This window comes from Stegostoma tigrinum, chromosome 2 (genome assembly GCF_030684315.1).
Source record: "Stegostoma tigrinum isolate sSteTig4 chromosome 2, sSteTig4.hap1, whole genome shotgun sequence".
NCBI classification, from domain to species: Eukaryota; Metazoa; Chordata; class Chondrichthyes; order Orectolobiformes; family Stegostomatidae; genus Stegostoma; species Stegostoma tigrinum.
Window position 1 is genome coordinate 46,519,719 of NC_081355.1, and position 72,089 is coordinate 46,591,807.

The 72,089-nt window shown below is 42.0% G+C and overlaps 1 protein-coding gene across 1 annotated transcript; it reads right to left on the minus strand.

The window, feature by feature from the left end:
• Positions 1–1,393: 1,393 nt before the first annotated feature.
• On the minus strand, positions 1,394–52,399 carry LOC125447543 (inactive ubiquitin thioesterase OTULINL-like). The gene is made up of 8 exons (XM_048522019.2): positions 52,290–52,399; positions 18,240–18,399; positions 16,806–16,828; positions 16,629–16,720; positions 14,495–14,644; positions 12,124–12,249; positions 5,667–5,936; positions 1,394–4,574 (listed from the first exon to the last, which is right to left on the minus strand). The coding sequence occupies exons 1-8, from the start codon at positions 52,333–52,335 to the stop codon at positions 4,395–4,397; spliced, it is 1,047 nt and encodes a 348-aa protein (XP_048377976.1). The 5' UTR covers positions 52,336–52,399; the 3' UTR covers positions 1,394–4,394.
• Positions 52,400–72,089: the final 19,690 nt, after the last annotated feature.

The window sequence follows — 72,089 nt, forward strand, 5'->3', positions numbered from 1 at the left end:
AGTTGAAAATCACAGAACATAGAACTATATAGCACAGGACAGGCCCTTCGGCCCTCGATGTTGTGCCAAACCTTTACCCTAAACCCAAGGTCTATCTAACCTCCACCGCTACCTTATTGATCTAATATCAACTGTCATTTGCAGCAAAGGGTTTCCAGGACACCAAAAGTAAGTATAGAGGTGTTGTCCTTTCTGAAGGAGACAAACGAGATGCTATTTATGGAAGATAGCCCATATAGTAAAAGTAATTACATCTAATAAGGAATTCAGGAGTAACTTCTTCACCCAGAGAGAATGGTAATAATGTGGAACTCACTACTGTAGCTGGTAGTCAAGATAATTAGCACCAGTACATGTTAAGAGGGAAGCCACTACAGCACACAAGTGAGAAAGGATTCAAAGAGAATGTTAATTAGGTTGGATGAAGTGCTGTTGGAACGGTGTATTTATATTAACTCAGACCAGTTAGGCCAAACTTCTGTGTTGCAAAAATTATGCAATTCAAAGTCAACATTACACAACACTGGCACATATAATACCTTATAAGCAGCACCTTTGAAATCAGTCGCGAAATGCTGATGACAAATGTTACCTGCGGTAATTGTGGGCACTACAGCATTGAGAATGAAGTTAAAGGATCGGTCAGACAAGTGGAGGAAAAGAGAATAAAGGAATATGGCAATAGGATGGGCATGTGGGATTCAGGCAGAAACAGGATAATCAGTATTAAAACTCCCTGGTAATTAAACTTTCCTGTTCGGCAGCATAACAGCAATGCTTTGATTACATGTAATGCTTGGGTTAATATGTGGCTGCTTACCTGGAACTGTCAAAATTGCACACTTAGAGGAGACGTTGAAAGTAAATTTACCATTTCTGTACAAAATTGGGAATTGGGATATTTATCCGTCAGACAAAACCAAGGAACAATAGGTGGCATCCACACCAAAATCCATAAAACATCTCAACCAAATCCACACCCATCCCTGTACCCCATCTCCATAGCCCTGCATTTCCCATGGCTAATCAACCTGCACATCCCTGGACACAATGGGCAATTTAGCATGACCAATCCACCTCACCTGTGCATCTTTGTACTGTGAGAAGGAAACCGGAACACAAGGAGGAAACTCATGCAGACACAGGTAGAACATGCAAACTCCACAGCCCAAGGGCAGAATTGAACCTGGGTCCCTGGCATTGTTACGCGGCAGTGCCAACCACTGAGCCACAAAGCTGCCCCAAGACAAGGTTTGACAAAATATCTTTTCTTTAGTAATTATCAAAAAATGAAGTAAAAAAATGGATTTTAAAAATACTTTCTTAATCATGGCCAATTTCAACATGTTAATCCAATAAATACTCAAATACATCAAAACAAATGCTTTAATTTATACTCGCCATGAAAAATTGAGTACATAATTTTAAAACCATTTTGTAAAATAATGCAATTATGCAGTTTTGTATTAAATGCCCCAAGCTTAACTAGAAAATTCACTCCAAATGACTATCCTCCTTTAAGAAATAATAAGCATTTGTTGACAGTATGAGAATGTATAATTATCCACAACTTAAAGTTGATGTTAAAAATAGCAAACGGTTTTCATTATTAGAAGCATAAAACTTTGTGAACAAAATATACAGAAGTATTACACACATAAATGATTGATGTTCAAGTCACCACCACATATTCCTAAGAGTGAAAGAAATGCAGAAAGAAATGGAAATAAGTTTTTACTTATACAGGTATCTAATCATTTTAAAAATATTTTTCTTGTTCATTCGTTCATAATATATCATCTAAAATGTTCACATAAATTCCTCTAACCTCTGTGACTAAATAAATTCACTGCAAATACGGAAAACTCATCTGTAGAAACAACATTTTCCAAGTTGCCATCAGGAAACAAATAAACAAAAACTCCTCTGAAAGCTGGTACCAATATTGGGACACTTACGAAAGAACAGGCTATCTAAAAGATTGATCTAAGTAATATAGTAATATAACTGTTTTTTTCTCTCAGAAGGGACAATGTTTCAGGATGGGTGTGAAGAGAAAAGAATACAGCAAGAAGCAAATGCAGTCACAAAAAGAAAAACACCATTTTTACAATGCCACTCAAACAAAGAGCTGTACCATGAACACAATTCTGTTTTACAATCAGTCATTTCATCAAAGTACAAAATTATTTATGTCACTGTCTTGTGTATTGAACCACTGTCAAGTATGATGCAAAATAAATGAGCAATGCCTCAATGGTAAAGGATTGTTGGTGCTAAGTTTTAAATACAGAAAGAAAATATGATGTAGTTGTCACAGATTTCCAACTGATCAGATCAACAGCACTGAAAACTAAGACTAAAAATAAGCATTAGGGCAGAACTTTATAGACCCTTATTGAGAAGAAGGACACCCAAAATTTCATGACTGGCTCTCATTCGTGCCTCCAGCCTGTCCACAATTTTACAAGTGCGGAGAGGTTATTTAAGGCTCACTAATTCTTGCCCCAAGTGGGCTGCTTCCTGGCTAACCTCAATTTTGAGGCCCACATAGAATGAGTTCAGGAGTATAGTAGGTCAGTCTGCGTGGGCCTTGAATGAAGGGATTTTTTTAAATACTGGATGCCCCATAATATGTTTCCACAGATGCTTCCTCCCCCAGCTAATCCATGAAGACCTCCCATCCATCTTTTCCCACCATCCTGGAGCCAAACCTCACCACCAGTACCTACTGCAAGACCTGAGTACTTACTCGGTCTTGGAGTCCAGGATTTCTTGGCCATTTTTATTGCTCCTTCCTAGCTTTCTCAAAGGATAAATATACAAACATATGAATTAAGAGCAAGGTTGGGCTATTCTGCCTATGTCAACTTTTTTTCCATTAACAGGTTGAGGATGTCACTGACTAGCATTTATTGTTCAACCCCAACTTTAGGTCATCATTAGATCCTTAATCCAGATATTTTTATTGAAGTGAAATTCCACTGGAATCTGCTGTGGTAAGATTTCAACCCTGGTCCCCAGAATGCTATCCTGGTCTCTGGATTAATAGTCCAGTGATAATACCACTAGGCCATTGCCTCCCATATAATTAATGCTCCTTGGAGCCTTCAATAATTACAAGACTGCTGTGGTCAGTGGGGAAACTGTTTGCTCCCAGCACTTCAGGTGGTGGTGCAGAAATTCTGCCATCCAAAGTAAAACCATGCCTTTGGAACTTAGTTTGTCCAAGTGGTTGCATTCTATTCAGAGGTATAAAGACGTTAATTTAGGATACATGCAAAGGACCTAGAATATAATGTGTAAAAGCTGAAATTTCAATGCATCACTGGGAGTGCTAAGTAATTTGAAATGCAAAGTACTGGATGAAATATTAAACTGAGAATGTTGTATGCAGCTTTACCGAAATTAATGGTCAACCTTAGGAGTAGGATATCACATGGAAGCAGGAAGATACATTAAGTGTCAACGCCACAAGATATTCTTTTGTTTGAGCTAACTTGCCCTCTCTCATTTCGCATTCTAAATCTTCGGAGAGAAAATGATAAGCCTTCCCTTTGAATCACTGCTTGTAGTAATGGTGCTCCTGTAATGATGTTAGGCTGGCCAATAAAAAGTTACAATAATTCAGGTATTTTAGGGTGCTATGATTTCCGATCCCTAGCCAATTACTTGGGAGCAAACATGCCCACAATCCTGACTGGCTCCCTGGATCAATTTAATTGATATCAGTCAAGACACTGACTCATGAGGAAATCCCACTTTGGAAAATTGCTCCAGCTCATCTGATTGGCCAGCAAACTCTGGCAGTCGGTAGGAGCAGTGATAACAGCTGCAACTACAGCCAGCATCAACAAAGAGGAGTCCAAGGCCTGGTGACATGAGTGGCAGCTGGATTTGAGAGGAGAGGAGAGGAGGCAAATATGACTTGGCACCACCTCTGATGCCCCAGAGATCCACGAGGAGGTACACCTGATTTCAACCTTCAGAGTCAGGCTTTTCACATGATGTGAGCCTCACCCTACACGGATAAAATATTGGTGGAGCAGGTTAAGTAACTTAATTAGTTATTAGTGTGCAGAAACTTGGAAAATTTATGGCAGCGAGAGAGATTTAAAACTTCAACTGGTTCAGTCATTATAAAATGTGTTATTTTTGCTTACTAGTTTGAGTTTTTCATTCTTGAGATAAAGATTTGCATCTTACAGGACACCTTCAGGCTTGTAGCATTTGGCAAAATTACAAATTCATCCAAAAAAAGTGTGAAAATACAAAATGTAAGTAATACTTTGCTGCTACAAGGTTTGTATAGCCATCATAACATTAAGCCAATATAAATATCCGAGGCATTTACATTGGGATAAAATGTTTCCTTGAAATCTCACTAACATAATTCAGCTCCAGGCAATAGGAACATTATAATGTCGGTCATCCTCCGTCAGAAGAAGAACTTCGTGCCATTCTCTATGGCAACTTACAGGATAACAAGATTCAAATTCTTCAGTGCCGTATTTATACATTCTGAAGGTTCTGATCTTCAAACTGAGTGTGAATCCAAGGAGGAACATTTCAATCTAGAAGGAAAAGAAATAATCAAATGCACAGAATAATTTCCACTTTTAGTCAGATTTTATTTCAAGTATAATTGAGACATTATCATACAATCATATTTCCTATCTGGCTCATTTTCCCTCTGCACCAGGAAAGTGCCTCTGCCCTCATCACTAATAACCATTCACCTTTTAATATTCTTTTCGTCTCACGAAGAACCTTGAAGTTATCATTTCCAGAGCCATGCCCAGCTCTCTTTCGCTATGGTGGAATCCATCCAGTTCGACTACTCAGAACACTTAAGTGGCCCAAAACTACAGGTCACAAGTTATATTCTGAGAATTCTTACCAAAGTGCATTATGCTCCTTGATATCTACTCAGCCTTTACGTGTCAATCATGTCCTCTAATGCTTCTTCTCCACTCTATAAGGCTAGCCTTGTTAGAATCCACTATCACCTATCCGAACATCAATACATCTTTAGCAATAGCCTCTGTTTCTCAACATTGCAGGAGTCTCTCGAGGATTCATACTTAGGCCATTCTTCTTGCAGACATAATCTATTTCCTTCTACACAATGTCGCTTCATTTCAAATAAAAAAATGTATTTTGAGATTTCACCTCTTTCCTGACTTAATGTTTGGTGACTTAATATGTAACTCAGCTGAGCAAAAAGAAATATTTTCTTTCACAGATGGCAAACAAGCCAAAATTATAATGCTGCAAATGGGACCAGACATTCACATCAAAAAAATATACATCTGTGTGGAACAAACAGGTTGTTTATTTTAATCCCATGCAAACAACCTCTGTACATTTAGTTCTGTATGCTAATACCTCCTTTGCATTGCTCACTTCTGTAAATTTTTCATTTGATTATAAATCAGATTAGTAGATTACAATGAAAGAAAAAGTGTGTCTCACGTGGATGAGGTTAGACAATAGTAAAATCTATAATCAATTACAGTGTTACACATAGTGTACTTTGGAATAGTTAATTGTTAGACCCGAGGCATATAGCATTTGTTATGGCTATTCCAAATGCAGATTCATGATGTTGCAATTACACAAATAAAGAAAATGTCCAGAGGGTCCAGACCATAATCAGTACATACCTGCTCCAGTCCACCAGTGTCACCCACACAGTTGAGGTGGTTCAACATGAAACTTAAAGGATCAGGTGAAGAATCACGAGCGAAGAGAAACAAACAAAAGCTGGGAACATCTTCTCCATTTTTCATGTTGTCATAAAGCTCAACCACAACAAACAACATAAGAAATTTCATGGCTTCAAACATCTTGTATTCATTCTCCTGCTCACTGAATAATTTCATACATATTTCTATTCTTTTCCCTTGGTCTTTAATTTCATGAATGTTGGTCCACTGGAACAAATTGAATACATTTTTATTCAGAGTGCAAGAAATTGGTCTAACAATTATCTAAATCAACCAACTAATTGTAAGGAGGGTACACAGTCAAATAGCATGACAGAAAAGTAAAAAAGTCTTCGGCTAGACATTAGAACTTCGAAACATAAGAGACTGTAGCGCCAAGGGTGAAAGTGCCCCATTTTAAGTTCCTTGACTGTTTTGTACAATAGTACTTCTTGCTATCCTCAGAAAGGTTAAGCCTTGACATCAGAATAGCTGCTTCAATATGATTATTGACCAATCTAGCAATTTGGTGACATTCCAAAACAAGACTTCTCATTAATCCAAATTTCAGAAGATGATGATCCAGCAGAACCTTTTGCAGAAAAGCTAGACAGAACGGCACGGTGGCTCAGTGGTTAGCACTGCGACCTCACAGCGCCAGGGGCCTGGGTTCAATTCCTGCCTCGGGTGACTGTCTGTGTGGAGGTTGCACATTCTCCCAGTGTCTGTGTGGGTTTCCTCCAGGTGCTCTGGTTTCCTCCCACAGTCCAAAGATGTGCAGGCTAGGTGGATCGGCATTGCTAAATTGCCCGTAGTGTTCAGGGGCATGTGGGGGATGGGTATGGGTGGGATGCTTCAAAGGACGGTGTGGACTTATTGGGTCGAAGGGCCTGTTTCCACACTGTAGGGAATCTAATCTAATCTTAATTGAGAAAGAAACTCAAAGACAGACAATTTTGATCTGATATAACAAGGCGTAGAGCTGGATGAACGCAGCAAGTCAGGCAGCAGAGAGCAGGAAAGATGACGTTTCGGGTCAAAGAAACAAAGAAACCTACAGCACAGGAACAGGCCCTTCGGCCCTCCAAGCCTGCACTGATCAAGATCCTCTGTCTAACCTGTCATCTATTTTCTCACGGTCTGTGTCCATTTGCTCCCTGCCCATCCATGTACCTGTCCAAATATATCTTAAAAGACGCTAACGTGTCTGCGTCTACCACCTCCGCTGGCAACGCGTTCCAGGTGCCCGCCACCCTGTGTAAAGAACTTTCTATGCATATCTCCTTTAAACTTTCCTCCTCTCATTTTGAACTCATGACCCCTAGTAATTGACTCCCCCACTCTGGGAAAAAGCTTACTGCCATCCACCCTGTCTGTACCCCTCATGATTTTGTAGACCTCAATCAGGTCCCCCCCAATCTCCGTCTTTCTAATGAAAATAATCCTAATCTATTCAACCTCTCTTCATAGCTAGCACCCTCCATACCAGGCAACATCCTGGTGAACCTCCTCTGCACCCTCTCCAAAGCATCCACATCCTTTTGGTAATGTGGCGACCAGAACTGTGCACAGTACTCCAAATGTGGCTGAACCAAAGTCCTATACAACTGCGACATGACCTGCCAACTCTTGTACTCAATACCCCGCCCAAAGAAGGAAAGCATGCCATATGCCTTCTTGACCACCCTATTGACCTGCATTATCACCTTCAGGGAACAATGGACCTGAACACCCAGATCTCTCTGTTCATTAATTTTCCCAAGGACTTTTCCATTTACTGTATAGTTCGTCCTTGAATTTGATCTTCCAAAATGCATCACCTCGCATTTGCCCGGATTGAACTTTATCTGCCCAACTCTCCAGTCTATTTATATTCTGCTGTAATTTCTGACAGTCCCCTTCACTGTCTGCTACGCCACCAATCTTAGTGTCATCAGCAAACCTGCTGATCAGACCACCTACACCTTCCTCTAGATCATTTACATATATCACAAACAACAGTGGTCCCAGCACAGATCCCTGTGGAACACCACTGGTTACAGGTCTCCAATTTGAGAAACTCCCTTCTACTACTACCCTCTGTCTCCTGTTGCCCAGCCAGTTTTTTATCCATCTGGCTAGCAGACTCTGGACCCCATGTGACTTCACTTTCTCTATCAGCCTGCCTTGGGGAACCTTATCAAATGCCTTACTGAAGTCCATGTATATGACATCTACAGCCTTTCCCTCAATCAACTTTGTCACGTCCTCAAAGAATTCTATTAAATTGGTAAGGCATGACTTTCCCTGTACAAAACCATGTTGCCTATCACTGATAAGCCCATTTTCTTCCAAATGGGAATAGATCCTATCCCTCAGTATCTTCTCCAGTAGGTTCCCTACCACTGACGTCAGGCTCACCAGTCGATAATTACCTGGATTATCCTTGCTGCCCTTTTTAAACAAAGGGACAACATTAGCAAGTCTCCAGTCCTCTGGGGCCTCACCCGTGTCTAAGGACACTGCAAAGATATCTGTTAGGGCCCCGGATATTTCCTCTCTCGCTTCCCTCAGAAACCTGGGATAGATCCCATCCGGACCTGGGGACTTGTCCACCTTCATGTCTTTTAGGATACCTCACACTTCCTCCTTCCTTATGTCAACTTGATCTAGACTAAGCAAACATCTATCCCTAACCTCAACATCTGTCATGTCCCTCTCCTTGGTGAATACCGATGCAACGTACTCGTTAAGAATGTCACCAATTTTCTCTGACTCAGCGCATAACTTTCCTTCTTTGTTCTTAAGTGGGCCAATCCTTTCTCTAGTTACCCTCTTGCTCTTTATATATGAATAAGAGGCTTTGGGATTTTCTTTAACCATGTTTGCCAGCAATATCTCGTGTCTTCTCTTAGCCCTCTTAATCCCTTTTTTCAGATTCACTCTACATTCCCGATATTCTTGCAAAGCTTTGTCTGTCTTCAGTCGCCTAGACCTCATGTATGCTTCCTTTTTTCTCTTGGCTGGTCTCACAATTTCACCTGTTCCCTAATCTTACCTTTTCTATTCCTCATTTTCACAGGAACATGTCCCTCCTGCACACTAATCAACCTCTCCTTAAAAGCCTCCCACATATCAAATGTGGATTTACCTTCAAACAGTTTCTCCCAATCTACATTCCTCAGATCTTGCCGAATCTTGGTATAGTCAGCCTTCCCCAGTTTAGTACTCTTCCTTTAGGACCACTCCTATCCTTGTCCATGAGTATTGTAAAACTTACGGAATTGTGGTCGCTATTTCCAAAGTAGTCCCCTACTGTAATATCAACCACCTGGCCGGGTTCATTCCCCAGCACCAGGTCCAGTATGGCCCTTTCCAGAGTTGGACTACATACATACTGCTCTAGAAAACCCTCATGGGCACACCTTACAAATTCTGCTCCGTCTTGACCCCTAATACTGAGTGAATCCCAGTCAACGTTGGGAAAATTAAAATCTCCCATCACCACCACCCTGTTTCTCCTACACCTTTCCATTATCTGTTTACACATTTGTACCTCTATCTCACGTTCGCTGTTGGGAGGCCTGTAGTACAGGCCCAGCATTGTTACTGCATCCTACCTATTTTCACAGGAACATGTCTCTCCTGCACGCTAATCAACCCTTCTTCAAAAATGGGGAAGGGGAAGGGGATTCTGAAATAAATTGAGGGAGGGGAGGCGGATAGAAGATGGATAAAGGAGAAGATAGGTGGGAGGAATGAAGTGGGAGGAATGGTTAGGGAGGCAGTGATGAGCTGGGCTGATTTTGGGATGCAGTCGGAGGAGGGGAGATTTTGAAGTTTGTGAAGTCCACATGAGAACCCTGCAGCCCAAGGGTATCAAAGTGAAATATGAGCAGCTATTCCTGCAGCCTTCAGGTGGCATCATTGTGGCAATGCAGGAGGCCCAGGATGGACATGTCATTCAAGGAGTGGGAGGGGGATTTGAAATGATTCACGACTGGGAGGTGTAGTTGTTTGTTGCGAACTGCGCTTAGGTGTTCCACAAAATGGTTCCCAAGCCTCCGCTTGGTTTCCCCGATATAGAGAAGGCCACAACAGGAACAGTGGATACAGTATAACACATTAGCAGATGTGCAGGTGAACATCTGTTTGATGTGGAAAGTCTTCTTAGGGTCTGGGATAGGGGTGAGGGGTGAGGGGGGAGGTGTAGAGGCAGGTTTAGCACTTGCTGCAGTTGCAGGGAAAATTGCCAGGGGTGGTGGGGAGTATGGAGCGGACAAGAGAGTCATGGAGACAGTGGTCCCTCCGGAAAGCAGATAAGGGTGTGGAGGGAAGAATGTCTTTGGTAGTGGGGTCAGTTTGGAGATGGCGGAAGTGCCACCCCCATCTCTTCCTTCTCTATCTGGGCATGTTTGCATTTGGCATCAGTCAAAGTCCGGGAAGCACGTGCTATTGGGCGTTCTTCTCCATTGGGTCATTGGTGAGCCAACGTAACCCTGATGACCGGTTGATTAGAGTTGTCATTGTGTTGCTTTCTGTATGTTACGTCTTACATGCAATTTTGGAGCAAAGTTCCTCAATTTAATGTGGTTCCAAATGGATATTGCATATGATTAAGCTCCCAGGTGACGGATAAACAAGCTCTCCTTCCCTATTTGCCCTCTCTCTCCATTGACTGTAATGACACTAAATTTTAAAAAAAGTATGAACAAGGATGGAATCCTTTCACCCAGACCAAGTGAATTTATGGTTTAAAAGGGCCAACTTAACCAGACTTTCCTGGGTAAACAAACAAACGAGTCCATTAGTTAAAAAATATGAGAAATAATGCACAACACACCCATATCCACACATGCAGATTAACAGTAAGCAGGCAGTTCAAACGAAAACATAACAGTTTCGAAAATGGATCAACCTCTGGGTCAGTCATGAAAAGCAGATAGTAGAACAATGCAGACATCACAATGGATTTATCAATAGTGTTAACCTTAGTAACCTACCAGTTGTAATAGGCTGAAAATTTAAACAAAGGTTGGCAGGTAATGGTCAGTCATCATAAGCTAACATGTTCCACATGGCAATGCCTCTATCAGAGTCCAATTAACTCCTCTCAGAGTATAAATGCTGTATTCCCCTTACTATGGTATTTCTTGCAAATTGTCCTTTTGAATGCAATACAAAAAGCTTTGAGAAAATGCACCTTTCTCAACAATCACAATTCTGTATTACCAAATGATTACTTCACAATTTGTTTTTGATCCACTACACCATTCTTTTTTAAAAAAAGCATGTGTGGAGGGTGTAGTTATTAAGATGAAAATATTACAGGACCCAGATGACTTGAATCTTGGGATCCTGAAGGAACATCTGGGTATAAAATAACATAGGCTCTGACCAATATCTTGCAAACATCACTGGATGTGGAAATTGTGCCAGATGACAGCAAGTTTGGCACTGCAACACCTCTGTATCTGTTTTTCACTTCTTAAACAAAGTAACCATAAAATTAGCCACAACATCAGTAATAAAAAGAGAAAATGCTGGAAACACTTCAAAAGAATGTTGGGTGGGTTAATAAATTGGGCAGACAGATCTCAAGACAAAATAAAATGGGAAGAAATAAAATTTGGTTGGATGAATGAAGAAATAAACAATAAAGGGTGAAACTTTAAAAAGAAACATTGCAGAATATACAATGTGGTATACACTTATACTGATACGAAATTTGATACATCAGTTTAATTAAAATTAACAACAGTCAGGTAGGGTTTAATGTAAAACCTTGGCTGAAGGAAGAGTAAGCAAGTACAACGTAGATGAGACACTGAAATACAGCTAGGGAGAAAGATTAAGAGGAGACAGCCAATGTGAAGTGAGAAAGTGATAAGAGACTAAATTCTCTTGTTATTAAATTTGCAAGAGGAAGAAGTAATTATTTAAATAAACTGAAATATAAACTGGGAATATGCATAATAAAACATAAAACAGAAATGAAACCAATACTATTCTGCATTCTAACGAAGAGTTTAAACAATATTTCATGCTGTGTTTTGTTTTAGCTTCTTGATAGCTTATGGTATATTTTTCATGGAATACAGTGTCAAAAACATGCAACATTGGTGAAAGCAAACAGACCCTCAGACTTGGTTTATGTAGGAGTCCTTTCAAATGACAGCACTGTTTACAGAACTTTGCAACTGTTTCAGCACACTAACATTTTGCACAAAGTTCGCTCTAAAATATATAATTAGCTGATCGCTCGTCATTGCTATTAATCGGACTGTCAGACTTGATCGCAAAATATCAGTGAATACATGTCAAAATTTATTACTTTACAGCAAAACACTTCGGAACATCTTGATGTGAAAAGTGCTCATGTGTAATTTGTTCCAGTCTTTGACGACTGAGTTGTCTACCTCTGGCTAATCTTTACCTGCATTTTAAGAAATTCCAGGTACTTGCGTAATTTTCCAAACACATTATTCCCAGTGTATTTCTCAGGACCAAAACTGTACTGCTGTACCCAGTTGCAGCCTTGTGTAAATACTCTTTCAGGAATCTAGAAATGAAGTTAAAGAAATAAAATGATCTTTCTTACATTTCAACCATCAATCAAACGTGTTCAAATGGTGCATCAGTAAAGATTAAACCGAGTAATGATTGAGCATTGTAATTTTCAAAACAGTTGCACAGAAAATATTATTTCCTGTGCTTGTATCACATACAGGGCTTACTGTTTCATTGGAGGATTGAAAATATGAGAAGTAGGTCTTTCAAACTCTCCAGCCTGCTCCACCTTTCAGCTAGATCATGGCCAATCTTTTTTGTCTCAACTCTATTTTCGTGCGCTGGCTAATTCTGCACACCACTTCATTTCTTTAATCCTATCTATTGACTTCTGTCAATTGATGAATTTCAGCGTCCCCAGCTCTGAGTAGAAAATTCCATGGATTCACCACTGAGTAGAGAAATTCCTTCGCATTTCTGTTTTGAACGGCCGTGCTTTATGTCTTGTTGAAGCCGATTCATTTTGCTAAGTCAGTTTCTAGAGTCATACAGCATAGAAACAGACCCTTTGGCTCACTCTGTCTATGCTGACCAACAAACACTAAACTACACGAATCCCACATAGCTGCACTTGGTCCAAAGCCCACTACGCCCTGGCATTTAAGAGCTCATCCAGATGCTTAAGTGTTATGACAGTACTTGTCTCTACTGTCCTGTCAGGCAGAACAGTCCATATATCTACCAGACTCTAGGTGAAAATAAATTTTCTCAGATCTCTTCAAAACCACTTGCTCCTCACCATAAACGTAAGTCCTCTGGTCTTAGACATGTCTGCTATGGGAGAAGAGATTCTCATGATCAATCCTATCATAATTTGTACACTTCAATCAGATCCCTCGTCAGCCTCCTCTGCTTCAACGAAAACTACCCCAACCTATCCAGTTTCTCCTTGAACTAAGACTTTTCATCCCAGGCAACATGCTGGTGAATCTCATCCGCACCCTCTCCAGTGTAATCACATCCTTCTGATAGTATGGTGATTAGAACTCTGCACACAGTATTCATCTATGACTTAACCAATGTGTTATAAAGTTGTAACAAGGCTTCCTTGCTCCCATATTCTATGCCCCGGTTAATGACAACAAACGTCCCCCATGCTTTCTTCATCACTCTGCCTACTTTGCCCCGAGGTGACACCTTTCATGGATGTATAGATTTATACACCAAGGCCCCTTTGTTCCTTAGTACTCCCTAGGAACCTACCATTCATTGTTTATATCCTTCCCTTGTTAGATATCAAAAAATGAATCATCTCACATGTTTTGGGATTAAATTCCATCTGCCCAATTTATCAGCTAATTAATATCACATATTTTCTGTAGTTTTTCAGTATCAACAACACACCCAATTTCATGTCATCTGCAAACTTACACATTAAAGATAGTTAAACGTAGGGTATGCAGGGTAGTTTGATCTTAGAGTAGGATAATGGGTCAGCATAACATCAGGCCAAAGAGCCTGTACTGTGCTATGTTCTAAACCTTCTACATTCACATCCAAGTCGTTCATGTGCATTGGATGTTCAATGTGCAATGTTCCTTGGATAAGCATATAGATAATGATGGGATAGTGTAGGGGGAGGGGCTTAGATTAGTTCACAGGTCAGCGCAACAGAGGGCCAAAGGGCCTGTTCTGCACTGTATTGTTCTATGTTCTAACAAACAGCAAGGGTCCCAGCACTCATCTGAATGGTATACCACTGGTCACATGGTTCCAATTACAAAAACAACCTTCCACCATCATCCTTTGTCTCCTATGTGTAAGCCAGTTTTAGATCCAGTTTATGAACTTGATGTTAATCTGTTTATCCACAAGTCACTAACAGGGCTGCGAGTGAGTTCAGAATTTTGTGTATTTACCCCAAAATTTGTACAATGCACCATGTTCAACAAAAACATCTGCAATATACCAAAATATGGCGGCAGCAGCTGAGAGCCACTACCCCCTCTTATAAATAATGATGAATGGAAAGGAAAAAGTAAAAGACAGAATATCATTTGATAGTAAATGTACCTTCGGTATGCTTTTGAACACAAATATAAAATCTCCTTTAGAAGAAAATATGGTGCATTGCAAACAAAAGTGCCATTATTTCAGCATATCATTTTTCAAAAAGCTGACTGAAATGTAACATTCATGCACATTAAAAAAAGGGTTAAAAATGCAGTTTACAGCCAGTGTTTCAAGAGATTGCAATGCAACACTTGTCTGCAAATCCTTAACAAAAATCAAGTTACCTTAGTTACATCCTGTTCTCTTATCCATGGTGGAAGAGGCAAACCCTGGCTGAGAATCTGAAATAAAACTGCCCTCAATGCACAATAGTTATCTCCTCTGATTTTTCGCAAGTTTTTCATGTTGTGCACCAAATAAATATCCTCGTAAGCCTAGAACACAAAGATGTTCACACAATAAACATTTCACAAATCAGAAAATAATCTCCGAAATAATTTCCAAAATACCTTATCTAATTTGTTATAATACATGCAATCTTTAATATTTAGTATCAAGAGTCACCATTCTAAGGATTAAATATCATATCTTGATTTAAAATTAATGCACACTTTTTTATCACGTTAAGGAATTTAAAAGTATATATTACAAATTTGTTGATAAGTAACAAGTCTTTGAATAAAAATAAAAGCCAAAAAAGAACTGCAGATATTGTAAATCCGGAGCAAAAACAAAGTTGCTGGAAAAACTCAGCGGGTCTGGCAGCATCTGTGAGGGGAAGAAAAACAGCATTAACATTTCGGGTCCGGTGACCCTTCCTCAGAACTTGAAGTTCTTGAACTTCCTGTGTTCTAGCCACGTAATGGAGAACATTGCTTTATTGTGGTCATAAATCATTGCTCAAATAGATCATACCTGATATTCACGTCAAACGTTTTCATTGCATGTAGCTGTGACACCACAATCCTTTCTAATCATTTGTACGTCTAGATTTTACATACTTGATAGTTACATATCACCAAGATAATCACTAATGCTCACTCTTAATGGCAGGAAGCAACTGGTTTCCTTAACTGCACTTTAAATACAAACATCAGATAAAATGACCAGGCATTTTGTACTGGTCTTCACTACAAAGGAGGTAAATAACATTGCAGAAACAGCTATAAATCAGGAAGGGAGTAACCCAAGAAAATTAGTATCACGAAGAAAATGGTACTTAGCAAACTATTGGACCCGTGGGCTGACAAGTCCCTAGATCATGATAAACTTCATCTGAGGATCTTAAAGAAAGCTACTGATGAGACAGTTGATGCATTGATTTTGATTTTCCACAATTTCCTACCTTTGGAAAAGTTTTCTTAGAATAGAAGAGAGTGGGAGATAGAAAGAAAGAAACTACTGGTCAGTTAACATCAGATAAACATTAGATAGGAAAATGTTAGATACAGTTATAGCAAAGTACTTTGAACATTTCTGGCAGGCTAACCATGGTTTGTGAAACAGGAATCACAATTAACCAATCTATTGGAGTACTTTGAGAAAGTAAAGTAGAACCAGTGAATGTACTGTGCTTCAATTTTAAAAAGGTATTGGATTAGGTTTTTGCAGAAAGTAAAAACTTACAGCATATGTGTAACATATTAGCATGGAAGGAAGATTAGCTGATTAACAGGAAATCAAGGTTTTTTCTGATTGGCAAGATGTTTCTATAAATTGTTTACAGAAGCCAGCAGAGAAATCAGACCAAAGATATGTTTGGTCCATCCCAATCATTTGAAAAAAGTGCCTTTTTCAGTAAAATTCAAGTTCCAATCTAAATCAAATGAATATTAATTGCTACATATGACTTTGTAACTGTGAGTACAGAACAGCACAACAATCTTTCAATTGCAATTATGTAGCAACAATCTATTTGTATTTGACATAACTACTTTCTGAACATAAACCGCACTGTTACAAAACACGTTGACCTAGGTTTTCTAGGGTGCAGATCCTGTAGAATCTTCATCATTGCAGACTCTGAAGGAATTGCCTGGGAAAATGAATTAGAGATTCTGCTGGACAATTCCCCTACGCTTGGAACCCTCTGACAGTATTCACTTAAGTCAGAGAATTTGGAGCAATCCAGTGAAGAAAAGTAAATAATCATTCATGAAAAATCAGATAATTAAATACTCCAGCACAACTATTAAATTGAAGCCTCAATTTACCTTACACATCCCAACTACACTTCCTCAGTATCCTGAAACCATTTAGAACCTGACCTAGCACCTGCTATTCTCTGGGGCATGAAATGCCCTGCTGCTGAAGTTAACAACCCCTCTTATCCCTGTGACACAACAGCTAATTCTCACTTCCACACCCACTTCATTAACAAGGGGTGCCTCAACAAGTAGTAATCTGCATTACAGTTACCTTTCTCATTTGTTCAGCTTGAGTGGTACCTCCCTTCCATTCAATTCTTCCGTATTCCAAAAGATCAGTTAAAGGACCAATTGCAATGTTCTCTGAACCAAATTAAGGGACAAAATATTACCGTACTGCTTAAGTTATGTAGAAAGTAATAAATGATTTAGAAAAATAATGACTTACTTCTGTTTCTTACCCTAAATGGCCTGTAATGACAGAAGAAAAAGGGGGAAAACAATCAAGTTTGATTAGTAAGTTACTCTTCAAAACAAAGTACATTTAAATACAGAACATTCATTACAATTTCAGAACAATGCAAATTTAGTGTAGTGACAAAGAAACTATGGACATGCAGTCATGCATAAGTCCATACATGCCAAGCTTCTGAACTCTTGTATCAGTGGCTCATCATGAATGAAGGGGGCATGTTAAAGAACTATTATACTTTCTGGCTCCTCCACTGATACATAATGCATTGCTTGGACAGCTTTACAAATATAGAGCTCCAAAATTCAAAATCATTCAATTCGCCATTAGTATACAATCATATTAATAGCATTTTGATGCAATGAAATGAAGGCACACTGTCTTCCAATACGATATATCACCACCTAGTGCTTCAACTAAATCATGTTTAAAAATATGGACACTTGCACCACAGACAATATACTTAACAAGTCAGGAATTGTTTTACTGCTGATTAATTGCTCTTCAGTTTCTGCCTGTAGAATTGAGCACAGCACGGCAACCTCTCTGCATCACAAAAGCGGGAAAGCTGACATTTTGCGTCGGGACTCTCCTTCAGAAATTCAGGGTCCTGATCCAGAACGTCAGCTTTCCTGCTCCTCTGATGCTGCTTGGCCTGCTGTGTTCCTCCAGCTCCAATGTGTTATCTCAGACTCCATCATCAACATTTCTTACTATCCCTCGTGGCAACTTCTCTATTGCAGATTATGTTGCAACTATTCATTTATGATAGGGGGTAATTTTATTCAAATTTCAAAAGTCAAGCTATGGTAATTACTGTAAAAACTACAGATCTGCTCAAAATTTTAATTCTATAAATAAATAAGCATTTTTGAGGAGTGACAGCTAGCAGTTTCTTTATAAAACAAGCCTCTAATTTAACTGATTATTAAACCATTGCATGCTGTTAAATCAATCAATAATTTAGAGATGTTTTGATATAGAGGCAGCAAGCTTTTTATCTGCGCAAATTATCATTTGTTTTCCAAAACCTTTCAGGAAATTAGTCTTATTTCTTCCTTTTTTAACTCTCCAGATATTAATATCCAGGTTTGTTAGCCATTGCTATGACTGTCAAAGAATATTTAAAATCGACAAATTTATTGATGATAATGTTCTAGTGTTTTTTGATTGTTGTAATTGTCATCGTAATCTGGACTTGCATAATTTCATGCAGAGCAAGATGATTTTTGGACCAGGGCCTTTCAGAAATACACATCAATTACCATCACAAGCTGCTATGCAATGGTTACCAGTGGCATTAAAAAAAGTACAAATAGTTAGCATCATTTGGATGTGAGGGAGAAAAGAGGGGGTAGTAACACCATAATGAGCATGTGAAGTGATAGCACATAAAATCAGTACACTTACCACTTTAGAAAATATTGTACCCATGTGTAAGGTCCTCTGATAAACAATGAACTCAATAATAATGTCACGACTCCTGCAGTGAACAATGGACTCTGAAGTTTTTTCCAGGTACTGTCTATGATCCAACAGACAATTTGTCTCCAGGAGTGAAGTTTTGTCTCTGCGATGGGAAATAATCAACTTTACTCAGTATATTATGAGCAAAAATGCCATACAAAAGCTTTGGGTTCATTGTAATTTCACATAAAAGGTGGAAGAAAGGAAGAGAAAACTAACTTTTGTTTATACAATGGTTTCCATGTCCTCAGGACACCCAAAATTGCTCTGCAAGCAAGGGAACTACTTCTGAAATGTAACAATGATTACTCAGCAAGTAAAATTGACAGATAATTTACAAATTAAGTTCCCCGACAGTAATGACATGAATTACCAGATAATATGTGGTTTGATGAAGTTAATTCAAACATAAAATCTGGACAGGAAAACTACTCAATTCTCCTTCAAATAGTGCCATGAGATCTTTTACATTCACCCAAGATGATAGACAAGAGCCTGGTTTAATATCTCACCCTAAACAACACTTGCCCCTCTCAGACATACAAACTTTAATATGTGCTGACTTCCTTACAGAGATCTGCAAATCCTGGTTCAGTTGATAGTGCCACATTTTCTTATACTTCAAATTGAGAAACCAAAGTAAAAAGTTGAGACACCTTGGGTTGGAATTTCAAGTCAAAGGCAGAAGTCAGGAAGTAGTACCATTTGTGATTCATCCTCCATTGCTAGGCTACCAGGAAACAGGACGCTCCTGGTAGAAGGCCCCATTTGTGCCAGAGCCAGGTCTAATCAGAACCGAGATGGCAAGGCTCTGAAACCTCTGCCGCAGGAAGACAGACTCAAATGGGCATGGTTCATGAGTAGTGGTGTGTGTTCGTGGTTGCCTAGGGGTCTGTAGAGACACATTGTAGGTGATCTACAAAATAATGAATTGTCAAGACATGTGGCAAATTCATCAAACACTGATAATTCAATGTGGGATAGTACATAATTAGGATATATAGAATATCTGTAGGGTATATTTTATGTTGTTTAACATACTTCAATTAGTTCAGTATCATCAAGAGCCAGTGATCCTGGTTTATATAAGAATCAATACTTAAATTGACACGGAGGTAAAACAGGGAAACAGACACTTAGCTTCAGTGAGGTGGTTCACATCAATACAGACTGATACTAATCACCTCAACCTTAATGCAGGTAGCAAACAGCTGGAGTTGAACATTTTCAGCCTAATAATCTCATATATTGAAATATATTCAATGAAAACATCTATTGAGAAGAGAAAAGCTCTCAAAAGCTTAGAATATTGTTTGTAAAGTCACCACAGTCTTACTGGACCATTGGGACGCCCCCTCAACAAAGAGAGATGACTGGTGGGCGGCTTAACCCAAGGGTCACTATGCTTCACGTGGGGGCAAACAACTGAAAAAGAGTCCTTTATGGTAGCCTCAGCTGGGTGGGAATTGAACCCATGCTATTGGTATTTCTCTGCATCACACGCCAGTTTTCCAAGCAAACTGACCCCCAAGAATATCGTTTTAATGATCGTAGGGAACAGCAGAAACTTTGAGAAGTGCGTGCTCAAACTGCTTATTCAAAGTAGGAGTGGTTTTATTCAGATTGCTGATTATTTGATCTGTAATGCAACATTACAGTTTCATAGAATTTCTAAACACGCTATCATATTAAAGTTTTTGAGAAGACTCTATCAACTATTTAACTGAATTATTACCCTACAAATTTCAGCTCAAGCACATTAAGCTATCAATTACAAAACCAATTTAATTCCATAAGGCAGAGTATCTTGAAAATAAGGAGTCAAGACAAGATGAGAGGATTGTGCAATGAAAAACAGGCCCACCTATTTCATTATGTAGGAATAAACACAGAACTTGCACATTGCAGGGAAATGTGGCATACTGTTAAGTTTCTGGTTCAAGTTAAAAATCTTTGACAGCGTGGTTCTCTTTTCAGCAATAGTATCTTTCTAAAAGTGTTGTTAAAACGTATTTTACATGCAGCACTTGATGACAGAAAACACTAATTCAATTTGGGGTGTCACATAATATTAATCCATTTGAAAAAACTTCTGGACCAATCACAGAATTGCTACTGTGTAAAAACAGGCCTATTGGCCCATTGAGTCCACACCGCTCCTCCAAAGAGCATTGCACCTAGACCCACTTTCTACCCTATCCCTTTAACCCTGAAGATGAGGGGCACTGTCCATCAATAAAGTCCATGTAAACAACATTCACTGCCTTACCCTCAATTAACTTCATCACTTCCTCAAAAAACTCAATTAAACTTGTGATAAATCATTCTCCCTGCATAAAACTATGTGGACTATCCCTAATCAGTCTATTCTCCATATGCAAGTCAATCCTGTCCTTAAGAATTGGCTTCAATAATTTCCCTATCAATATTGTAAGACTCACCAGCTATAATTTACTTTAATGCTCTTCCTGGACAAAGGGACAACATTGGCTATTTTCTGGCTATATCTGTAGTTAAAGAGCACACAAAGGTCTTTGTCAAGGCCTCAACAATCCCTAACCCTAGCCGTACCGCCCTTAGCAACCTGGAACAGATCCCATAAGGCTATGAGGAATTATCTAAATTAATATTTTTTTCAGACATCCAACACCACCTCCTTCTTAAATTGGACAAGCCCCAGAATATCAACAACCTCTCTCTAAACTTACCCTCATCCATGACTTTTTGCTTGGCGAATACTGATGCAAAGTATTCAATCAGGAGCCTACCCACTTCCTCTGACTTCACACATAAATTTCCTCTTTTGGTCTTGAGCAGATCTACCCTTTCCCAAGTTACACTCTTGCTCCAAATATACACATAATACACAGTGGATTGTCCTTTATCCTTCTTGCCAAAGACATTTCATGGTCCCTTCCACCCTTCATAATTTCTTTTGGAAGTTCTTTTCTGTTTCCTTTATACTGTAAGGACCTTGTCTGATTGCTATTTCTGAAAGATTACATTCTTTTTAACGAAACTTATAACATTGCTTATTATCCAAGATTCCAGAATCTTGTCAGGCTTATCTTCCATCCTCACAGCAACATGCTTGTCTTGAACTCTGATCAACTGGGTTTTAAAAGACTCCCACATGTCAAATGTATATTTACCCTCAAACAGCCATCACAAATCTAATTTTTCCAGTTAGAGTCATAGAGATATACACCATCGAAATAGGCCTTTGGCCCAAATCATCCATGTCGGCTAGGTTTCCTAAACTGAACTAGTGTTATTTGCCTGCAGTTGGCCCAGGTTCTTCTAAACCTTTCCAACCCGTGTACTTGCCCAAATATCTTTTAAATGTTAATTTACTCGCCTCTACTACTTCCTCTGGCAGCTCATTCCATACATGCATCGTCTCCGTGTATAAATTACCACTCAGGTCGTCCTTAAATCTTTCCACTCTCACTAGCCTTCGGTTTAAGATTCCCCACCCTAATGAAAAGACCTCGGCTATTCACCTTATCTATGACGCTTGTAATTTTATAAATCTCACCTTATCCAAACTTCCTTTTTACTCCAAGTCTTCAGTCCCTGTAACATTCTTATACATTTTTTTTGCACCCTTTCCAGGTGAATAACATCTTTCCTACAGCAGGGTGACCAGAGTTGTGTGCAGTATTCCGAATGTGGCCTCACCAATGTCACGTACAGATGTAACATGACGTCCCAACTCTTGTACTCAATGTTCTGACTGATGAAATCAAGTGTGCCAAATGCCTTCTTCACCACCCTGTCTACCTGTGATGCCACTTTCAAGGAATCATATACCTGCACCCCCAGGATCTGTCTATTCAACAACATTCCTAAGAGCCCTACCATTAACTGTATAAGTTCTACCTTGGCTTCCTTTACCAAAATGAAACACCTCACAATTATCTTAATTAAACTCTATCTGCTATTCCTCAGCCCACTGGCCCAGTTGATCAAGATCTTGTTGTATTCATTGAAACCCTGATTCACTGTTCATTACACAACCAAATTTGGTGTCATCCAAATCATTCATATAAAATGATGAGCAACGGTGGATCCAGCAACAATCCATGCAGCACACCACTGGTAGTAGACCTCCAGTCTGAAAAACAACCACCTACTACCACCCTCTGTCTCCTACTATCAAGCCAATTTTATATCCAAATGGCTACCTCTCCCTGGATCCCACATGATCTAGCCTTACTAACAAGTCCATGTAGACAATAACTACCATACTGCCATCATCTATCTTTTTGGTCGCTTCTTTAAAAAAAACTGAAATTGGAGCGACATCAATATCTGACTATCTCTCATCAGTCCATGCCTTTCTAAATGCACATAGATCCTGTCTCTCTGAATCCCCTACAGCAACTTATTCTCCACTAATGTTAAGCTCACTGGTTTCTAGTTCCTTCATTTTTCCATACAGCCTTTCCTAAATAATGGCACCATATTAATCACCCTCCAGCCTTCTGGCACCTCACCTGTGGTTGTCATTGGTATAAATATCTCTGCTAGGGGCCCCACAACTTCTTCCTAGCCAGAGGCTGCAGACTTGCTTGCCGAGCTAGTGTGTTTGGTTGCAGACATTTCGTCACCCTGCTAGGTAACATCGTCAGTGCACCTCCGGTGAAATGTTGGTATTCCATCCCGCTTGTTATTTATATGCCTTAGTTTGCTGGGGTGGTTGGCATTACTACCGGTTCTGTTTTTCAGCAGTTTGTGTATCGATCCATTTCAATGTGTTTGTTGATGGAGCTGTGATTGGAATGCCAGGCCTCCAAGAATTCCCTGGTATGTCGCTGTTTGGCTTGTGCTATTATGAATGTGCAACCCAGTTGAATTTGTGTCTTTCTTTGTCTATGTGTATTGAGACCAGTGAGAACTGGTCATGCCTCTTAGTGGCTAGTTGGTGCTCATGTATCCTTATTGACAGTTTTCTTTCAGTTTAGACTATGCAGTGTTTCTCATAGTCCTTGCATGGTATTTTGTATATTGTGTTAGTTTTATTGATTGTAGGTATGGGGTCCCTTACAGTCGTCAGTAGCTGTTGCAGGGTGGTTGTTGGTTTGTGGGCTACCCTGATACTTAGGGGTCCGAGCTGTCTTATCACAAAGATACCCTGATACTTAGGGGTCTGAGCTGTCTTATCACAAAGATAACAGCAGATTGTGCTTTTTGGGTATCCATTCCTGTCAAAGCTCCATACAAGAGCTCCTGTTCTGCTTTGTGCAATTCTGGATTGCTGCAATGTGTTGCGGCCCATTTGAATAATGTCCTCATGCAGCTCCGTTTACAAGTGCTGGGCTGGTTGCTGGAGGAATTAAGTATCTGGCCCGTATGTGTAGCCTTTCTGCATATGCTAGTCTGGAGTTTATCACTGGTCTTACGTTCTACCATTATGTCTAGGAAGAGTAGTCAGTGATTGCTTTATTTTTCTTTCCTGATTTTTTTTTCTGGTGAGGATGTGTTTGTGCGTCCATGGGTATCTTCTAGTCTTATACGTTTGATAATCATGAAGGTGTCATCTGCATAGCGGACCCAGAGTTTGGGTTGTATAGTGGGAAACACCGTTCATTCCAACCTTTGCATTACTGCTTCAGCAAACAGTCCTGATATTGAGGATCCCATTTGTGTTCCACTGATTTGTTTGAATATACAATCGTTGAAGGTGAAGTGGGTTGTGAGGCACAGATCCAGCAGTTTCAGGATGCTGTCCTTGTTGATGCTGTTAATGTCATAGTTTGGCTGCCTTCCTGACTCATTCGGCAGTGTGGCAATTGTCTCTTTGGCTACTTTGATGTTTATGGATGTAACAAGTGCTGTTACATCAAAGGATTCTGGTGTCCTTGATGATGTTGAGGAATTCTTGGGAGGAGTGGGTGAAGTAGGTAGTGTTGTCAACTAAGTACTTCAGTTTCTATTGTAGTTCTTTGGTTGGTCTATTTGTTGGTTCACGTGGTAGCAAGACAATGGGTATGAGGGGTCCCCTGGCTTGTGTACCTTAGGGAGTCCATAGAAGCAGGGTGCGTTGGATCCCTCTAGCTTCATTTCTGGTAGGCTATCTTGTTGATATCTCCTGAGTTGCGTCATTTCTTCAGGGTTGTTTTGATCCGGTTCTCTAACTGTGGCGTTGAGTCTATTGTCATCTGTTGTTAGGTGTCGGTATCTGCTAGTAAAGTGTTAGCTTTCTCGATGTACTGGGCTCTATTAAGGATTACTATCATGCATCCTTTGTCTGCTGGTAAGATTATGCTGTTTCTGTCTTACCAGGGCTTTCTTCTCTTCTGAGATAACCTGCTGTGTTCATCCAGCTCCACACTTTGTTATCTTTCTTCTCTTCTGTGCTGAACGTGTTCCACTTATCTTTTCTGCTTAGCATTGGGACTATCGTCTGTCCGAAGGTCTGTGTATTCCTCCATGAGTCTATTGCTCTTTAGAGTTGACCAGTGCAGTCAGGAAGTCGGTTTTTTTGGTGTCTCTGTACTTATAATTTAGTCCGCATATTGATCTGCTGCTATAAGACTTCATAGAGTCTGGAGTCAATGTTGAAGACGCCCAGGGTGATTCCATCTTAACTGTGTACCAGTGTGCCCCAACCTTTGGACAAACCTCAGAATGGTGACATTGGTTTATGGAATATTATCAGTAGGGTACAATTCCATCAGAGTGACTATGTGAAGATGTTGCCTGACTAGGCTATAGGATAGCTCATCCAATTTTGGCATAAACACCCACATCAGTAAGGAAGACCTTCCAGGAGTAACAGGGGTCGACTATAGTTAAGTATTTGTGGTTTAAAGGTAATGGCAATAAGGGAGCTTAAAAATTAACCTTTGAAATTAAAACATGATGTCAGGAGTTAGCCAAATTAACAAGACTATCTTGAAGCAGATAATGCAATGTCAATTTTGTCTTTCCAAATGCTTTTGCGTTAATGTGATACAATCAAATCAGAAGTTAACATACATAATCTAACAGGGCAGAATTGCCAATCTTCAACAAACATTTCTTTCGTAGTGGGTTAGCTTGATTTTATAATGTGTACCACAGAATAGTTTAAATATAAACTTTTACGCTATTAAATGGTTACAGTCAGTAAGACTTTGTCACTTAAGTTCACAAGTTGAGTTGTACCTTTGTAAGGGCATTTCAGACTACCTCTTCCAGAATTCTGTTCCAATTGTTAAAACATTGTTGCAAAAGAACAGGATATATTCCTTCTTAACTTGTCTATCTCCCTTCAAAAGAGAACAGACTGTTCAAACTTCTGCAAACACTACAGCAAAATACTGCAGATGCTGGAAATCTAAAATAAAAACAAAGAAATGCTAAAAGACTCAGATCAGGCAGCATCCATGTAGAGAAACAGAACTGTTCAATGTGAGATGATCTTTCAACAAAATTGAGGAGAGTTCTAACTTTTTGGAATGATCCAAGTGCTGTGGATGTGAAAAGAATTAACAGCTTACTTGAAGAGGGGTCCGAGTGGTTTGGGCAATGGCAAGATTCGTGGCAGAGTAAGATGAGATGTCTGCAAAGGACTATCTCAATGTCAGGAGCACATTGCAACAGCTTTTATACTTTTCACAAGTGGTGATGAGTTGCCAACAAAGAAGGATTCTTAAATGCCCAATTCATTAATATTAATGAATATCCAGCTTCCTATTTTACCAAACATGCCAAACAAACCATCAAGAATCCTCGACATGGAAATCAGAAAAGGTACCTGCCAACTTCAGTTCACTACACGCTCGGCATGGCTTTCACACTGGACGCTGAGTATCAACATTTCAAGGCACGTTACACAGTCACGAATGCCACACTCCAAGTCAATGGACATTAGCATCCCATATGTACCAGCCTTGAAGAATCTGATGGCACATCTCCCATCCACTTATAAGATGCTTCTGCACTTCTAAAACTGCACCATGGGCTGTGCCATAAACTATCAGTGTGTTGCTGCAGTGACACCATGCATTCAGGGACATGCACAAGAATGTGTCTACAACTTTTTTGCTCACTGCCATAACGTTCACTCATGAAGTCTATTTGGACACAGGATCCTTGCTTGCATTATCTTAGTCCACTTTGTCCCTTCAGCCAGAGCTCATTTAACTTTATATCTTCATTTGTACTCTTCTTCCATCTCTGTCACCCATCATCATCATTAGCAACTTATTTGTCTTTGGCTCCAAGCATCCTTCCAAATCTGTTTCCATTGGTCATCCTCCCCACTGTCTATAGTAGAAAAAAGAAACACAATTTTCCAATCCCTTTTAGTTATGACAACATCATATTGGACTTGTGATGTTAACTGTGTTATTCTCTCCACAAGTGCTGCCTGTGGCATCAACCCATCACGCATAACATCTAAGTCTCTGCCCGCAACGTGGGGCACCAACTCCCCGCACCTCTGTTCCCAAACGTGTACACTGCCTGGGGCAAATGTTAGGAGTAATGGAGGATAGCTCTAGGTGGACAGTGTTTGTCCTGTGCATAATAGGCTTTTTAAGCTGGTGCGAGTGTAAGCAGTGTTCTTGAATTCCAGGTATCCTGGCAATGGTGAATCATTTTGGGCATAGCGTGTAGGAAGGTGGGAATGAAATTGGATGTAAGGGACCCCTTTAGAACATGATAGGTAGTTAATGAGGTGGGTTTGGCAAGATGTGCCAAAAGATCTTGCTTGGCTCTGGGGCAAAAAAAAACATTCAAAAGCTCAACACAACCTGTACTTAGCCAAAAGTCCATTAAGAGTCAGCCCAACGCTCTGTATCAGTAGAACTCAGTTTAGTTTGCAACAAGAACTGCGTTGGCCGAAAGGGGAAAGAATATTTCTTATTATAGATTCAAATCTTTATGAAAATACTTATTCAAAGTTCATCCTGAATTAGTAAATTATCATACTGACAGGACTGAAACGTAGCCTAAATGTATGAGATTAGATAAAGGCTTCCTTACTCCACCTACAGCAAGAGATCACATAACAGCAATTCCCAAATTGCTTGTCATGACTCCAGCCAGTGTCACAGAAACAACAGATGAGGTTGAACGATCTCACTTCTCAGCAGCAGCAAGAATGATAACCAATGACGACTGTGATGAAGAAGTTTCTGGATGCATTGGCAGGACAACTCTAGAGCAACAGGACTGATATCACCAAACAACAAAGAATCAGTCAGTTAGGGCGACACAGTAGCTCAGTAGTTAGCACTGCTGCTTCACTGCACCAGGTTCCCAGATTCAATTCCATTCTTGGGTGGCTGTCTGTGTGGAGTTTGCACATTCTCCTTTTGTCTGCGTGAGTTTCTTCCGGGTGATCCCATTTCCTCCATAGTCCTAAAACGTGCAGGTTAGGTGGGTTATGTTAAATTGTCTGCAGTGTCCAGGGATATGTAGGCTAGAGAGAGAATGGCATGTTCGCCCCCACAACACTTGAACCTCAAGAAATAGAGTTAGTGGTGACTGCTGAAAGGTTCCAGGGTATTCATTCACTGATTTGATGTAGACAAGCATGATTAAGTGACTGCTAGTTCTTGCACAGACAACCCAATGGAGGAACTTGATAAATTGTGAGGGAGAAACCAGGTCATGATGCTGAATGGGTGGTGCTTCAAATTTCTGTTCTTGTCCAACCACCCAAGACATTTTTCCATCCCCACCCCTGTCTGCTTTCCGGAGAGACCACTCTCTCCGTGACTCCCTTGTTCGCTCCACACTGCCCTCCAACCCCACCACACCCGGCACCTTCCCCTGCAACCGCAGGAAATGCTACACTTGTCCCCACACCTCCTCCCTCACCCCCATCCCAGGCCCCAAGATGACATTCCACATTAAGCAGAGGTTCACCTGCACATCTGCCAATGTGGTATACTGCATCCACTGTACCCGGTGCGGTTTTCTCTACATTGGGGAAACCAAGCGGAGGCTTGGGGACCGCTTTGCAGAACACCTCCGCTCAGTTCGCAACAAACAACTGCACCTCCCAGTCGCAAACCATTTCCACTCCCCCTCCCATTCTCTTGATGACATGTCCATCATGGGCCTCCTGCACTGCCACAATGATGCCACCCGAAGGTTGCAGGAACAGCAACTCATATTCCGCCTGGGAACCCTGCAGCCATATGGTATCAATGTGGACTTCACCAGTTTCAAAATCTCCCCTTCCCCCACTGCATCCCTAAACCAGCCCAGTTCATCCCCTCCCCCCACTGCACCACACAACCAGCCCAGCTCTTCCCCCCCACCCACTGCATCCCAAAACCAGTCCAACCTGTCTCTGCCTCCCTAACCGGTTCTTCCTCTCACCCATCCCTTCCTCCCACCCCCAGCCGCACCCCCAGCTACCTACTAACCTCATCCCACCTCCTTGACCTGTCCGTCTTCCCTGGACTGACCTATCCCCTCCCTACCTCCCCACCTACACCCTCTCCACCTATCTTCTTTGCTCTCCATCTTCGGTCCGCCTCCCCCTCTCTCCCTATTTATTCCAGTTCCCTCCCCCCATCCCCCTCTCTGATGAAGGGTCTAGGCCCGAAACGTCAGCTTTTGTGCTCCTGAGATGCTGCTTGGCCTGCTGTGTTCATCCAGCCTCACATTTTATTATCTTGGAATCTCCAGCATCTGCAGTTCCCATTATCTCTTATTCTACAAGCTGGCCACATTACTTCACTGGCTTGGCACTAACAACCAAAACGAATGGGGACAGAGGCTGATAGTAGCGTGCATGTAGGGAAGGGTGGCTGTTTAACATGAACACGGAGGGACAAAGAGGCTGATTGTAGTGTGTATGTGGTGAGCGTTTGGTTGGGGAGGGGATTTTGTGGTCGACAGGAGGAGATGTGTTGTCCTATATCTCTTGATCAGTAAGTAAGTTTAGGCTGAAACATGCTCATCTATCATTATTATATCCCGAGGTCATATGATATGGTATAAAAGATCACACTCCGTCTTAAATCAGATCATTGAAGCTATTGAAATGCTACTGAAAGCGTGCTTCTCAGTTGTAATTTATTAGATTAATGTTAGCCCAGATACTTACAAACATCACATTCACAGGCACATAACAGATAGTTCCAATAATTTGTTGGATTGCTCAAACCTCAATACCCACATTTGATTTCTGTGCTTTCCAATCCCAGCTATTTCAGAAACAAAGAGCAGTCATAGAACATAGAACACAGAACACAGAACATTACAGCACAGTACACGCCCTTCGGCCCTCGATGTTGTGCCGACCTGTCATACCGATCTCAAGCCCATCTAACCTACACTATTCCATGTACGTCCAAATGCTTATCCAATGACGACTTAAAATGTACCTAAAGTTGGCAAATCTACTACCGTTGCAGGCAAAGCGTTCCATTCCCTTACTACTCTCTGAGTAAAGAAACTACCTCTGACATCTGTCCTATATCTTTCACCACTCAGTTTAAAGCTATGCCCCCTTGTGCTCACTGTCACCATCCTAGGAAAAAGGTTCTCCCTATCCACCCTAACTAACCCTCTGATTATTTTATATGTCTCAATTAAGTCACCTCTCAACCTTCTTCTCTCTAATGAAAACAGCCTCAAGTCCCTCAGCCTTTCCTCGTAAGACCTTCCCTCCATACCAGGCAACATCCGAGTAAATCTCCTCTGCACCCTTTCCAAAGCTTCCACATCCTTCTTATAATGCGGTCACCAGAACTGTACACAATACTCCAAGTGTGGCCGCACCAGAGTTTTGTACAGCTTCACTACAACCTCTTGGTTCCGGAACTCGATCCTTCTATTAATAAAAGCTAAAACACTGTATGCCTTCTTAACAGCCCTGTCAACCTGGGTAGCAACTTTCAAGGATCTGTGTACATGGACACCGAGATCTCTCTGCTCGTCTACACTACCAAGAATCTTACCATTAGCCCAGTACTTTGCCTTCCGGTTACTCCTACCAAAGTGCATCACCTCACACCTGTCTGCATTAAACTCCATTTGCCACCTCTCAGCCCAGCTCTGCAGCTTCTCTATGTCTCTCTGCAACCTACAGCATCCTTCGTCACCATCCACAACTCCACCGACCTAAGTGTTGTCTGCAAATTTACAAACTCATCCTTCTACGCCCTCATCCAGGTCATTTATAAAAATGACCAACAGCAGCGGACCCAACACCGACCCTTGCGGTACACCACTAGTAACTGGTCTCCAGGATGAACATTTCCCATCAACTACCACGCTCTGTCTTCTTTCAGCAAGCCAATTTCCGATCCAAACTGCTATATCTCCCACAATTCCATTCCTCCGCATTTTGTACAATAGCCTATTGTGGGGAACCTTATCGAACGCCTTGATGAAATCCATATAGACCACATCAACTGGTTTACTCTAATGTACCTGTTTGGTCACCTTCTCAAAGGACTCTAAGGTTTGTGAGGCACGACCTTAACTTCAGAAAACCGTGCTGACTGTCCCTAATCAATTTATTCTTTTCTAGATGATTATAAATCCTACCTCTTATAACCTTTTCCAACTCTTTACCAACAACTGATGTAAGGCTCACTGGTCTATAATTACCAGGGTTGTCTCTACTCCCCTTCTTGAACAGGGGAACCACATTTGCTATCCTCCAGTCATCTGGCACTATTCCTGTAGACAATGATGAGTTAAAGATCAATGCCAAAGGCTCGGCAATCTCCCCCCTGGCTTTCCAGAGAATCCGATGATAAATTCCATCCGGCCCAGGGGACTTATCTATCTTCACCCTCTGAAGGATTTCTAATACCTCTTGCTTGTGAACCTCAATCCCACCTAATCTAGTAGCCTGTATCTCATCTATCAACCTGCTTCCTTATAGTGCTCGATTGACAGGACAATGTTAAACAAAGCTCCTTTTTTACAGCATTAGCTGCTGAATACTAATAAATGTTTACTAATACATTATCAGATTGAGACATTTATGCAAATTTCAGTGTGAGCGAATGGTTACGTAAATAAGGATTAAATGTGTAGGTGCATATGTTGGTAGGGTAGCAGCTGGGAATATGGAGGAAGATTGCAGGATGTCACATAGTAGGATATGAGATAGATAGATGGGTCTGGTCTTGAGGGTTTGTTAGATTGGGAACTAGTCAGGTTGGGAAAGGGGAATCTCAGAAGAATGGGGGAGGGGTGTCAGTTCATGTGAGGGCTAACCAGACTGAATTGGGGGTGTGGATCTGGGTGGAGATGAAAGTCATGAGAATTAATTTCACTAACTGGTCAATTATACAGTTACCTTGGAGTTAAAGTTGGTTTATTTCTGTTTAACAGTCCCTGAATAGCTATACCAAGAAGTAAATAAATCAGAACTTTCAAATAAGTAACTTATGAACGGAGTCTATTATATTTATAAAACTGGCAAAATGCCAAGGCACATGTCCAGCTGTATATTTACAGCACTATGGGAGAAAAGATATTGTATCTTTTTGTGGTTTGTCTTTGGTTTATGTAGTGAATGGAATGAGGTCAGCCAGGTGGATCCCATAGAATCCCTACAGTGTGGAAACAGGCCCTTCAGCACAAGTCCACACCGAACCTCAGAAGCATCCCACCCAGACCCATCCCCCTATAACCCACCTAATCTACACATCCCTGAATTCTACGGGCAATTTAGCATGGCCAATCTACTGAGCCTGCACATCTTTGGACTGTGGGAGGAAACCCATTCTGGTACGGGGAGAATGTGCAAACTCCACACAGACAGTCACCCAAGGGTGGAACTGAACCCAGGTCCTTGGTGCTGCGAGGCAGCAGTGCTAACCACTGAGCTACCATGTTGCCCCTGTGACAGGGGTTGTTAGCCTGGTCCAATCAGGGTTCCCTGGCGGATAGATATAAACAGGAGTGTCAGGGGATTCTGTTCATTCTAGGAGCCTGCTCAGTCATTGTCACATACTGTCCACAGGAAAATAGAAGGTGACTTTGTAATGGATACTGGCCTTTGTGGAGTTATTTCAGTGGTACTGAGAGGAAAAATACACCCCTGAAGAGAATCGCTCACAACAGTTGTCGTTGAGTTGGGTTAACCATTTCCTGCATCATGCTGCTATTTAGAAAACTTGACCCAATTGACTCTGCCTCATATTGGGCCCAGCATGTGAAAAGAATGTCATTTCTTCCAGGCAAATAATACTAGGGCAGACAAAAAGCAGTGAGTAATTCTCCTGACAGCCTGTGGATCCGTAGCTTCTTGGTTGTCAGAAACCTAACTTACCGTGGTACACCAGATACTAAAACCTTTCAAAGTTGACACATGTGGCTAAGTAATATTATGACCCAAAGCCTCCTCTAATTCTGAGACACTATCAATTTTACTTGGCAGTTCAAGAATCAGGGGAATCCATATCAGGATTTTTGATGAAGTTAAGATGACTGGCAGAAGCAAGCAATTTTCATCCAACCCTAAATGTGATGCTGAGAAACTGTTTGTTTAATGATGTGATCTTTGCAAAAACACCAACTAACTAAAGCCTAACTGCATTCAAACATGCATTCCAACAGGCTTTGTCATTAAAAATGCAGCAAGTGCAGCATTTGAGTTATAGGGTGGACAGCCTCGCCAGGCCAACTGAGCTTGGGGAACACCACATGAGTGAAGGCAATTGCATGGCCTCACCCGGGACATATCTGAACTTAGGGACTCTAGGATAGCCTACAGCAAAATGCCAAATCAGAGCCAAACAGTTAAAATTTTCTTGAGGTCGCGGTCTAACCGGCCATTGCAGTTGCTGCTGGTAAGCGGTCATGAGACAGCAAAAAAAAGAGTCCCACGAGGCCCGAATTGAGTAACAGAACTCATAGGCCAGTATCTATGAGAGTGCACCTGGAAAGTCCAGCTACAGCTGGTTTAGAACAGTTAAATTGCTTAGCAACAACAAAATCAGAACTAATCAAAATAATTGTCTTGTTAAATAGTCACCTGGTCCTAACAGAGGCCAATGCTCGTGTGGCTGTATCAATGATTGCAGAACCAGTCTTCACAAAATTCACTCTAGACTCCAAGCCTTAAGTTTGCAGATGACCTTGGCCAAGCTGAGAAGCTATACAGGAAACTCTACAGATTAAAGGTACAACTTTGGTTCCAGTCTCTTATAAGAAGCAGCTGATTCAGTTACCACTGATTGTAGCAAAAAGCTCAAACTCAAGCCTTATGCGGTCAAACTGGTTCAGGAAAGTTCACATTGATTGGCTTAACATTTATTGGTTACAAAATAGCTGCCTGAGTGGTCCTGATTAACTACCCTGAAGTTTTTCAGGAAGGTCTAGGGACTATAAAAGGGCCAATGCCACCTTATATATTGACCAAGTGGTAATTCCATGATTCTGCAAGGCCTGCCCAGTGCTATTTGGCTTTTGTGCACAAGTAAAGGCAGAAATCAGGAGGCTGTATAGCAAATGAATCTTCAAACCAGTACAGTTTGCAGAACGGGCAGTATTGGTCACACTGATTGTGAAGACTGGTGGGTTGCTTCACTTTTATGGAGATTTCAAGCAAATGGTGATTTTGTGTGTGTGTGCACGCATTTGCGTGCATGTGTAATTTCCCTCACTGAGCTGCACATGCATAGCTACAATTGCAATTAGACGAGGATTCCCAGAAGTAGGCTACAATTAAGACCCGTAACAGTTTGTACCAATATACAAGACTGCCTTTTGGGGTATCATCAGCCGCTGTCATTTTCCAGCAGACAATGGAGAACATTTTATAAGGTCTATCCCAGGTCACCATTTATCTACATGATGTGCTAATAACCAGGAAGACAAGTAATGTACATTTAGAGAACTTAGACATACTGCTTCAATGTTTCTCCAAGGTCAGTGTACACCTTGGAAGGGAAAATTGCGAACTTGGGCTACAGAGTCAACAAGACCAGATTACACTCCATGGAAGATAAAGTGAGGACAATCAAGGTGCCTGGCTCCGCTGTCTGTACCGGAGCTTACGTCTTTCCTTGGATTGGTGAATTATTGCAGAAAATTCATATATAGCTTGGCCTCCAACCTGGTACCACTATATTTACTATTGAAAAGGGTCAGCCTTGGAAATGGTCTCATAGCTAAGACGTAGCCTTTAGGGAATAAAGAAGCAGCAGTTCTCATCCAAGGTGTTGGCACACTCCAGTTCCAAGCGAGATGTTGTCCTGGCATGTGATGCCTCCCCATACAGTATCAGAGCAGTGTTGGCTCACTGTTGGCCTAGCAGAGAGGAATGCCCAAGAGCATATGCTTCCAGGATGCGTATGCTGATGCTGAATGAAGACAGGACCAGAAAGAGAAGGTAGGTTTGAAGGTCATTTTTGGTGTGAGGAAGTTTCACCAATACCTTTACAGAGGTAAATTTGCAATAGTAACGGACTACAAACTCTGACTAGGGCTACTTAAAGAGGGCAGGACCAAAGCTTCAGGTCAAATTTAGCAGTGCATACAATTATAAGTTGTACCACGGTTTGCGGTGGCGGGGGTGGGGGAGCACAAATGGCAAATGTGATGCTTTGAGCCACCTCCCACTGGCAGATACACCATCAGTGATGCCACAGTTTGAGAGTCTTTTCTGGTTTTAAACTTTTTGGACACCCTTCCAGTCATGCCTGATAATATCAGATTGTGGACACAAAAGATCCTGTCCAGGCAAAACTAAAACAGTTGGTGGGAATGGGGGAAGCCAAGGGGCCATCACAATCAGAACTAAAACTTTTCTGGACCCGACAAGATCAGATCAGTGTGGAGGACGGCTTATATTACAGGGAGCAAGAGTGATTATCTTGAGCAAAGGTCAGAGCCAGATGCTGATTGAATTCCAGTCACCAGAGTCATCTGGATGTTCTGAAATGAAGAAGGTGGCAAGAAGTTATGTCTGGCAGTCAGGATTGGATGCTGACATAGTTAGTGAGGCAGTCCCCAAAAGTGTCAACAAGGACAAAAATTACTGCCAGCAGTTCCCCACATTCTTGTGAATAGCCAGGCACACCCTGGACGAGGTAAAAATAAGAGCACTGTGGAAACTGGGAACGAAATTGATAAAATTTTACAATTCAGGACAAGAGAGGGAAGCAGTACCAACAATGTCATCAACATACTGGAGAAAGAATTTTGGGTGGGGGCTGGAGTAGAATGAATGTTCTACATAGCCCACAAAGAGGTAGGCATAACTGGGGCCCATGGCCACACATGTGACCTAAAAATGTGGGAGAAATTAAAAGAGAAATCATTCAGAGTGAAGATGAAGGCAGAGGAGGGTGGTTGTGGATGGGGAATTTCAGGCCTTTATCCTTTATCAAGGAGAATCAGACAGACCTGAGACCATCTTGGTGGGGTTTGGAAAGAGTAAGTGAACTGGAAATTCTGAAACTGACACAAAGAGTCAGAGGATGTAAGTGGGAAGGGACTGGACAAGGACAGAATAAAAATGCAGTCAATGTAGGAAGAAATGAGTTCCATGGGAAGGAGCAGGCAGAAACAATCAATCTGCCTAGGCAGTCTTATTTGTGGATTTTGGGAAGGGGGTAGTAACAGGCTCTGCATGGTTATGAGATTGAGGTTGGAAGTGGTGGCGGGGCAGATCATCATATGTAACGAGGTTAGTGACTGTGGTGAACACAATGGCCTGGTGTTCCATGGTGGCGTCATGGTCCGGGGGAGATAGGAGGGTGTATCTGAGAGCTGACACTTGGCATCTGCAATGTAGAGGTCTGTAAGCCAGAATATGACAGCACCACCCTACTTGGCAGGCTTAATTACAAAATCAGGGTTGAATCTGAGATCATGCAGTGCAGAATACCCTACACTGTTTTGTGTGGTACTGTGCTAAGTGTGGCAGACTTTGACCAGATCTAGAAAGCATTAAGGTGAGGAGCAAGTGGTTTAGAAGAAAACCGATGGTGTAGAAATATACAACTGCCAAGAGGGTGCTAGAAACAGGTACTCTTGGAATATTTAAGAAGCATCTGAATGAGCACTTAAAATTCCAGGAAATTGAAGACTATGCACCAAATGCAGGTAAATGGGATCAATGTAGTTTGGTGTTTGTTGGTCAGCATAGACATGTTGAGCCGAAGGACTTGTTTCTGTGCTGTATAACTCTATGTAGCATCTCAAGACTGGGATCCATGAGACACTGTGATCCATCAGCAGAACTTTGATCAGATAAACCAATGGGCTGTGGGGTGGCAGGTGGAGCATAGTTTAGAAAATTTTGTGAGGTGCTACGTTTTGGCAAGGCAAATGAGGGCAGGACTTGGACACTTAATGGTAGAGTCCTGGGCAGTGTTGCTGAATAAAGACCCCTTGGGTGCAGGTTCATAATTCCTTCAAGGTGGAGTCACAGGTAGACAGGGTAAAATCATACATTCTGACAATGTGGAAGCAGGCCACTTGATTCTGTACTAACACTCCAAACAGCATTGCACCGAGACCCACTCCCCTACTCTATCCCTGTAACCCTGCATTTCCCATGGCGAATCTACCTAAACGATACGTCTCTGGACACTAAAGGCAAGTTAACATTGCCAAACCACCTAACCTGCACATGGTTGACACGTATCCAGTTCCCTCAAAGTGAGCACGATGTCCGACACTTCTGTTCTTTTTCTCTCTTTTGTTTTCCACAGAGGCCAGTATCCCATCACCAAGTCACCCTTTACTTATAATGTGCAGAGTACATGGACTCTAACCAGTCAACTCAGTGCCAGTCCCCAGAATGAGTTTTTTCTTTGAATCCCCTGTTTTTTTTCACGCTGTATTATTTTTATATTCCAAAGACTACCACTGCACAATCCAGCACTGTTGATTATATTTTCCCTACATCACTCATGGCTGTACATGCATGTGTGATGACTCAGTAAAAAGATACCATTGTGCAAGAACTTTATTCTATATTTTCCATCACCAGAAAGCACCCATGTGGCTACTGAAACATTAACAAGCATAGCCTGATAAGGGCAATGCTTGGACACTCCTGTTCTTATCAGTCAGCTAAACTGTCAGGGAACTCATTCTATGAGGTCCAGCTGATTGACTTCATACAATCACTACACTGTTCACCAGCTGTACTCTATTTACAATGATTTATTTTCACAAGCAGGTAAGGTAGTACAGATGGCATATGGCATGCTTGCCTTCATCAGCTATTAAGCATAAAAGTTGGCATGTCATGTTGCAGCTGTATAAGACTTTAGTTAGGCCATGTTTGGAGTGCTTTGTGCAGTTGTTCGCCACACTGTAGGGAGGATGTCGAGGTCATGGGGTAGGTGGAAAGAGTTTTAAGAGGTTAATCTCCAGATTGGAGTGTATTAGCTATAAGGGACTAGACATTGGACAGACTAGGATTGTTTCTGCAAGAGTATCGAAGGCTGAAGAGTGATGTGAAAGATGTGTATAAAATTATGAGAGGCATGGATTCCTAGGGTGAAAGCGTCCAAATGCTAGGGGTTGTAGGTTTTTTAACAAGATGGTTGGTGTGAGGAACATGCTGCCAGGGAGCTGGTAGAAGCAGACACATTAGTATAGTTTAACAGGAGCTTAGACAGACACGTGAATGGGCAGGGAACAGCAATATGGACCATTTGCTGACAGTTAGGATTAATTTAGAAAGGCATCACGGTTGACACAAACATGGTCAGCTGAAAGTCCTATTCCTGTGTTAACTGTTCTATCTTCTGTTTTGTGTTCCAATGATCAGTTTTCTAAACACCTAAAAATTTCAAAGGCAACCTTTGGCAACTTATAGGACACGGGATGCCAGCATTGTTTCTCATTTAAGTTACAAGATCTATTAGTATTCTTACTTACTCACAAAATCTACTTATGAACTGCACTTTCTACGCAAATGATGGATTCAAATTACATTTCTAACCTAAATTTAACGGGTATAATTTTTAAAAGAGATCGTTGTATGGCCACAGTGATAAGTATCTCCTCTATTAGGCAATAGAAGGCACAAGTATAATCATATGTATGCAATTTACCTGCAGCCTTAGTCTTTCAGAAAAATCAAAACATTATTAATACCACTATAACCAGTTCATAAACATTTAATTGCCTTGCTGCCTCATACATCTGAAAATGATTGTCTCTCATGTTGTATCTTACTTTGGCTTGGAAGGAGACATCAGTGCCTTTGTAACTGACTCAATTATTTTGCGTGGTAAGGGTTTCAAAGGTGGCTTCTAAAGCATTGCGAGTAAAGTGCCTTACTTCATTTGTCCTCTGTAATGGCCAAACTATTATTCCTTTAAATCGTTTCAACCAACTTTTCCAGTGTGAAAATGCAGAGGATGGCTCCAGACTTCCCTCAAAATGGGATAAATTAGACTTACATAGTATCCTTGTCATCTGTACATGTAATTAGACTTCTTTGTAAAACTTGTCTGCTCGTTAAATCTCCAGCAACTTCTGAGTGGCTTTAAACAAGTTTGATTGTTAATGTAGGCACCATCAGAAGAGCAAGAAAGTTGATATTTCGGGTTGGGACCCTTCAGAAATGGGGAGGAGGAAGGGAGCTCGTAAATAAATAGAGCGAGGAGGGGTGCAGCTGGGAAGGTAGGTCGAATGATGATAGGTGAGTGCAGGTAGGGAGTGGTGAGAATTGGTCAGTGGGTGGGAGTAGGGAATAGGTGGGAGAGAAGGTAGCAGAGAACGGAGGCGCAGTAGTGGTACGGTGTGCTGACCTTTACATAGCAGAGGCCAGGCGCCAACTCTCTAACACCTTCTCTTAGTGCCCCTTCGATCATGGCCCCACCCCGACCACCACAACATCATCTTTCAAACCATTCATAACCTTATCAGCTCAGGTAACCTTCCACCCACTGCCTCCAACCACATCCTTCCCCAACTGCACACTGCCTGTTTCTACCTCGTTCCAAAAATCCACCAACCTGACTGCCCTGGCTGACCCATTGTCTCTGCCTGCTCCTGCCCCACTGAATTTCTCTCTGCTTACCTTGACTGTGCTCTTTCCCCCGGTCCAGGAACTCCCCACCTACATCCGGAACACCTTCCGTGCCTCCACTTCCTCCAAGACTTCCAATTCCCTGGCTCCCAACACCTCATCTTCACAATGGACATCCAATCCTTGTACAGTTGTATCCCCTATGCAGATGGCCTAAAAGCCCTCCACTTCTTCCTCTCTCACAGGCCCAACCAGTCCCCCTCCACCAACACCCCATTCGCTTAAGTGAACTTATCCTTACCCTCAACAACTTCTCCTTTAACTTCTCCCACTTCCTACAGAGTAACGGAGGAGCCATGGGTACCTATATGGGCCCATGCTTTGCCTGCTTCTTCGCAGGTATGTGGAACAGTCCCTCTTTTGCTGCACTCACCTATCACCACCCCATCTACTTTCCCCAGCCCCACCATTCCTCTCCATTTCTGAGCTCATTTCCCCCTCCCCACTTCTGAAGAAGGGTCCTGACCAAAATGTCAACTTTCCTGTTCCTCTAATGCTGCCTGGCTTGTGGTGTTCCTCCAGCTCCATACTGTTATCTCTGACTCCAGCATCTGCAGTTCTTGCTATCTCTTGATTGTTAGTCTGTAGCTCAAGTGTTGTCTGCTGCTTAAAATTGGGTCGTCTATGTGAAGAGTAGACAGAATTCTGCAAAAAGAATCATGTTTTCTTATTTTGCATCCTAGTCATCACCAATGTAAAACTCTCAGGACTTTGAAACTAGAGGCAGTTGAAATTCATTGTATGAACAAACAGTGTGCAACCTTTATTTCAGAATCAAAACATTGACTTTCTGCTGCTTAATCTGACAGCTCAATCTAATCAGGTTGCATTGTACGACAACTACAAGTGACTAGTATGTATAAACTGCAAATGTGAAGTAGTATGACAGCACAACAGGCACTTCGGGAAACTCAAGGACAAAATAATCCCCTGGACCAGTGGATATACATGGCAAAGGAATTTGCCAGATTAACCTGAATTTTTAATCTGTTCTTTTTCCATCCCAAAACGTAAAATGATTTCCACTCTGAACAGGACATGTTGTGCAGACCTGAAGGATGGGTTATGATCATTTATACCATTACCTCTCTCTCAAAAATTTAGGAATCTCTCATTAAAACTCAAGGTTACTAGATGAAGAAGAGCTGAACACAGGACTCTGGTCTTAGAGAGAGACACACTGCATCCCATGTACCTCCAACAACCAAAGATACTTTCTTTCAGCCTTAGCTTCTTTGCTTGATGAGATCTATGATGCTGAATAGATTGGCAAGATTGATCACTGTCAACTTTAGATCTATTCTAATACCAACTATTTGCATATTATTAACACCCAAATGACATATGATTTGCACCTGATATTTTTAAACGTCTTGAAATACACATGAATTGGACAGCATTCGTGGCACAGTGGTAATGTACCTATTTTTGAACTAGGAGACTCAGTTTCAAGGTTCACCTGCCTCAGATACCTGTCATAACATGTCAGAATAGGTTGGTTCAAAATAAGTACACGTGAATTTCGCAAAGGGCACTGGTAGTGTCCCCATCTCTGAGCAAGGAGGCCTGGGTTAAAGTCCCATCTGCTGCGAATGTGTGTAACAACATTCTTGTACAGGTTGAATAAAAAGAACTCTGAATTGCTCAATTTTATATGAAACATATGGCAGTGAAACACAGAAAAATTCAGCAACATTTTTAAAAATAATTACAATCATTTTATTCCTAAGTGTTAACAACGTCCTTCATAATTCTTACTTTTTAAAAAATAATAATTTACTCATGGGATGAGAGCATAGCAGACTACACCAGCATTTCCCTGAGGGTAATTAGCAGTCAACCATATTGCTGTGGGTCTGGAGTCACACATAGGCCAGACCAGAGAAGACCACCAGTTTCCTTCCCTCAAGGACATTAGTGAACATTTCTTGAACAGACTGTGAGAAAAATATAATCCCAACATTAAACAAATCTTCAAAAATAAATCAGCCGACAAAAACAACTTGGTAAACAAAGGCTGTGCATCCCTTCATTAAATGGGCCATTTCTTACACTCTGAATATGTGGAATTTAATTTTAATGGAACATTGGAATAATCCTTTCCACGTGATTCATAGACCAGCATGTTCCACAGTTTCAGTTATAGGGAGGAAATATCACTAAAGTTTACAACATTTTCACCCAAAGTTGCCATAACGACTCTGAACTTGCATATCTTTATCATTTATATTTTAAGGAAATCTTTATAATCTGACAGTTTGAAGTGACAGATGCATGTTAACATAGAACATAGAACAATACAGCGCAGAACAGGCCCTTCGGCCCTTGATGTTGCGCCGGCCTGTGAACTAATCTAAGCCCATCCCCCTACACTATCCCATTAAGTCACTTAAAGTGCAGAATTAAAACTTTAGAAACGTAGATCCCATTATTCAAAGGGGGAGAAAGTTATTGCAGCAATGCAGATTGAAATTGCACGAGGATTGTGAAAAAATACCAGTCTACTCTGATGAAATTACCCAACAAATTGAAAGTTCTGATGGGAACCCTCTTAAAACAAAAACACCTTAAAATCAGAAAATTCAGAAGGTTCTGACTCATCTATTACAGCTACCCAGGAAAAGCTAGAACAGAGAACAGAGACAAAGAACAAAGAAAATTACAGCACAGGAACAGGCCCTTTGGCCCTCCAAGTGTGCATCGATCCAGATACTCTGTCTAAACCTGTTGAATTTTCCAAGGATCTGTATCCCTCTGCTCTCTGCCCATTCATGTATCTGTCTAGATACCACATAAATGGCGCTATCGTGCCTGCCTCTACCACCTCCGCTGGCATCACGTTCCAGGCACCCACTACCCTCTGCGTAAATAACTTTCCACGCATATTCCCCTCTCACCTTGAAATCGTGGCCCCTAGTAATTGAGTCCCCCAGTTTGAGAAAAAGCTTCTTACTATCCACCCTGTCTATACCTCTCATGATTTTGTAGACCTCAAATCAGTTCCACACTCAACCTCCCTCTTTCTGATGTAAATAATCCTAATCTACTCAACCTCTCTTCATCGCTAGTGCCCTCCATACCAGGCAACATCTTGCACACTCCTCTACACCCTCTCTAAAGCATTCACAACCTTTTGGTAATGTGGCAACCAGAACTGTACACAGTATTCCAAATGTGGTCAAACCAAAGTCCTATAGAACTGTAACATGACCTGCCAACTCTTGTAGTCAATACCCCGTCCGATGAATGAAAGCATGCCTTGTGCCTTCTTGACCACTCTGTCGACCTGCATTGCCACCTTCAGGGTACAATGGACCTGAACACACAGATCTCTCTGTGCATCAATTTTCCCCAGGGCTTTTCCGTTTACCGTATAGTTTGCTCTTGAATTGGATCTTCCAAAATGCATCATCTAGCATTTGTAAAGGTTAAAAGCCTACTCTAACCTTTGGCTAACTGTTTAGCCGAACTCTCAAACCACTACTGACCTACCTCAAATAGACTTCCCAACCTGATGGACTCAAACTGCCAGCACCTAACTCGATTGGGTCCTGACAGAAGTGATACTAATGCACCCCACTACACCTTCCACACCTAATGGACCCTGCCAGATCCAACAACACAACCTGCAGACTCAAACAAGTCAAACCTGACTCCACATCCACTTCCCATGGACCCAACCGGATATAGTTTCCCCATTCCAATACCAACACATTTGATCCTCACCAAGTACATATTCACACTTCTCCCCAATAACGACCAACATTACCCCGTTCTCCCCCAACCATGACCACCATCTTCACTTCACTTTACTTACATACTCTCTTACAGATGCTTGCAAGGGGTCTGCTGGACCTTTGAACATTAGAGTAAGGCACTCAGTTCTAGGAGGCACAGTTTTGACTATGCTCTTCTCCACTGCTGGATTTGTGGCTTCCTGCACAGGAATCTCCAGTGCAGAAGTCATCTAAAAAGGTAATAAAATGTGAGGCTGGATGAACACAGCAGGCCAAGCAGCATCTCAGGAGCACAAAAGCTGACGTTTCGGGCCTAGACCCTTCATCAGAGAGGGGGATGGGGAGAGGGAACTGGAATAAATAGGGAGAGAGGGGGAGGCAGGCCGAAGATGGAGAGTAGAGATTCCCCGAGGTTGGTCCGGAGGGAGGAGGGTAACTTCTTCAGGTTAGGCATCCCTGGAAGAGGCTTCGCAGTGAGGTTAAAATAGTATCAGAGATAATGGGAACTGCAGATGCTGGAGAACCTCAGGGAATCTCTACTCTCCATCTTCGGTCCGCCTCCCCCTCTCTCCCTATTTATTCCAGTTCCCTCTCCCCATCCCCCTCTCTGATGAAGGGTCTAGGCCCGAAACGTCAGCTTTTGTGCTCCTGAGATGCTGCTTGGCCTGCTGTGTTCATCCAGCCTCACATTTTATTATCTTGGAATTCTCCAGCATCTGCAGTTCCCATTATCTCTCATCTAAAAGGTACGTGGGTTTTTGGTCTAACATGATGCCGGTTTGAAAGACCGTTTGTGACACTGATAGAATATCTGGGCAATTCAGCATTCAATCTTTAGGATCAACCTGAATTTCCAGCTGCAAACCAGCACAAAATATATCATTACTGGATGGCATTGTCCAATGACTCAGTCAATTGTTAGAAGCCTAACTGACCAATCTTTGAAGTTTACTTACTGTCTTGCAAAATCCTCATGTTCCCTCATAATTTATTTCATTTAAACCTCAAAGAGGGGTGACCTTATAGAAATTTCTAAAATCATGAGGGGCATGGCTGGGGTGATTGGTCAAGATCTTTTCCCCAGGGTAGAGGAGTCCAAAACTAAAGGGCATAGGTTTTAAGTGAGAGGGGAAGATTTAAAAAGGATCTAAGGGTCAACCTTTTCTCGTGCAGGAAATGGTGTGCATATGGAATGAGCAGCCAGAAGAAGCGTGGAGGCTGGTACATTAGAACATTTAAAAGGCATCTGGATGAGTATATGAATAGGAAACGTTTAGAGGGATACGGGCCAAATGCTAGAAAATGGGACTAGATTAATTTAGGATATCTGGTTGGCATGCACGAGTTGGACTGAAGGGTCTGTTTCTGTGTTGTATATCTCTATGACTCTATAAGATTTGTAAGAGCCCCTCTCCACAAAGCAATCAAGCTTCTTTTGTTAACTCAGCAAAGTGAGAACCATTGGAAGCACAAACCAATCATTCTCCCTTCCTGATCACTGTGTTGATGTGCTAATCCACTGCATCACATCTAGTGCAACTAATTTAAAAATTGGTTAAAAGATTTGACTGCAGGTCAAAGGACCAAACTAATTGAAAAACATTATTAGCTCACCATTTCATAAAAACACACCATATAATGTTAATTTGCCAAGTTTTTTTTTCTTTATTCATTCACAGGATGAGGGCATCACTGGTGAGGCAACATTTATTGCCCATCCCTAATTGCCCAGAGGTCAGTTAAGCGTCAACCACATTGCTGTGTTTTCTGGAGTCACATGTAGGCCAGGCGAGGTAAGGATGGCAGTTTCCTTTTGTAAAGGACATTAGTGAACCAGATGGGTTTTCCTGACAATCGACAATGGATGCACGATCATCCTCAGATTCTTAATTCCAGATATTGATTGAATTCAAATCCCACCATCTGCCATGGTGGGATTCGAACCTGGGTCCCCAGAACGTTATCTGAGAGTCTGGATTAACAGTCCAGTAATAATACCGCGAGGCCATCGCCTCCCTGTACCAGGAAATAGTCAGCTATGTACTAGGAAATAACATAAATAAATATGCAATAACAAGTAGCAGAGAGCAAGACATCAGTAATTCATCAACATTGAATTACTCCATTCGTTCCACAGAAGTAAATGCTACAACAGATCACAAAACAGCAATGGAATTTCTCAATTTTAAGTACCTTACATGTGGGACCATACACTATTTCCTTTAATTGTTCAGATTGAGCATCTTTGTCTTAAACTGTTCAGATCAAGAGAGAGTAGTAACATAGCAGCATTTACATATCAAATAATACCCAGGTAGTTGAGAGTTAGAGGAAAGCAGCGGGTCAGGCAGCGTCAGAGGAACAGGAAAGTCAACGTTTTGGGTCAAGACCCTTCATATGTTCCTCTGATTCTGCCTGAGCTGCGGTGTTCCTGCAGCTCCACACTGTGATGCCGACTCCAGCATCTACAGTTCTTGCTATCTCTGAATAATTTGCGTCTAGATGGATGGAGGAACAACGTACCCCATTGTTTTTTCTCCCCTCCCTTTTGTCACCCACAAAGGCAAGAATTTTGCTGGAATTCAGTTCTACAGTTATCATAGTCCTCCACGATGTCATCCAAACGCCTATTTTTCATCATTTGAGTTGATAGATCAGTGTTGGCAAATAACTCAATCGCACAGAATGATGTTAACTTAGCCTGATAGTGTACTTACCCAAATGTCCATATTGTGCACCTCAGTAAAGGTCTACATAAAATTCAGTAATGATCTTCCTTGTACCTCACTAGTTTGCAGACATCTTTTTTAAGAAAATATTATTTGTCGTTGAGATATGGCGATTGTTGATGAGGTTATTATTTATGCCCACCCCTGATTTTGCTTGAAAAGGTATCGATGAGTCCATTTCTTTTACTGCTGACGGTACACTGACAATGCTGTGAGGGGGGGAATTTTGACCTAGCAAAAGTTAAGGAGCAACATTATAGTACCAAGTCAGACCGATATGTGCCTGAGAGGCAAACTTATAAATGGTCATGTATTCACTCAAAATTGAACAGAATTGTGAAATAACCCTGAAACCATCATATTCTGCACATCCAAAGATGTGCAGGCATTTTTTTTAAGCTTAGATTAGATTAGATTCCCTGCAGTGTGGAAACAGGCCCTTCGACCCAACAAGTTCACACTGCCTCTTGCAGCATCCCACCCAGACCCATCCCCCTATAGCCCACACACCCCTAAACACTACGGGAAATTTAGCATGGCCGATCCACCTAACCTGCACATCTTTGGACTGTGGGAGGAAACCGGAGCATCCGGAGAATACCCACACAGACACGGGGAGAATGTGCAAACTTCGCACAGACAGTTGTCCAAGGCTAGAATCGAACCTGGGTCCCTGGTGCTGTGAGGCTGCAGTCCTAACCACTGAGCCACCGTGCCGCCCTAGTTTAGGTGGATTGGCCACGCTAAATTGCCTGTAATGTTCAGGGATGCCTAGATTAGGTGGGTCAAAGGGGGATGGGTCTGGGGAGATGCTCTGAGGGTTCGTTTGGACTTGTTGGGCCAAAGGGCATGTTTCGAAACTGTAGGGATTCTCTGATTCTATGATATGATTCTACTCGAACTGGAGTAGGGATTTTGTGTTAAAACAAGGTTCTTAAATATGTTAAAAGCATGTCTCAGAGATACAAGAAAGAGTTAACCAAGTTAGAGTAGGAGAAGAAATTAAAAGATATGACAGTTAATAAACCATTATAAACACTTAAAACATTGAAAAGAAACCCACAGATTGACAACTGTGCAGATTCTCTTCCAAACTATTAGGAAATTGAGAAGTACTTTTACTCACACCCTCTGCTTGACCAAAGCAGCTAGGAAGGAAACTGCAGAGAAAGTGAGCAATTACGGGGTCTGTTAAAGAATCTGAGTCTTAGAACATAGAACATAGAAAGTAGAAAAGTACAGCACAGTACAGGCCCTCCGGCCCAAATCCAAAGCTAAAATAACCTAACCTACACTCCCCTCAATTCACTGCTGTCCATGTGCATGTCCAGTAGTCGCTTAAATGGCACTAATAACTCTGCTTCCATGACTTCCACTGGCAAAGTATTCCATGCGCTCACAACTCTCTGGGTGAAGAATCTCTCTCTGACGTCTCCTCTATACCTTCCTCCTAACACCTTAAAACAATGATCCCTCATGACAGTCAATCCGGCCCTGGGGAAAGGTCTCCGGCTATCGACTCTATCCATGCCTCTCATTACCTTCTACACCTCAAACAGGTCACCTCTTTTCCTCCTTCTCTTCAGAGAGAAAAGTCCAAGTTCAGTCAACCTCTCTTCGTAAGACAAGTCCTCCAGTCCAGGCAGCATCCTGGTAAACCTCCTTTGCACCCTCTCCAAAGCCTCCACATCTTTCCTATAATAGGGCGACCAGAACTGGACACAGTATTCCAAGTGTGGTCTCACCAGGGTTTTGCAGAGCTGCAGCATAACCTCACGGCTCTTAAACTCGATCCCCCTGTTAAATGAAAGCCAAAACACCATATGCTTTCTTAACAACCTTATCCACCTGGGTGGCAACTTTGAGGGAGCTATGCACTTGAACACCAAGATCCCGCCGTTCCTCCACACTGCCGAGAATCCTGCCTTTAATCCTATATTCAGCATTTAAGTTCGACCTTCCAAAATGCATCACTTTGCATTTATCCAGGTTGAACCCCATCTGCCATTTCTCAGCCCAGCTCTGCATACTGTCAATGTTTCACTGAAGCCTGCAATAGCCCTCAATACTATCAACGGCACCTCCAACCTTTGTGTCATCAGCAAACATACTAACTCACCCCTCAACCTCTTCATTCAAATCATTTATAAAAACTACAAAGAGCGGAGACCCAAGAACAGAGCCCTGCGGGACACCACTCAGCACTGACCTCCAGGCAGAATACTTAATATCTACAACCACTCTCTGCCTCCTGTCAGCCAACCAATTCTGAATCAAGACAGCCAAATCTCCCTGTATCCCATACCTCCTGACTTTATGAATGAGCCTGCCATGGGGAACCTTATCAAATGCCTTGCTGCAGGAAAAGGATCAAGAGCCTGCTCTGAAATGCTGGGTTAAGTGGCATAGCAGTTTATTAATAAAGACTTCTTGTCGAGTCAACAAGAAATGTATCTTTGCAAGTAGACAGTTGGGCCAGGTGAGTGAATGCATCAATGGCAATAAGTACCACCTATCAAATGTTGCCAAAACAGGTGACATTTTAGCTTCTAAGAGCCGATAAGAAGATTGGTTGTTACATCACATATCAGTGACTCTGGACGTTATCATGTAGGACAAACAAATCCACAACGCAAGGGAACTGGTGAAGCATTAGCAGTGGAATGTCTGACCTGAATCTGTTCAGCCTTGTAGAGGAAAAAGCAATGCAGACTGCAGGAGCAATTATAGATGATAAGGCTGTAATGGTCAGGTGATAAGTGTGAGAATGCAACTAATTTGGTGTTGCCACATGGCCACAGAGAAGGCATGCAAAGAAATGTGATCCAAAATTTAGATAATTACACTAATAAGAAATGTTTAGAGGGATACAGACCAAGCGCAGGCTAGTGTGTTTAAGGTTAGTTTGGAAAGAATCATGGTAATGAGATGGGGAGACAAACTTTCTGTCTTCAATTTCCAATGCAAAATGCACATAGCAAACATGATCTCTACACCTGAAAAAAATCAATTGTATGTTGTGCATAGTATATTTGGTCATTGAGTTCTGCTGTTGAACAATGCTGAACATATTGTTTAAACAGTGACATTATATCAGATATATATTAAATTGAACATGGTCATTTGGAGATGCACAGAAGGTGTCAGTTGGCAAAATGAGTGAGCATGTTATGTTATTTGTATATTCTTTATCAGAACTCATCTGTTAAGGGGATTACAAGTATCTTTATCAACCTCTAACTCATTACTCTTTTCTGGAATCTATTATGAACTTCATATTTTGAGCATCTGGAATTTTTTATTTATTTGTATAGCAAATAATACATTCAATTAATTTCATATACAACTGGCTGGAACACAAAGGAACAACAAATTTAACATTGCTGCTGAAATAACATTTGGAAAGGAATAAAACACATAAGCGATCAAATAAACATGGTCTCGTAGCCTCGACAAACCCAGAACCACTAGCCAGAAACATTTTAATAAATGATTTTCTCTTTTATTTAATTTCCCTACAGTGCTGTTACCTTTGCTGATTTTAAATTGATCACTGTCCAGTTACGTAGGGTTAAAACAAATAAAATTATATCTGTGTAACATTTTCTTGTGTTCCAAAGCTCTTGACAACCAGTAAATACTTCAGAGATGCAAGTGAATACAGCAGTCAACTTACACAGTCATAAGATAAATACTGACCAGGATATTGAAAGAACTGCTCTTCTCTTTGAACAGCAGAAGTAACACTTATAAAGAACCTTTCATATAATAATATCCTCAGCTTCTTCAGCTGAGCTTTGTAGAACAAAGTTAGGTACAAACAACATCTGGGCTGTTTGGGTTCATTTTTAGCGGTATTTTAAACAAGAAAGAGAAGTTTTTAGGGAAGTAATTCCAGGACTTTGATCATAGACAGTTGAAAGCACAGCACCTACATTGCAACAATTAAAGACAGGCATGGTGAAGAGACCAGAACTAGTTCGACCATAAGATCACATGATCAAATGATCATAGGAGCATAATTAGGCCATTCAGCCTATCAAAACTGCTCTGCCATTCAATAATGGCTGATGTGTTTCTCAAGCTAATTCTCCTGCCTTCTCCCTTTGCCAATCAAGAACCTATCTATCTGTCAATGGTTTGGCCTCCAAAACTTTCTGCGGCAATAAGTTCCACAGATTAAACTGTACTCTCTCTGAAGAAATTCCTTCTCATCTCAGTTCCAAAGGGTCTCCAATCATTAATGAGGCTGCGCCCTCAGATCCAAGTTTCTCCTATCAATGGAAATATCTTCTCTACATCAACTCAAGCTAGACCTCTTAGTATTCTCTAAGTTACAATTAGATCACCCTCTTCATCCTTCTTAACTCCATTGAGTATAGATCCAGAGTCCTCAATCCCTCCTCACATGATAAGCCCTTCATCCCTGAGATCATTCTTGTCAACCTCTTCTGGATCCTGCTCCAACTCTAGCACATCCTTCTTTAGATACTGGACCCAAAACTGTTCACAATATTCCAAATGCAGTCTGACCAGATCCTTATTCAGACTCACCAGTACACCTCTGCTCTTGTATTCTAGTCCTCTTGAAATGAATACTAACTTTGCATTTGACTTCCTAACTGCCAACTGAACCTGCATGTTAACAGAGTGCTGAACTAGGACTCCAAATCCTTTGTGCTTCAGATTTCCAAAGCCTTTCGCTGTTTTGAAAATAGTCCAGGCCCCTATTCCTCCCACCAAAGTGCACAATCTTACACTTCCCTGCTTTGTATTCCATCTGCCACTTCTCTGCCCACTTGTCCACGTATGTCCAAGTCTTTTTGCAACCACCCCATTTCTTCAATGCTACTTGCCCCTCCACCTATCTTTGCTTCATCTGCAATTTAGCAACAACACCCTCAGTTCTTTCATCCATATCCTTAATGTATAATAAAAATAGCTGTGGTATTCCACTAGTCACTAGCTGCCATCCTGAAAAAGACCCCTTTATCTCAACGCTTTGCTTTCTATTAATCAGCCACTCCTATATCCATGCCAATTACCTTGTCCCTAACACTATGGGCTCTTACTTTGTTTAGCAGCCTCTTGAGCATCATCTTGTCAAAGGCCTTTTGGAAATCCAAACAGATCATCGTAGAATCATCAAACATGGGTCTCTGGCACTGTGAGGCAGCAGTGCTAACCACTGAGCCATCATGTCCACTGGCTCTCCTTTATCTACTTCCTCAAAGAATTCTAACAGATTTGTCAGGCATGACATCCCTTTGATGAAGCCATACGGATTCCACACTTTTTTCCATGCACTTCCCAAATGTCATCCTTAACAACTGACTCTAAAATCCTACCTATGACAAGGTCAGGCCAATTGGCCTATAGTTTCCTGCCTCCTTCCCTTCTTAAACAGGGGTCTTACATTAGCCAGTTTTCAGTCCTCTGGGACCCTCGCTAACTCTAGTGATTCCTGAAAGTTGATTGTAAATATTGAGGGTTGTGGTGCTGGAGGAGATTACAAAGATAGTGAAGGATGAGACCATGAGTGGAACTGAAAATAATATTAAGCATTTAAAAACCTGACTGGCAGCCAATACCAGACATCAAGTACAAAGCAATCTGAAAGGATCTAGGTGTGAGTAAGAACTTGAACTGCAAGCAGTTGGATGACCTACAGAGGAGTCGAGAATGTGGGAGGTCAGCCATGGTATCTCTTATGCCCATCTCAGAAGGCATTGCAAGATAATAAAATGTGAGGCTGGATGAACACAGCAGGCCAAGCAGCATCTCAGGAGCACAAAAGCTGATGTTTCGGGCCTAGACCCTTCATGATTTTATTATCTTGGAATTCTCCAGCATCTGCAGTTCCCATTATCTCAGAAGGCATTGCCTTGGTTTAATTCAGAGATCAGATCCGAAGAAGCAGAAAGTTTGCTGTAACATTGTAGCACTGGAACAATTATGGGAATTGGCAGGAGAGAGATCATTAACGGATCATGACCACAACAAAAATAAGATACAGCACCTATTACACCGTAAAAATTCAACAACTTAATGACAAGAAAAGAAAACCAGCAAAGAAATAGATAAGACTGCAGAGAAACTATATTTTGAAAAGAAGTCATACCTTATAAAGAATCTAAATGGTATTTAAATATGCTTGGCTGAGTTTGTTCAAAGTATGCAATTTCCAAGCGTTTATTTGAAAGGTCATCTTTAATAATCTGCTACTAACCACCCCCTTATTCGTTACTGGATTCTAAATGGATTGTTTCTCTCTTGCACAACCTATTCACTCTGCTCCTGTGGCCCATTTACAAAATTAATATTGCATCCAACTGGCACCAGTCACACCTTCAGTGAATATAAGTGCATGCAAATAAATGCACCTTAAAAACCCAAAAGCAACAAGGCTTCAAACACACGAGAGAAGCATTTTCCCCTACAAAAAAATTCACAAGAGTCCTCCTCTTTCACAAAGTAAAACGAAAGCTGACAGGACCGACTAATATCCCAATGCGTTCCTGTTAAGAGGGAGCAAAGAAGCAGCGTTTACCTGAAAGAGTGGAGTTAATGTTCTGGCTGTTGTGGAAAGATCCCATCCTAAGGCTCTCCTGAATTTGTCGTTTCTGTAGCTTTCACTTTGAGCAACTACCGTATTCAGACGGACAGCTCAGACCGCCAATCATTTGGCAGGAGGAAGGATGTGGCTGACGCTGGCCCAGCAATAGCCAAGTGGGAAGTGAAATACGTCTTCTGAGAGCCAACGTAGGAACATAACAAGGCACTTTGCTAAAAGCTATTCTTTAATATGGGTGCTATAGGATGCGACATTTAAGTGTTCCATGTACAAAGTATAATATTTTAGGAAACGACCTAATGATAAATATATTAGAAGTAGGACTATGCACAATGTAAGCATGTGGCTGAATCTGGAACAAACGGGAGTCGAAGATTGTGGAGAGCAGACCGGAATTTGGAGTTAAATCAAACCAGCCATGTCGATTGCATTGAATGATGGAGTCAGGTCGACGGTTCGAATGACCTGCATTTTGATGTTCTTATTTTAACTGAGGAAGACGGGGTTGGGGTCCTATCATTCACTTATCAGTTGCCAGAATTAAAGAGAACACTTCTTAAAGATCTAAGCATTTAAAACTATGTTTTAAAAGTAACGATAAGAGTTTTAAAAATACATTGTACGGGATATGGGCATCACGAGCAAGGCCAGGATGTGTTGCCCACTCCCAAATTCAGTTGTGAATTCATTAGTATCTTGAACCATTGCAGTCCGTGTGATGTGGGTACACTATCAGTGCTGCCAGGAAGAGTGTTTCAGGAGTTTGAGTCGGCAAAAGTGAAGGACTGGCAATATAGTTCCTCGTAACAATGGTATGTGACTTGAGGGTGTGACTGGCTGGGCCTGCATTTATTGCCCATCCCTGGTTGTTTTTCAGAAAGTGGTGCCTTGAATTGTTGAAGTTCACATGTGCTGTAGTTTAAGATTAGGGTTATACCCGCAATGGTGTAATGGAGAGAAGTTCAGGATTTTGACCCAGTTTCACTGAAGAAGCAACAATATATTTCTGAGTCAGGATGATGGGTGGCTTGGTGGGAAACTTGCATGGAGTCGTGTTCCCATGTTTCGATTGCCCTCATCTTTCTCGATGGAAGTGGTTGTGGCTTTGAAAGGTGGTGTTGAGGGAACTTTGGTGAATTTCTGCAGTGCATCTTATAGCTGGTGCACACCACTGCGAGTGAGCTTTGGTGATGGATGGAGTGAGTGTTTGTGAATGTGGATTCAATCAAGTTGGCTACTTGAGTGTTGTTGAACCACTCATCCAGGCAAGTTAGCAATATTCCAACACAATCCTGACTTGTGTCTTGTAACTGGTGGACAGGTTTTGGTGAGTCAGGAGGTGAGTTACTTGTTGAATGATCCCCAGCCTCTGACCAGCTCTTGTAACCAAGAGATTCTTTACATATTCTTTATATTGATCAGTTCAGTTTGTCATCAATGGTAACCTTCAGGATGCTGATAGTCGGGGATTCAGTGATGGTAACAACATTGAATGTCAATGGGCAATGGTTAGATTTGTTTCTTAGTGGAGATGGTCATTGTTTGGCATTTGTGGGAAATGAATTTTACTTGTCACTTTTCAGTCTAAGTCTGGATATTGTCCAAGTCTTCTTGGAGTGTTTCAGTATTTGAGGAGTCATGAATGGAACTGAACATTCATCAACATCATCAGCAAATGTCCCCACTTCTAGCCTTATGTTGGAGGGAAAATCATTGAAGTAGCTGAAGGTGGTTGGGCCTAGGACACAATGCTGAGGAACTCCTGGAACTGAGATGACTGACCTCCAAAAACCATGACCATCTTCCTTTGTGCAAGGTATGATTCCAGCCAGAGAGCTTTCCTCCTCATTCCCATTAGATACCAGTTCCATTTAGCTTGGGATCCTTGATGCTACTCTCAATCGAATGTAGCTTTGATTCAAGGACAGTCACTGTCATCTCTGGAATTGAGCCATTTTGTCCAGGTATAAACCAAGGTTGCAATGAGATCAAGAACCTGGCATAACACAAATTGAGCATTACTGAACAGGTTATTGCTGAGCAGGTGCTGCTTAATGGCATTGTTAATGATACTTTCCATCACTTTATCAATGATCAAGAGTTGACGCACGAGACAATAATTGGCTGAGTTAGATTTGTCCCGTTATTTTGTGCGTAGAACATAGCTGGGCAATTTTCCACATTGGATGCTAGTAGCAAAGCTGTACTGGGACAGTTTGGCTAGTGTGCAGCAGGTTTTGGAGCAAAGATCGTCAGTACTATTGCTGGGATTTTGTCAAGGCCTATATCCTTTGTAGTTTTGAATGGCTCCAACAGTTTCTTGAAATCACACAGAGTGAACTGACTTGGCTGAAAACTAACATCTGTGATGTTGGGGAATATCTGGAAGAGGCTCAGATTGTTCATCTGAACTTGGCCCTTCTGGTTGAAGATAGTTGCAAATACCTTGGTGCTATCTTTTACACTGAGCTGGGCTCCCCTATCATTGAAAGTGGGGATATTTGTGGAGTCTTCTCTTTCAGTGAGTTGTTCAATCATCCATGACCAAGCACAATTGGATGTGACAGGATTGGTCCATTGATTGTGGAATTGCTTCGCTCTTTCTATTACTTGCTGTGTGGCCTGCCAGTAGACATGTTTTATATCTTCACCAGATGGATTTCTTGTTTTTACGTATGACTGGTGCTGCTCCTGATGTGCCCTCCTGCACTCTGTACTGTGTCTGGTTCGATCCCCTGTCTGACAGAAATGGCAGAAAATGGGAATGTGGGGAAATGTGCCAGGCTCTGAGTTTGCAGATTGTACTAGAGTTCAATTCTGTTGCTGCTGGTGGCTCATAGCACCTCAAAGTTCCAATCTTGATTTGCTAGACCTATTTGAAGTCTGTCCCATTTAGCTCAGTGATAGTGCCACACAACACAATCTGAGGCATTTTTAAAATAAAGGCAGAACTTCATCTCCACATAAACTGTGTAGTTGTCACCCTTACTAATGCTGTCATAGGCAGATGCATTTATGGCGGGCAGATTGGTGAGGATGAGGCCAAGTATGTTTTTCCCTGTAATTGGTTCCCTCACCAACTACTGCAGACCCAGGCGAGAAAGGTTGTTCTTTTAGGGTACAACCAGATCTGAGTAGTGCCGCTGTCAAGTTGCTCTTGGTGGTGGACATTGAAACCCTCTATCCAGTGTACGTTCTGCACCCTTGCCTTGCTCATGATTGACCTGGTACCATGAGACTTTGTGGTGTCTGAAGTTGACGTTGAGAACTCCTAGTGCAGCTCCTTCACAACTGTATACCACTCTGCCAGAGGGATAGAACATATGAAGGGTTTGTTACAGTGATGTCTGGAGTGATATATGGAAGTTAGGAGGACAGCTGTCCCAATTTAGGCACAAGACACCAGATATTAGTGAGGAGGACCTTGAAGAGTTGACAGGGCTGTTTCTGCCAGTGGAGGACTTTTCAGGAAGGACAGGGCTGTTTTTGCAGTTGTTTACAGTACCTAGGTTGATGCCGTATGGCCTGTCTGGTTTTATTTATCTTTTGAGTCTTTCTAGTGATTATCATATGTGAGTGGCTTGCTAGGCCATTTCGGAGAGCAGTTAAGCATCTCACCTGGATCTGACCAGACCAGGCAAGGACAGTCATTTTCTTTCCTGAAGTGAACCAGATAGATTTTCTGACAATCAACTCCTAACTCAAGTTTTTTTATTGAATTTCAATTCCACTTTCTGCCATGGCTGGATTTGAACCCAGGGTCCCCAGAACATTACCTGGGTCTCTGGATTAAATAATCCAGCAATGTTATCCTGAGGCCATCACCTCTGTTTTATGATGTTACTGCTGGTTATTTTTTATTCATTAATGGGATGAGGACGTTGCCGGTCAGGCAGCATTTATTGTCAATCGCTAATTGCCCATAGGGCAGTTTTTGGAAACAGTCACATTGCTGAGGGTCTGGAGTCACATGTAGGCCAGACCAGGTAAGGATGGCAAATTCCTTCCTTAAAGGACATTAATGAACCAGATGGGTTTTTCCAACAACTGACAGTGGATTCATGATCATCATTAGATTTTTAATTCCAGATATTTTATTGAATTCAAATTCCACCATCTGTCGTGGTGGGATTCGAACCCAGGTCCCCAAACTGTTATCTAGGTCTCTGGATTAACAGTCTAGCAATCATACCACTAGACCCATTGCCTCCCCTACTGACGTTATCCTTCCAAATAGTAGGGGTTGAGAATTGCAATCGCTGTCAAAGGATTCTTGGTGAATTGCTATGGTGCTTCTATTAAATGGTTACATGTTGGTGAAGGAAGTGAACATTGAGGGTGTTGGATGGGGTGCCAGTCACGCAGGGTGCTTTGTCCTAGTTATTGCTGAGAATTTTTTGTGTGGCTGGAGATTTGCTAATTCACACAAGTGGAGAATAATCAATTATATTCTTGAACTATGCCTTGTAAATGGTTAGTTGCTGCAGAAGTCCCTAAACTGTTCTTGTAGTCACAGTATTTGGAGTCATAGAGGTCTACATCATAGAAAAAGGTCTTTTGACCCATAAATTCGACATCAGTTAAAAACAAGCAACTAACTGTTCTCAGAGATAGCTCACATCTCCGCCTCCTTGGCCTGACACAACCTATCCATCTTCTCTCCTATCTATCTGGCCCTCCCACCTCACTGACCAATCCCCACTACTCCCTAACTGCACTCACCTATCACCATCCCACCTACCTTCCCCAGCCCCACCCAAAGAACAAAGAAAATTACAGCACAGGAACAGGCCCTTCGGCTCACTAAGCTAGTGCCGATCCAGATCCTCTATCTAAAACTGTCATCTATTTTTCAAGGATCTGTATCCCCCTGCTCCTTGCCCATTCATACACCTGTCTAAATACATCTTAAATGACGCTATTGTGCCCACCTCTACCATCTCCATTGGCAATGCGTTTCAGGTGCCCACTACCCTCTGCGTAAAGAACTTTCCACGCATATCTCACTTAAACTTTTCCCCTCTCACCCCTCCTCTCTCTATTTATTTCTGAACTCCCTTCCCTCTCCCCAATTCTGAAGAAGGATCTCAACCCGAAACATCAATTTTCCTGCTTCACTGATGCTGCCTGGCCTGCTGTGTTCCTCCAGCTCCATGCTGTGCTATCCCTAACTATTCTTATCCCATTTCTAGCAGTTGGCCTATAGCCTTACATTCACAAGTATATTTTATGTTGTTTATTTAAGTTTGTTTATAGGGTTGGGCCTGTCCAGCTTCTGGTCAATGCTAAACCCACAAATTTTTCAATTTGTGTATCATCACAATGCGTGGGAAAAAATGTTTGAGCAATAAAGGAACGTGCAAAATCTAACGATGGAAAATTTACACCTACTTCAATTTCCTTCATGTTTTTGACAGAGAAATATGTTCCGAGACACCTTTCAATTAAGAATCACACCGTGAATAGGAGAGGGCAATTAGGAGTCTACATCAACCCTCAGTGCATCACACCCAGACCCATCACCCTATAACTCACCTAATCTACACATCCCTGAACATCAAGGGCAATTTAACGTGGCCAGTCCACCGATCCTGTATATCTTTGGACTGTGGGAGGAAACCGGAGCACCCAGAGGAAATCCACACAGTCACGAGGAGAATGTGCACACTCCACACAGACACTTGCCCGATGATGGAATTGAACTCTGGTCCCTGGCATTGTGAGACAGCAGTGCTAACCACTGAGCCACCGTGCCATTCCTCATCAATCAGGTTAGCGAGACACAATTTTTCACACACAAAGCTATGTTGACGGTCCCTAATTAGACCTTGCCTTTCCAAATACATGCAAATCCTGTCCCTCAGAATTTCCCCTGACAACGTGTCCACCACCAAAGTCAGTCTCACTGGTTTATAGGTCCCTGGCTTTTCCTTAACACTTTCTTAAATAGTGGCACAATGTTAGCTAACCTCCAGTGTTCCGGCACCTCACTTAAAGCTATCGATGATGCAAATGTCTCAGCAAGGGGCCCAGCAATCTCATCCCTCACTTCCCACAGAGTTCTAGGGTATGCCTGATCAGGTCCCGGGGATTTATCCAACTTTATGCATTTGAAGACGTCCAGCACCACCACCTCTGTAAAATAGAAATTTTTCAAGATGTTGCTGTTTATTTCCCCACATTCTATATGTTCCTTATCGTTCTCCACACTGATGTAAAATGCTCATTTAATGTCTCACCCATCTCCTGCAGTTTCTCATGTACATGGTCTTGCTGATATTTAAGAGGCTGTATTCTTTCTTTTATGACTTAATGTATTTTTAGAATCCCTTTGGATTCTCCTTAACCCTATTTGCCAAAGCTACTCAATGTCCCCTTTTTTGCATCGCTCCCCCAATTTCCCTCTTAATTATACTCCTACTGCTTTTATACTCTTATAGGGATTCACTTGTTTGCAGCTATTTGTACCTGACATATGCTTCCATTTTTTTTGACCAAAATCTGAAATTCTTTAGTCATTCAGCATTCCCTATACCTACCAGCCTTGCCCTTCACCTAAATAGGAACATACTGTCTCTTGCAGTGGAAGAATGTACAGTTGAGGGGTAAATAGCCAATGTCGTACTTAGAATATTGTGTCCAGTTCTGGTCATCTCATTCTAGGAAGGATGTGGAAGGTTTAGAGAGGGTGCAGAGGATATTTACAAGGATGCTGCCTGGACTGGAGGGCAGGTCTTATGAGGAAAGGTTGAGGGAGCTAGGGTTTTTTCATTGGAGCGAAGAAGAATGAGAGGTGACTTGATAGAGGTGTACAAGATGATGAGAGGCAGAGATAGAATGGATAGTCGGAGACTTTTTCCCAGGGTGGAAATGACTATTACATGAGGGCATAATTTTAAGGTGATTGGAGGATGGTATAGGGGAGATGCCAGAGTTAGGTTCTTCACACAGAGACTGGTGGTCATGTGGAATGCGCTGCCGACAGTGGTAGTGGAGTCAGATACTTCGGACACCTTTAAGCGACTCTTGGATAGGCACATGGAGGATAGTAAAATGTAGGCTATGCAGGGTAGATTGATCTGAGTAGGATAATAGGTTGGCACAACATTGTGGGCCAAAGGACCTGTATTGTGCTGTACAGTTCCACGTTCTGTGTTCTTATCTCACTTAGCTAGGAAAAAGGAGACAATTAATGAGATTTTGTATGCATTTAGGATGTAGTTGTTGGATTTCTAAACAAGTTGGAGGTTATTGTCTGTTGTCAGAATGTTTTGTTCTACCAAATGTTCTTCACCGTGAAACATTGCTGAATATTACGTTGCGTGGATGGGTCCATCCTTCATCTAAGCTAACATAATTACTTGTGCAATGATGAAGGATCATTTTCCGGACATTGTCATGTCAGAACACGAGAGTAGCATTTGTGTTACTCTCAACACAAATGAGAGGCTTCCCAAGAATACTTTGTATCATAGACTGTCCGTACCTCAACATCACGGTGCTAGCAGGCCAGCTGTACACATTCATCAACAAAAAGGATTTTCACTCAATGTTCATTTGGTGTAGAACACCACCATGAATACGACAGGTATGTGCCAGATCCTAGGCAGGAGTCGTGACTTGTACGTAGAGTTATAGGGTGATGCAGCATTAAAACAGACCCATTGGTCCAACTTGTCGATGCTGAAAAAAATTTCTTAGACTAATCTCATCCTGTTCCCCTGTGTTTGGCCCATATCCCTCAATTTTTTTATTCATATACCTATCCAAATGTCTTTTAAATGTCGACACCATACCTGCATCTACCATTTTGTCTGACAGTTCATTCCACATACAAACCAGCCTCTGTGAAAAAAGTTGTCCCTCAAGTCCCTTTTAAACCTTTCTCCTTTCACCTTAATGATATGTCCCCCAGTTTTGAATTCCCTTCCAGGGAAGAAAATCTTTGCCTTTCACCATATCGATGCCCTTCGTCATTTTATAAGCCTAAATAAGCTTACCACTCAACTTTAAAAGAATCCCAGCCTATCCAGGTTCTCCCTATAACTCAAACCCTCCAGTCCTGGCAACATCCTGGTAAATCTTCTCTTAACCACCTCCAATTTAATAATATCCTTCTTAAAACAGAGTGAACAGAACTCTACTCCAAAAGTGGCCTCACCAATGTCCTGTACAACCTCAACATTATGTCCCAACTCCTATGTTCGGAGGTCTGAGCAATGAAATGCCTTCTTAACCACCCTGTCTACCTGTGATGCAACTTGCAAAGAACTATGTACCTGAGCTACAAGGTCGCTCTGTTGACAATACTACCCAGTTTCATTATGTGTTTAAGTCCTGCCCTTGTTTGTTCTACCAAAATGCAATACCTTACATTTATCCAACATAGAACATAGAACACTACAGCGCAGCACAGGCCCTTCGGCCCTCGATGTTGCGCCGACCTGTGAAACCAAACTGAGGCCCATCTAACCTACACTATTCCATTATCATCCATATGTTTATCCAATGACCGTTTAAACTTGGCAAGTCTACTACTTAAATTCCATCTCAGCCACTCCTAAGCCCATTGGCTCAATTGATCGAGATCCCTTCATAATCTTAGATAACTTTCTACACTGCCAACTATACCACCAATATTGATGTCACTTTCAAACTTACTAACCATGCCTCTTAAATTCTCATTCTCATGTTTATATAAGTGACAAACAAATGTGGACCCAGCACCAGTCCCTGCAAAACACCTCTGGCAGCAGGCCTCCAGTCTGGAAAAACAACTCTCTGTCACTCTGTCTCCTACTGTCAAGCCAATTTTGTATCCAATTGGCAAGCTCTCCCTGAATCCCATGTAATCTAATATTACTGATTAGTTGACCATGCGGAATCATACATGTAGAGGAATAGAAGATATAGATTTGAATAGAAAATACAGATTTGAATAGAAAATACAGATTGCTGAAATTTTGAAAGCCTTAAAGACACACTTTGAATCTAAATTGAACATGTACATGAATACTGTGAGTTGAACATTGGAGTTCAAGACAAAAAAGAGCACAGTGATAGATACACTATATGACAGCATTAACAGCTCACAGAATCCTGTGAATTCAGGCACCTGAAAGATGACATCATCACAGCATTATCTTAGACATCAAAAATCCTAATGTGACTGCTAAGAAAATCGGAAGCTCTGTAGATCAATTGCTGTAACACATATGTGCAAGAACAGATAAGACTGTCCACTCTCTGGAAGAACAGCACTATTATGAAAAGCCATCTGGACGCTTCAAATGCAGCAATGGGGCGAAAAGCAACAGAAGGTTAGCGCAAAGGTCAAGTCTTAATGTTAAGGATATTTTAAAATTATTGCAGAGCTCATCACATGAAACAAAAGAAAACATGCCCAATGCGGGAAAAACACTGTTTAGAACATAGAACAGTACAGCACAGTACAGGCCCTTTGGCCCACTATGTTGTGCCGAACTTTTACCCTAATTCTAAGGTCTATCTAACCTCCACTCCTACCTTATACTATCTTCCATATGCCTATCTAATAGCTGCTTAAATGCTCCTAATAAGGCCAACTCTACCACCCTCTCTGGCAATGCATTCCATGCCCCTACCACTCTCTGAGTAAAGAACCTACCTCTGACGTCTCCCCTATATCTACCTCCACTCACTTTAAAACTATGCCCCCTTGTAATAGCTATCTCCACCCTAGGAAAAAGTCTCTGGCTGTCCACTCTATCTATACCTCTGATCATTTTGTACACCTGTATCAAGTCACATCTCATTCTTCGTTCTAAAGGGAAAAGCCCTAGCTCTCTCAACCTTTCCTCGTAAGACCTTCCCCTCCATTCCAGGCAACATCCTGGTAAATCTCCTCTGCACCTTTTCCAACGCTTCCACATCTTTCCCGTAATGAGGCGGCTAGAACTGGACACAATACTCCAGATGTGGCCGAACCAGGGTTTTGTACAGCTGGAGTATAACTTCATGGCTCTTGAACTCAGTCCCTCTATTGATGAAATCTAACATACCATACGCCTTCTTAACAACACTATCCACCTGGGTGGCAGCTTTCAGGGAACTGTGGACATGAACCCCAAGATTCCTCTGCTCCTCCACACTGCTAAGAATCTTTCCGTTAACCCTGTATTCTGCTTTCAAGTTTGTCCTACCAAAATGAATCACCTCATACTTTTCATGGTTAAACTCCACCTGCCACTTCTCAGCCCAACTTGACCCACCTTTATATCATCTGTGAACTTACTAATCCACCCTTCCACTCCTTCATCCAAATTATTTTCAAAAACCACTAATAGAAGAGGACCCAGGACTGATACTTGTGGTACACCTCTCGTAACTGAGGACCATGTTGAATATTTTCCATCCACTACCACCCTTCGTCTTTTAAGCGTCAACCAATTCTGAATCCAGTCTGCCACATTTCCCCCTATCCCATGCCTCCTTACCCTCTGCATGAGTCTACCATGGTGAACCTTATCAAACTCCTTACTTAAATCCATGTATACCACATCCACTGCTCTACCTTCATCCATGTGTTTTGTCACCTCTTCAAAGAATTCAATAACGTTTGTGAGGCATGGTCTACCCCTCACAAGTCCATGCTGACTATCGCGAATCAAACTGTGACTTTCCCGGTGATCATAAATCCTGTCTCTCAGAGCCCTTTCCAATAGTTTGCCCACCACTAACATTCACCTCCTCTGGCCTACCAGCCTGTTTCACACTCCACCTCTACAACTAGGTCCCTCTGTAATTTTGTGTGCAAATGTTTAGCTCGATGGAAGACAAACAGGTAGGAACTGCATGTGCTGGACAATCTGCGATAACAAGGTGTAGAGCTGGATGAACACAGCAGGCCAAGTAGCATCAGAGGAACAGGAAGGCTGACGTTCAGAAATTTCTGAAGCAGGGTCTAGGCCTGAAACGTCAGCCTTCCTGCTCCTCTGATGCTGCTTGACCTGCTGTGTTCATCCACCTCTATACCTTATAAGATTCAGCTGATCCAGTTTGCACTTTAGAGCAGATTGACAATGCCAAGTTTAAAGGAGGAAAATGTTTTAAAACTATTGCATTGAAGACAGCAGAATGGGAGCATCAAATGAACATCAACTGTCAGATAGACATTGTTGCTTTCTACAACATTATTATGATGAGCTTTGCAGACCTATGTAAAGTTACACGAGGTGATGATCCAAAAGTGAATTCCAAATTGTATCAATGTTTATACCGAGGGGTCAGATTACTCTGAGAGCCCAATGCTGTGGCAAGACTGGTGATCGTGAATGCCAGATATTAGACATGAATCTAAAGCCACTCATGTCAGCAGAAGCAGGTTGAAACTTGGACCAGGAACCCTAGATGTGTCAGGTAAGAATATTAATGCCTCACAGGCCACGTTGACTGATGAACCGAGAAACAGTGAGAAAGAAACGAAAGGAAAGGCAACAGCATAGATCAGTAGAATCAGCTGAGAAGATTTTGAAACTGAACAATTATTTTTCAAACAACAGCCCTTTGAGGAAAAGCTGAGAACACACATGCACATAAACAAATTTACAAAGGGAGGATTTACCATACTCACAAATAGTTTTTTGATATATACGAACTGTTGTGTGCATAGTAGTAACATGGATAACTCAGTGTAAATGATAGTGCATGCCAATTTATTTTTTAATGGAAAGGATGTTACAACTTGTCACCAAGGGTTGTTCCTCAATTTGTTACAGTTCAGTCAGGATACCAGAAGTGTTAAACTCCCAGGTGAAGAAAGATGAATCAGTTGGCTTCTCTTCATTATTCACCTGCCCCCTCAGTCACATTTTAAGGTTCATTTTAAAAAGTATCCCTTCTCTCATGAAGTTTTGTTTTAAATGGGGCGGCATGGTGGCTCAGTGTAAAATATTAGACTGAAGCAAGTACGCACATATCATCTGGAAGGAGTATTTAGAGTCTTGAATGGTAAGGAAAAAGGAGGTTAAAAGGACAGTATTGTATCTTCTATGCTGGCTTAGAAAGGTGCCATTAGAAGGTGAGAGATGATTGAAGAGTAGTCCAGGATTCTGCAGAAGAAATGGTGCTTTGAGAATGCTGGAAAGGGAGCAGACGGTGAGCTGTGTTTAGTGATGTGGCTGTTTCGAATTCAGCACTCCAGCCTCACAGCACCAGGGACCCGGGTTCGATTCCAGCCTTGGGCAACTGTCTGTGTGGAGTTTGCACATTCTCCCTGTGTCTGCGTGCGTTTCCTCTGGGTGCTCCGGTTTCCTCCCTTGGTCCAAAGATGTGCAGGCTAGGTGGATTGGCCATGCTAAATTGCCTGTAGTGTTCAGGGGTATGTGGGTTATAGGGGGGATGGGTCTGGGTGGGATGCTTCAAGGGGCGGTCTGGACTTGTTGGGCTGATGGGCCTATTTTCACACTGTAGGAAATCTAATCTTAAAAAAAAGAACCAACTTAACCAGGATAATAAAATGTGAGGCTGGATGAACACAACAGGCCAAGCAGCATCTCAGGAGCACAAAAGCTGACGTTTCGGGCCTAGACCCTTCATCAGAGAGGGGGATGGGGAGAGGGAACTGGAATAAATAGGGAGAGAGGGGGAGGCGGACCGAAGATGGAGAGTAAAGAAGATAGGTGGAGAGAGTATAGGTGGGGAGGTAGGGAGGGGATAGGTCAGTCCAGGGAAGACGGACAGGTCAAGGAGGTGGGATGAGGTTAGTAGGTAGATGGGGGTGCGGCTTGGGGTGGGAGGAAGGGATGGGTGAGAGGAAGAACCGGTTAGGGAGGCAGAGACAGGTTGGACTGGTTTTGGGATGCAGTGGGTGGGGGGGAAGAGCTGGGCTGGTTGTGTGGTGCAGTGGGGGGAGGGGACGAACTGGGCTGGTTTAGGGATGCAGTAGGGGAAGGGGAGATTTTGAAACTGGTGAAGTCCACATTGATACCATATGGCTGCAGGGTTCCCAGGTGGAATATGAGTTGCTGTTCCTGCAACCTTCGGGTGGCATCATTATGGCAGTGCAGGAGGCCCATGATGGACATGTCATCTAGAGAATGGGAGGGGGAGTGGAAATGGTTTGCGACTGGGAGGTGCATTTGTTTGTTGCGAACTGAGCGGAGGTGTTCTGCAAAGCGGTCTCCAAGCCTCTGCTTGGTTTCCCCAATGTAGAGGAAGCCGCACCGGGTACAGTGGATGCAGTATACCACATTGGCAGATGTGCAGGTGAACCTCTGCTTAATGTGGAATGTCATCTTGGGGCCTGGGATAGGGGTGAGGGAGGAGGTGTGGGGACAAGTGTAGCATTTCCTGCGGTTGCAGGGGAAGGTGCCGGGTGTGGTGGGGGGGGGTGTGGTACCAGTCCAACCTGTTTCTGCCTCCCTAACCGGTTCTTCCTCTCACCCATCCCTTCCTCCCACCCCAAGCCGCACCCCCATCTACCTACTAACCTCATCCCACCTCCTTGACCTGTCCGTTTTCCCTGGACTGACCTATCCCCTCCCTACCTCCCCACCTATACTCTCTCCACCTATCTTCTTTACTCTCCATCTTCGGTCCGCCTCCCCCTCTCTCCCTATTTATTCCAGTTCCCTCTCCCCATCCCCCTCTCTGATGAAGGGTCTAGGCCCGAAACGTCAGCTTTTGTGCTCCTGAGATGCTGCTTGGCCTGCTGTGTTCATCCAGCCCCACATTTTATTATCTTGGAATTCTCCAGCATCTGCAGTTCCCATTATCTCCCAACTTAACCAGGTTTTCTTGAATTTACAAAGAGTGAGTTTATTAACTATTTAATGTAAGAAGTAGTAATACAACAAACACAGATGAGAAATAAGAAGTGAGTCCAAAAAAATTAAAAGCAAAGATATATAAATCAGACCCTGAATTATTCGCAAAGAACATATGGTTGAACATTGCGTAAGTTACAATGCATATCATGGTACCATCGACATTGGTTATTGAACTGTCAATTGTGAGATTCTTGGTTTTCTAGGTTGATTGAAACTTTCTTGTTCTGATTCCTTTGTCAATGGATGACCAGCAACCCTCAAGAGTGAGAGAGATCATACAAATCAGAACAGAAGTGGACATTTATGTCACTGAGAAACCCTTTTCCATTTTCTTTTTTTTGTAGTGCGAGAAATGTTTAAATGGTTGTGTTCGGAGGTGTGACTCCAAGCACACTAGTCCACGCTAGGACATCAGACCACGAGCACACGAGACTTTTTAACCTTTCTTGTACAATCCTAGAAGGCCAAAACACAAAAAGTCTGCAAGAGGTGACTTTCTATTGAGAGAGATGGGCAAACGCTCAGCCCTCATTATCTCCTCCTTCTCAGTCTGTTTGCAGTTTCCATGACATTCTTCAAATGCAACATTCTATAGGTCCTACAGTGTCCTCAAGGCAAAAAAACACACTTGGAGCTGAAAAACTACTTTGGCATTTGAATCTATCATTTTGACGTGGGAGACATTTAAGGGAAATGCTATATTAATGTCCTTCCTGGTGTTCCCTTTGCCATGAGGCTTTACTTACTTGACTATTTAATGTCACATCAGGTCATTTTGTATCCTCTCAACAAACCCTTAAATCAGTCACACCAAGGTTGACCCTGTGAGGTAAAAGCTATTGAAAAGATAGTTGCAACAAGGAACAATGTTGATCAAGCAGTTAAATGGCAGTTGTTGAATCTTGTCTTGAGCGTCTCAGGAACTAATCCAGAGAATTAATTCATTTTAACTGGAGAAAAGAATAGAAATAGGAAATACAATCCAGGATTTAAAATGTTGCTAAGATTTAATGATGTATAAACTGGCTATTTGACCTGGGCTGTGAATACAGAACTAATGAGCATGTAAGGTTGAATTAGAATAATAAATTTACCCTTCCTACATGGTCATAAATTGAGCTAGGCAAAACTGAAATATTCTGTATTTGCAAGTTAAGACTCATTTTTTAGCCTCATGTGCCCCAGGCACAAGCACACCTGGCCTACTCCTTGCATTTGGAAATGGGAGCAAAGTACTAACCAGTTTTGCAAGCTTAAGAGGCAAGCTCGGGCCCAGAACCATTTTCTAATAGTCTCAACTGGACCTAGCTTGTCCTAAAAATATTTTTGTTTCTTCTTTGTTAATTCTAGTCATAAGAAGTAGATCTTACCTTGACTAGAATAGATTTATTGGTCACTAAATCTTAAAACTATTTTGTGTATGCAGCAGTGTGTTCAGTGTGAGGACTTTATTAAGATGTCTCCCTTTAGAATGCATGACTCATGGTAGAGGTCACAAACTATGACATTTATATATGATTACATTCCATTTCAAACGTCCCTCTATGATTACAAAAACAGACATATGACTGGAGAAAGTGTAGAGAAGATGAAAGGTATTGAATTTCTTAATCATTTACGAAACAACTGAATTTTTCACTCATGAACTGAGAGCCACTGTGATCAAGACAATGTCAAGAATACTATAATGGCTGAGGTGTTCTTTTAGGCATTCAGCAATTGCAAAGATAGTCTTTCACATTAACTGGTTCACCTCCCAGTAGTCAGAACAGTCAATGTCGGTAATCCCTCGTTAACAAGTATGATTGTCCACCTTGAAAATTTTGTGTCATTGGTCGTGGGTTCTGTGGGCCCTATGTGTCTGATGAGTCTGATCCTAGAGCTGCATATCCAACCGCACATATGACAGGTGTTTCGGGTCTTGGCCTTGAGATCACTGACATTCCTTTCTCCGCTTCCTTTTCAACTTCCACTTGCCAATAGTTGTTCTCAAGGGATTGTGTTCCTTTGTACGAGGATTCTTTGCAGGGTTTATTCTGAGCAAGCATTTTCTGCATGTTGACATCTATGTTACGTTTCAGAAGAACAGTCTGCTCTGATAAGATAAACACTTACTGCAAGTGTGATGAGATCTGCTCCCAGTGTTACTGATGGTCTGTCTGAGATGTGTGTCATCAGCAGCTTTCAAGCTGGCTTAGCTTGGTACTTATTAGAAGTCGCATGCTGGCTGATGTGGTTCTTGATTTTTTTTTCATGTTTAGCAGTATAGCACATCTCTTACCTTCGGTTTGATTTCAATTCTAAATTGACAATTAAACATTATAACCAGGACTATGTGGAGGACCTAGATGATCGATCTTACTCCTTTGAAATCTTCCAACCTGGTCTATTAGAGGACGTCATGATGAGAAATGCATAAGGCACTCCTCAGTATTATATCTTTCAGTGTGGCATTACAGATCCCTAGCAAAACTGGAATCAGTGGGTATAAGGGGCAAACTGTCTGCTGGTTGGCGTCATACCAGACACCTAGGGAGATAGTTACTGGAGGCCATCTCAGCTCCAGGGCATCTCTGCAGGAGTTCTTCAGGTTAGTGTCCTAAGCCCAAGCATCTTCAGCTTCTTTATCAATAACCTTCCCTCCATCATAAGGTCAGAAGTGGGGATGTTCGCCAATGATTGCACAATGTTCAGCACTATTTGCAACTCTTCAGATAATGAAGCAGTCTATGGTCAAATGCAACAAGACCTGGACAATTTCCAGGCTTGGGTGGGCAAGTGGTAAGTAACATTTGCATCACACAAATGCCAGGCAATGACCATCTCCAATAAGAGATTACCTAACCACCATCCCTTGATATTCCAAGATGCTACCATCACTGAATTCCACACTATCAATATCTCGTATCACGAACAAGACTGTCCAGGCAGACCCATTGTTTCAGCCTGCTCCTGCCCCATAGAACTCATATCTTTCTACCTTGACTCAGTCTTCTCTCCCTGGTCCAAAACTTGCCCACAATTGTCCATGATCCTCTGATGCCTTGCGCTGATTTCAAAACTTCCAGTTTGCATGTTCTAGCCATGTCCTCTTTACCATGGACATGCAATCGCTTTACATGTCCACTACCCACCAGGGGAGGCCCTTAGGGCTGTCCGCTTCTTCCTGGAGCAAAGACCTGAACCATCCCTACCCACTACCACCCTTCTCCACTTGGCCGAGCTCATCCTCACCCTCAACTAACTTCTCTTTTAATTCCTCTCATTTTCCTCAGGTAAGAGGGGTGGCCATGTGAACCCAAATGGGCCATAGTTATGCCTGTCTCTTCATGGGGAACGTAGAACATTCCTTGTTCCAGTCCTATTTCGGCCCACACCCACAACTCTTCCTCCGATGCATCGATGATATCAGTGTTGCTTCTTTCTCTCATCCGGAATTGGAAAAGTTCATTGATTTGGCCTCCAAATTCCATCCTGCTCTCACCTCCACCTGGCCTATCTCTGACACCTCCCATCCTTTCCTCAACATTTCTGTTTCCATTTCTGGGGATAGACTGGCCAGTAATATTCACTATAAATCCACTGACTCCCACAGCTACCTGGACTATACATCCTCATATCCTGTTTCCTGCAAAGACTCCTTCCCATTCTCTCAGTTCCTCCGTTTGCATTGTATATGTTCAGATGAGGCCAACTTTGACAAGGGTGCTTCTGAAATGGTCCATCTTCTTCCTCAACCGAGGGACCCCCAGCACCATTGTTGACAGGGCCCTCAACTGGGTCGGACCCATCTCCCACATTTCTGCCCTCACCCCTTCTCTTTCCTCCGCAACAGCGATAGGTTTCCCCTTGTCCTTACCTACTATCCCACCAGCATCCACATCCAGAAGATCATCAGATGCCATTTCCACCACCTCCAAAGAGATGCCACTACGAGACACATATTCTCCTCCCCTCCCTTGTCCGCCTTCTGCAGGAACCGTTTGCTTTGAGATACCCTGATCCACACTTCCTTCACCCCCAACACAGCCCTACGGCACCTTCCCCTGTAACTGGTGAAGGTGTAACACCTGCCCATTTACTTCCTCCCTCCGTAGTATACAAGAGCCCAAACATAGCTTTCAGGTGAAGCAATACTTCACCTGCACTTCCCAGAATCTAATCTATTGCATTCGACACTCACAATGTGGTCTCCTCAACATTGGGGAAACAACGCATTGACTGAGCGACTGCTACACTGAACACCTACATTTTGCTTTCAAATAAAGACCCTGAACTACCTGTTGTGTGTCACTTTAACACACCACACTGTTCCCTAGGCAACATCTCTGTCTCCAGCTTGCTGCAGTGTTCCAGTGAAGCTGAACACAAGCTGGAAGAGCAATACCTTATTTTTCTGCTTGAGGACCCTGCAGCCCTCTGGACTCAATATCAAGTTCAATAATTTTAGGGCTTAACCTCTCCCATGCACCAGTCCCCTACCCAACACACCAGGCCTTCTTATCACATTGCCTGCCATTACATACCCCCTGTTGTTAGTTACTAGTAGTCCCCATTAACAACTATTCACCCTTCCAGCCTGATTGTTATCAAATCCTTTGTCTGTCCAACTGTTCTTGTCTCTCTTTAGGCTGTATCTTATCGTTTACTCCCTACCCATCCCCTCCCTATTTTCTGCATATCAACTGACGTTTTCCCAGCCACCATTAGTTCTGAGGAAGACTGGACCTGAAATGCTAACTCTGATTTTTTCTTCACAGATGCTGCCAGACCTGCTGAGCTTCTCCAGCAAGTTTGTATTTGTTCCTGGGGGCTACTGTTGACTAGACACTCAACTGGATTTACCATGTAAACACAGTGGCTAAAAGAGCAGGTCAGAGGCTAAGAAAAATGGAACAAAGAACAGAGAACTGTGCAGCACAGTACCGGCCCTTCAGCCCATGACGTTGTGCCAAACTTTTACCCTAAACCTAAGGTCTATCTAACCTCCACTGCTACCTTATACTATCATCCATGAAATGCGGTGAGTAATTCACCTCCTGACTCACCAGAGCCCGACCATTATCTATAGGGCACAGGATAGTGATGGAGTACTCCCCAGTTGCCTGGAAGTGTGTAGTTCCAACAATGCTGAAGAAGCTTGTTTGGCATCACATCCACAAACATCCACTCGCTCCACTACTGATGCTCAGTAGCAGCAGTGAATACAATCTACATGATGCACTGCAGATAAATATTCACCAAAGTTCATGAGGCAGTACCTTCCAAACCCATAACCACTTCCACCTAGAAGTACAAGGGCAGCAGATACATGGGAACACCACCACACTCAAGTTCTCCTTCAAGCCACTCACCTTGGAAATGTATCCTTCATTGTCACTGGGTCAAATCCTGGAATTCCCTCCCTAATAGCATTGTGGATAAACCAACAGCAGGTGGACTGCAGCAGTTCAAGAAGTCAGCTCACCACCATCTTCTCAAGGTGGCAACTAGGAACAGGCAATAAATGTTTGGAAGCCAGTGACATCCACATCCTACAAAAATGAATAAATTACAAAAAACAACATTCCGGTGATCTACATACTTGGTAACATTGAAGACTGTCCATGAGACAGTTTTTCCAATCCATATGAATCCAGTTGTAATCTGTTTCTTCTATTGAGTTTCTAACCTTTCCTCATAGCTTTGTGCCATCTGCAGAATTAGACCGTTCTATTTATGTCTGTACTTTATACTGTTAACAAACAGGAGACTCAGCAGAAAACATGATGTACTTTACTGGGAACTGTATCTGTTGGGAAGAAGCTCCATTTATAGAATCATACAGCACGGAAACAGATCCTTTGGTCCACCCAGTCCATGCCGAACACAATCCCAAATCAAACTAGTCCCACCTCCCTGCTCTGGCCCATGTCCCTCCTAATATTGATTGGAACCTCCTTCGAGCAGAAGATTTGAATGGAGCTGT

Excerpts from the sequence above, each read along its gene's own strand:
- LOC125447543 (XM_048522019.2), bottom strand. The coding sequence starts at position 52,335 with ATGGGATCTTTCCACAACAGCCAGAACATTAACTCCACTCTTTCAG. Across the intron at positions 18,400-52,289 it reads CATTAACTCCACTCTTTCAG|AGACAAAACTTCACTCCTGG; the intron begins GTAAACGCTGCT and ends TTCCCATCGCAG. Across the intron at positions 4,575-5,666 it reads ACACTGGTGGACTGGAGCAG|ATTGAAATGTTCCTCCTTGG; the intron begins GTATGTACTGAT and ends TTTTCCTTCTAG.